Raw genomic sequence first — 63,125 nt, forward strand, 5'->3', positions numbered from 1 at the left:
AAATCACAAGAAACCACAATACAAGGAATTCAGTGAAGCAAAGGAAAACTTGTATAAACTGATGCAACATGAAAAAGTCAAGACTTAAATAATAATATATCTGTCCATAACAATGCCAAACAAAAAAAATGCTAAAAGACAACAAAACTTGAGTCAAATATAATGGCAAATCTTTTTGAAAATCTTCTTGGAATGAAGAGAGGAAAGTTGCCATATGGTTTTGGATCAGGGATCTCACTAGTGGGCATATACTTCAAAGAGGTGAAAGACAGAAAGAAAGGTGCCATAGTAGAATTACTAGATCAAAGGGTATGAACAGTTTAGTAATATACCCAAGTAGTCATAACAGTACTTTTTGAAGTAGCAAAAATATTGGGAACATAACGGGCCCCTTTGATTTGGGAATGTCTTACAAATTGTGATATAAAAATACAAAGGTGTTCTAGGCCAGGGATGACTTAATATCTGCTGACTTGGTCTCAGATTTGGATCAAAATGAGACATTCATAGATCACCTAACATTTAACAAAAATTAGTTTATGTAACAGTAACACAGCTATTCAGCAAGAATATAGTACCAATTCAATTGGGTGCAGCTTCCCTTCCCATTTGCCATTGTGATGTGCCTAATCAGAAATATGTGACTCATGTACAAGTCTTTTGTACTTAGGCAACCAGAGAGCTATGTTAATGGTCTGCTTAGACCAATGAAGTCTTAAAGGTCATTTCATTACTTTTTAGGGGAATAATTAGCCTAGCCTTGGGAGATGTTGCTTTGCCCACAAATTAGTATTTACCGCAAGAAATGGTAAAAGATGCAAAATGGCCTAGTGGATAGAAAACTGGCCTTGCAGTCAGGAAGACCGGGTTTTAAGACTTAACTTAGACCCATATTGGTTGCTTGGTACTGGCCAAGACATTGTACCTGTCAGTGTTCCAGCCAACTCTATATGACTCAAAGTTGTACAATAGTTGCTTATCTGTACTGGTTTCTTAATAGAAATTTCCTAAACCATAGATCCTAACTCTTTAACCCTCTCCCCACCATCATAAAAAAGGATATGACAAATATGAGAAATTCATATAAATGCGATAACCAGTCCAGAGCAAAGAAAGTTAAGGTATGGGATTACTACAATATTACATTAAAAATGACACCAAGAAGCATTGGAACACAATAAATGCAACAATCTTAGTTCTGTAGAACAGAGGATGAAACACACTTCCTCTTGGGGGAGAAATAGTGGATTATGAAATACAAAGTGCCACACGATGTTAGACAAGCTCCCTGTTTTGTTCGGCTTTGCTAAACTTTCCCTTTGTAAGGTAAGGTCTGAGGGGACAGAATGAACATTGGAAAGTGACTTATATAACAAAATAAATCAACATAATGCTTTAAAAAACAAATGAAATGGACAATGTTGGTTCCAGATTACTAAAATGAAAGCATACATCCTCCTTTCCTATTAAAAAATTTAACTACAAAAATGGAAATGTACATGTATTATCAGTCTTAATCACTGAATTAGATGGCTTTACTTAACATTGCTTTATAGAAAGTTATTCTCTGTGTGTGTTTGTAAGGGTATTATTTATGAGGAAGTATCTAATATGTTAAAATAAAATATATAAATTAAAAGTATTTTAAATTATCTTCTTGGTTTGGGCCCATTTGTATTGCCTATTTTTTTGAAACCTGATTTGGTCATCCAGTGTGTTAGTTATACCTCCAAGTGTGCATGTAACCTACCTACCATACCAAATCTCAGGTTCCTTCAGATTATTAGATTCCTTCCATGTGGGGTATTTTGGGAATAAATATACCTAAATCTACTTAAGTCCCCACCTCTGATACCAGAGAATCTAAAAAATCACTGTTTGTACCAAGCTTGTAAACCATACCATACCAAGAGTACATATACATTTTAAACATTAAATTTTAATCTGTATTAAAACAATAAGCAAAGGAATCTTGAGTGCCTCATTCCACCCTATGTCCTGCTATGCACTGAGAGAACACTGGCTTTCATACTGAACTTTTTCTTTAGGCAATCCTTCACTTTCTTTGGCACCAGAGAGATTCTAGAGTAAAATTTCTCTGGATCCCCCCTTGAATTAAAGTATATAATACTTCCTTAATGCTTTCTGCCTGTGCTGCTTTTACTCTTATCCAAAACTTCTTCACAGGAGGAATTGTTTTCCAGTGTGTTTAAGTGCTAGGCCTCCGCCCTTAACCTATGGTACTCTATCAGTTCTTTGAAGAGACTACAGTTGGTCCTAATCAATGCTGAAACTAGAGATGATTACCAGAACTGAATGATTGTCAGGAAACTTCCTTAGGGAACTACAGACTCACTATTCTATAACCCAAATATGGGTAGTATTTGTTCAATCCACAGAGGCCCAGTGTCAATATACTAGAGCTGACCTGAATACAATGAATAATGGCCACTTGGTATCTACTGTCTAGCACAGCATCCCTCACTGTCACTGCTATACTGATGCATTTGGTCCTTTGAGTACAAATGCAAAGGACCCAGGCAAGAATGAAGGGGATTAAATTTCTTCTTTCTCCAACCACCTTTCTATTCCCCAATGACAATCCAGTGGGATTTAGTTACTGGCCAATTAGTTTCAAATGCCTCTCTTGAATGCATTCATTTGAATATCTAGTCTAAGGTACAGCAAAATATAGCATGGCCTCTTTGGCTATGCTTTGCTAGTGCTGTTCCCAAAGCAGGCTACTTTGCTGGTTCTAGTCCCAAGCCCTTTTGCCTTTCAGAAAGGAGCATCCCTGCATACTGGTCCATCTCTCAGTGGGCTTGGTCCAGCTTTCTGTGATGGAATTTGGTTGATCTGTGTCAGCCTCTCATTTGCTCTCTATAGACTATACCTGAAGAGATGCCTTAGGCTAATTTTTGCCATTTCTTACCATGTTCTCACTCTCTGCAAAATGGAATCTAAAAACTAGAGGACAATAAGGCTGACTTCTATTCCTGGAAAAATTCTAGAATAGATTATTAAAAGAATTACTGAACATCTAGAAAAGAAAGTGGTTATCACAAAAAGCCAATATGATTTCATCAAGAAGAAGCTTCGCCATGCTAACTTCATCTCCCATTACCATAGACTACTGGACTGGTTACCTCAGGGAAATGAAGATAGAGTTTATCTAACTTTAAGAAAGCATGTGAAAAGTGTCTCAAACTACTCTTGTGGAAAAAGATGTTGAGATACGGGCTAGAAGATAGTTACAATTTGCAGATGAATTCAGAACTAGATTAGTGTCCAGGCTGAAAGTAATAATAAAAGAACTCATTTATATGGTGTTATAAACTTTGCAAGATATTTTACAAACATTCCATCTGATACTCACAAGGGTCCTGTGAAATACATGCTATTCTTATTCCCAGTTTATAAAGGAGGCTATTGCCAGATTTGAACCCTGATCTTACTAACTCCATGTCAAGTATACTATCTACTAACCCATGTGAATGGTCGAATTTACAAGGAAGTATCCAGTCAAATGTTGCAGAGATCTGTGTTTAGTTCTTTATTGTTTAATTTTTTAATCAAACATTTAGATAAAGGTATAGATGGTATGCTTGTCAAATCTGCAGCTAATACAAAGCCAACTCGTGATGGCCAGCAGACTCGGAATCCAAAAAACTATTACAGACTAGAAGTTTAGGTTCCATCTAATTGAATAAGGATGAATGTAAATTTGATGAAATTACTTGGATTCAAAAAAGTTAACTTCACAAGCAAAAGCTGGGGAGGCGTGGATAAACAGCAGTTTATCCGAAAAAGATCCGGCTGTGTATGGTAGACTGCAAATTCAATCTGAGTTTACAGTGTGAGGTATGCCGTCTTCAGATGCATTCAGAGAGGCATGATCACCAGGGTTAAGCAGCGGATAGTTCCACCATACTCTGACGGTCAGATGTGCTTTAACTGCTGTGTGCTATTTGGAGTGCCACATTTTAGGAAGGACATTGACAAGAGTATCCGGAGGGCAGGAAGTGAGATGAAGGTCCTCAAAGTCATGCCATAAACTCTCAAATTGGAAGATGGTGGAATAAGGCAGGAAATTACCTGGCTCTCTCAAATTCCCCCACAAATAATTTAAAATAATGCTTCAAAGTGAACTTTAGAGCAGCAGAAATAATTAAAAGTCAGAGTAAAGTAGTTGTCCAGCCTAAGACAACTTAGGAGAATGTTAGGAAAAACCTAACATCCTAGGGTGATGATCTGGCCTTATTGAAGTGCAGAGATCACAACATCTACAAACAACAAGCCCTCAGGAATGTTCACCACGCAGACCATGTATAGGTCAGATGGCTGATCAAGGGAAGATTTCAGGACCCTCCACTGGTGCTGGATATTGAGTCCAGGTGTACTGACCAGGAATGGTCTCAGGCTGTGACTGTGGCTTTGGGTAAAGAGGGTGAGTGCAGTTACAGAATGGTGCTGACCCTGCTGGCTATGGGCACCAACAGAAGAGTGGAGTCTCTGGTTTTGGTTCCAGGGCAGAGGGATGAGCTGAAACTTGCACCAGCTGAAGGAAGCACAGAAAGTAAAAGCATTTGTGGTGACAGGTTGCTGGGGGCCCTGATCATGGCTCAGGGACAGAAAGGAGTACCTGAGTCAGGCCCACAGATAGAGCTCAGAAAACCATAACACAAAAAACTGGATGCTTGAGACATTATCCCTCACACCTCGGGAATAGAGCCCAACTCTAAAGTTAATAGCCAAGAAATAAGCCACTAAAAATGAGTAAGCAAAAGATAAAGAACCTGACCATGGGTAGCTACTATGGTGATAGAAAGGATCTGAATTCAAACCCAGAAGACAATGAAGCTCCAAAAGCTACTTTTACTTCAAAGAAAAATGTAAAATGGTTACAAGCCCAAAAAAGAGTTCTTAGAAGAACTTAAAAGGGATTTTCAAAATCAAATAGAGAGGTTAAGAAAAAATTAGAGGAAAAAATAAGAATGATGCAAGAAAATTTTTTAAAAATTATGAAAAGAAAGTTGACCAATTTGAAAAAGAGATCCAAAAACTTATGGAAGAAAATAATTTTTAAAAATTTGAATTGGGCAAGGGGAAGCTAATGACTTAACATGATACCAAGAAATAATAAAATGAAATCAAAAACAATGAAAAAAATAGAACAGAATATGAAACATTTCATTAGGAAAAATAAATGACCTGGAAAACAGATTAAAGAAAGACTATATAAGAATTGTTGGATCACCTGAAATTTATGATCAATAAAAGGGTTTAGACACAATGCTACAAGAAATTATTAAGAAATGCCCTCAAGTTTTAAAACAAAGTAATAAAATAGAAATAAAAAAATCCCACCAGTCACCACCTAATCTCCCAAGATGATCCCAAGATGAAAACTCACAGGAACATTATAGCTAAATTGCAAAGTTCCCAGGTTAAGGAGAAAGTACTACAAGTGACTAAAAAGAAACAATTTAAATGCTGTGGAGCTACAGTCAGGAAAACACAAGATTTAGCACCTTCTACATTAAAAGACCAAAGGACATGGAACATGATATTCCAAAGAGCAGAGGACCTGAGTTTGCAACCAAGAATAACTTACCCAGCAAAGCTGAGTGTAATCCTGAATGAAAAAAATGGATAATTTCATGAATTAAAGGACTTTGAGGTATTTGTGAGGAAAAGACCAGAGAACTGAACAGAAAATTTGACTTATAAGAATCAGGAAAAACATAAGGAGGTAAACATAAATGACCAATTATGAAGGATTTAATAAGGTCAAACTGTTTACTTCCCATACGAGAAAATATCCATAACTCTTAGGAATGTTATCATTACTAGGGTGGTTTGAAAGAGCATAGATAGAAGGTTTGGGGTTGAGTGGAGTATGATGAGATAGCCTAAAAAATAAAACTGGGTAGGGAGAGGTAAAATGGAGCAATTATCTCATACAAATGAGGCATGACTGGAAGAACTGTTACAGTGGAGGGCAGGAGGGGGTGGAGGGCTAGTAGTTCTAGAAATGTATTCTCATTAGAATTTGGTTAAAGAGGGAATAATATGTACATCTAAAAGGACCCAAAAGTCTTATTTACAGAGAAATGGGAGGGTGAAGGTATAGGAAAAGGGGGAGACTCTTAGAAGGGTGTGCAGATTAAGAAATAAAAGGGCAAACGGATAAGATAAGAGAGAGACTCTTAGAAGGGTGGATATATTAAAGAATAGGAGGGCAAGGGGAGACAATGAGAGAGAAGGAGTGTGGATTAGGGAGGCAATGGTCAGAAGTAAATTAGGCATCTGAGGAGAGATAGAATAAAAAGAGAGGAAGAGAAAGATAAACAGTGAGGAAAAATATGATGGAGGGAAATACACAACTAAAATTATAACTTTGAATGTGAATGGGACAAACTCACCTGGAAACAGATAGCAGAATGGATTAAAAACCAGAATGCAACAATATATTGTTTGCAAGAAACACATTTAATGATGAGAGATACACCTAGGGTAAAAATAAAGGACCGGAGTAGAATTTATTATTCTTCAGCTGATGCAACAAAAACAGGAGTAGCAATCATGATCTCAGACGAATTTAAAGCTAAAATAGATTTAATTAAAAGAGATAAACAGGGAGATTACATTATAATAAAAGGTACAATAGATAATGAAGTAATATCAATACCAAACCTCTATGCATCGACTGCATCCAAATTTCTAAAGGAAAAGCTAAATGAATTACAGGTGGAAATAGAAAACTATAATAGTGGGAGAACTTTAACTTTCCCCTCTCAGAACTAGATACAATTTAAAAAACTAGAAAGAGAACAAATTAAAAATATCCAATTAAACATCAAATTGGAAATCCTAAAAAGTAAAGGTAAGATTAATAAAATTGAATAAGAAAACCACTGAACTGATAAATAAAACAAGGAATTTCTTTTACTTAAAAAACAATAAAGAGAATGAAATTTGTACAAGTAAAACCAATGTAGCCAAGATTAGAAAGAAAGCAAAAAATCTGGGGAAAATTTTATAGATAGTTTCTCAGATAAAGGTCTCATATCTTGACTATATAGAGAACTTTGTCAAATGTATAGGAATAGAAGCCATTCCCCAATTGATAAATGGTCAAAGGATGTGGACAGTTTTTCAATGAAGAAATCAAAGCTATTTATAGTCATATGAAAAATGCTCTAAGTAATTATTGATTAGAGAAATATAAATTAAAACAACCTTGAGATATCATTTTATACCTATCAGACTGGTAAAAATGATTGAAGAGGAAAGCAACAAATGTTGGAGGGGATGTAGAAAAATTGGGACACTAATACACTGTTGGTGAAACTTTGAACTGATCCAACCATTTTGGAGAGCAATCTAGAATTATGCCCAAAGAGTTATAAAACTGTATGCACCCTTTAACCAGCAATACCACTATTAGGTCTGTTTGCCAAGGTGATCAGGGAAAAATGAAAAGAGCCTATATGTTCTAAAATATTTATAGCAGCTCTCTTTGTGGTGGTAAAGAACTGGAAATTGAGAGGATGCCTATTAAGTGGGGAATGGCTAAGCAAGTTGTTGTATATGATTGTGATAGAATATTAATGTGTTGTAAGAAAGATGAGCAGGTTGATTTTAGAAAAACATAGAAAGACTTGAATGAAATAATGAAGAGTGAAGTGAGCAGAACCAAGAGAATATTGTATATAGTAACAGCAATATTGTTTGAAGAACAACTGTGAATGGATAAGTGATTAATAGAGGAAGAACGGTTTAGTGGGAAGAGCATTGGATCTGACGTCAGAGAATAGGGTTCAAATCCTTCCTCTGCTTACCCTTCTGTGACCTCAGGTGAGTCATTCAAGTTCTTCACTCATCAGTTTTTTCATCTATAAAATGAGGAGTCCAACTAAATGATTTCTGAGGTCTATTCCAGCACTAAATCTATGATCCTAGGATGAATAAAAAAAGTGGCCCTATGTTCTAAGGCACAAGCCCATGTTGCATTTGTAATCTAAATTATGTAATTTAGCATTTAATTATATACTGCCTTAGATTACTCTCCAATGTCTCATATATTTTAGTCTTGTTTTTCCTACTAAATTGTATGCTCTTTCAAGTTAAGGATTTCATATAATCACATACCACAAAATTCAGCTATTAATTATATTTCTTTCATATTCTCCATGTGACAGCTTCTAGCAAATGTTGAGCATGTAGCAAGTATTCAATACTACTTGTTATTGACTACAAAACTAAATTCCTCAACCTTGAGCTGGGCATTGAATTAATCACTTCCTCCTCATTCTCTTAGAGAAGAGTTTGTAAAAATGTTTCCAAGTACATACCTGATTGCATTTTTTCCATATCACTTTGGGATGAGCTGAGTTCCTAATGCCAACCCAAATGACTACATTTCAGTATCCTTCTTGGGAATGGTTTCACTGCAATGCACATGGAAATGTTCATTGACAATCCTTGCCTAATATGTCTTCAGTCAAAATACACATTCTAAACTATACTAGACTTGGAAATTGGAGGCAACACTGAGTTACTGTTTATCCCAAGAAAAGAAGCCTTGCAGACAGCTGTGTGGCCCAACTGGAAAACCTAATTGTCTGGAATCGAGCCATGAATCAACATAAAGCTTCTGTTGCCAAGAAGTTGCCTCTCGAATAACCTACATGCATTCCCAGAGTTTCAAAAAAGGAAAAATTTCATGAATTTGTGCAAATTGTGAGGAAGGTAAGTCTGAAGTAGTAAAAATTCTAAATTATAGAATAATCTAAAAAATAGATTTTCATAGTTTCCTGGTCCATACAATAGCAAACATTAAGCTCACACAATCTTGATAAACATCTTTATGTTGCACACCTGCCATAATGATCTGGTAAGGCTTAGTACATAGCAGTACAGTAATCGTATGTGAACAGATCCTTCTAAACTGTTGAATACTGCTCATCCTTTTAAGTATATAACCATTGATGAGTTCTTGTTTATACCATTAATTATTCAAATAGACTTTTTTCATAGATCATTCAAAAACAAACTTCTTTTTAATCTCAGTCTGAACTGCATAACTTTACAGAGAGGACAGTGCACTGAGGTTGTGCAACTAGCCGGATCTGTGACCTTGGTCACCACTTAACTAATTTCAGGCTTCTCATCTGTAGGAGGAGAAGGTTAGGAAAAAAATATCTGTATCTGTAATAACCAATTTCGCACCAGAGAATAGGTGATGAAACTCACAGCTTTCATTCAGTAGAGAGGTGGGGGACTGCAAGAGGGGAATGTTTCACGTTGTTAGACACAATCATTGGGTTGACTGTTTTTGCTCAGTGTTACAAGGGAGATACACATGGGGAGAGTATTTATAAATGATTATAATTTTTAAAAGCTGTCCGACACAACACAGTGCCTGGCATATAGTAGGCACCTAATAAATGTTTTAAATTGAGGTTTAAATGAGATGATCTCTAAATTCATTACTTTTATAAATATGAATTAGCAAAATACTAATTGATGAGTTTTTACTATAATGAATATGAAAAAAAGTAAATAAGAATCTGTGTGAAACTTGTACAGCATTTATGTAAGGCTGGGACCTAATGTAGTGGTAGAGAGAAGGGAATGTTTATACCAATAACATTCACGTTTTTTAGAAATCTAAGTCAAGGTCAAGTCTGAGATCTTATTACCAACCTAGAAAATCTTATTTTTTGGATGACAGAAAGTGTTCCTGTAAAATTGGAAAAGTCTAAGTTCAAGTTCGACCACTAGAGATCATGGGTCAAATCTGAAAATGTAATGCAAATATAGGACAAATGATCTTTATGCTGACATATGACATATCTTCTCAGAATTAAGAATGAGGAAAGAGTTGTACTCCAACCTTTAGCATCCATAGGGCAGATCTAAATATCATAGATACTGATGAATTACTAATAAGCTAGAGAAAATTACATTATGAGAGGCATGTGCAATCCTCAACTCCCGATTAGCAAGGGAAAAACAATCATAAAGTCATTTGGTTGTCTATATATTCACATCCCTGGATATGATATGTTCCTTCATATCAATTTGAATGCTCTTGGCCAAAGGCCAGTGTCAACCTTCTAAAACAAGGAACAGGCATTCTGAAAATCTCATTGTATGTTATGAACTTCAAAACAAGGTAGAATTAGACTGAATTTCCAAGCATGAAAATACCTAACAATCCAAAGACTATTTCACATGGGGATATAGCAGACCAATACATCAATCCTTATCTCATTCCCTATGGCAACTGTTCCTCTTTTACTTTCACCTCTGGCCCCCAGCCATTCCATCTCTTGAGTGTTTAACACTGGGGGGCCACCATCTCCTAGATATTCTCTCATCTTTAATTTTGGAGAAAATGCATTCTCATTTTGCTTCACCTATGTCTATAAACTTTCTTTCTCTGCCTTCTTTGCCAACTCTTCATCCTTTTCCTAGCCCATTGTTTGGGCACACTTACCTTTTGTTCTCCTATTTCTATATTTTCTACCCTCAGCAAACTGTTTTATTTACATTTTAGCTACTAACTTAATATTGATGACTCCTGGAGCTCTAGCTCTAGCTCTGACCTCTCTTCTTAGCTACAGACTTGCATCTCCAACTACCTGAAGGACCTCCACCTCAATAGCACCCTAGCATTTCGAACTTAGCATATCCAAAACCAAGGTTACACTTTTCTCCTAAATTTTCTCCTCCTTTCTATAAATGCTATCAATGAATTCATTTTCCATGTTGGAAACATGGAAACATTTGCTTTTTCTCTCTCATTGGCGTATTTTATTGGTTTCCAAATCTTCTTCTGCTTCAATGTCTCTTTCATCCATCTCTTCATCTCTCATCTGATCACCACAATCCTAATTCTAGCCCTTATTACTACCTGCTAAGATTACTGTAATAACCTCTTGACCATCAGTCCATTCTCTAGTCCATCTTTCATATCACCCCTAGAACTGCCTTGCTTATCTGGTCATGTCTGTTTTTTGTTGAAAAATCTTCAAGGGCTTCTTATTTCATACTGAGTAAAGTTCAATCTTTTTTTTTTCCTAATTCCCTTTCTAGCCTTATCTTGTACCACATGTTTCAAAAAAAACCCCACACACAAAAACAACCAACAAACAAAAAACTCCATTCCAGACAAATGGGATGATTCTCTATCCTCTAAACACACCCTATTTTCCCCATCTCAAAGGCTTTGCTCCCATTGTTCTTATGTTTAGAACATCCTCTTTTATCTTCTTCACCTGTTGAAATCTCAACACATCTTCACAAGCCAAGTGAAAAGTTCAGGGAACTTTTCCTGTCTTCCCCATACCCCTACATACACACAGTGGGTAACACCTTTCTCTCCCTGAATCTCACATAGCACTTTGTACCTCTCTAATGTTCTTAGCATCTGGAATCATGCTTATCTGTGCATGTGTCTCATTCGTACTTATTAGATTGTAAGCTCCATGACCTATCTGAACTGTGACTTACCTGTGAACTGCGTATCACCTTCAGCTCCTAGAATAGTGCTCTGAATATAGTGAATACTTAATAAATGTTTGGAGAATGGAATCAGATGTCAGGGGAGCAAATATCAGAGTTGGAAGAAACTTCAGAGACCGTCTAAGATCATATTTTACAGATCATGAAGTAGAGATCCAGAGAGGTAAAGATACTTGTTCAAGGTCGCACATATATGTCATCAGAGTTGGGATTTTAACCCAGGCCCTGGGACTCTAGAGATGGTACTAATAGTCACATCTAAAATTACTTTAATTATGATTTTTAAAACAGAATGTGTAAAGAGAGAGATTCTCAAAGTTGCAAATAGTTCTGTGCCAGATATTAAGTTAAATACCTTTTTTCTGGAATTATTCTCAATATGCTTAGTCAACTAAGCTCCAAGAAACTTCTGTCATAAGGTATTTTCCATTGACTTCATAAATCAAAATGAGGTTTTGGGGATATGCCCTTTTCTGAAAGAACTTAGGCTCTAAGGCATTGGATATATTCTTTGCTAATCTCATTATCCTTCATCTGAGAGATCCTACTACACAAGGGTGTTCCTAAAGTCTGGACACATAGGCAAAAATGCATATTTTTCAAGAAATGAAATGATTGAAATTTTCAACAACATTTTATTTAATTGGAATGTTAACAAATAATATCTTCAATATGAATTCCATCATTTGTGATGCAAAGGTTGACGTGCTTTGCAAGATTCACGCGAACTCTATGCAATAACTCCACATTGCTGTCAATTTTAGCACAATCACCGTTGGAATATGAATATGAAATCATATGCTGTTATTTGTTAATATTCCGATTAAATAACATGTTGTTGAAAATTTCAATCATTTCATTTCTTGAAAAATATGCATTTTTGCCTATGTGTCCAGACTTTAGGAATACCCTGTGTCTCTTGAACCATCTCTGACCTACAATCGTGGCATTTGGTGCTCTGTACCAGTATCTACTCTTTTAGAAAATTATATTAATTATGATGGGTTATGGAAACATGATGTTTTAGTTAAATCTGCTTTCAGTTTCCCAACTTATAAGCCTTTTCTTCCAGGGCATTTGGGAATATGGCTTAAGAGTCTTCTGTAAGCTGACATGTGTCATTTGAGAGCTGACTTAAAAAAAAAAGAATCTTTAAAAAGAGGAAAGAAACCACTGCCAATAAATAAAAACGGAAGGACAAGAAATAGGAAGAAAAGACTTATATGCTATTAACATGCTAAATAAACTGGGGCCCTTTTGGTGCTTTAGTAACTAAAACCCCTTGGATGGGGTCCAAGACAGGCCAGCTTTATATTAAATTCCACTCTATATTCATAAATAAATAGGAGTGCTATAGAATTTGAAAAGCTGGAAGGGAACTCAGGAAATCTTTTAGTTCAGCCAACCTATTTTATAGCTGAAGAAGCTGGGACCCACCCTGGGGAAGTGACTTGCATAAGACCACATAGCTATCTAGCTAATGGCAGGGTCTACACTAGATCCCCACAGTACCTGGCAAACAGAGGGTCTTGCATTAGTGCTTGAATGAATGAATTTACTCTTTTGGGACCATTTCTTCTTAAAATGAAATTCCTTGCACTCCCATTCTAAGTGTTATTTATTTCAGTAATCTGAAGATATTTGGTCTTTCTTTTCTTTATTTCTTCTGCCTTTTGCTTTTCAAATTGGTGCTTAAAACATTTAATCATTAGATTTTAATATTCTATCAAGTAGCCCATAACCTTTTCTGTATACATATAAAAAAGAGGAAATGCCATAATCTTTATATTCAGCAATCTTGTACCTTTCATAATGATCATGTTTGTAACTGAGATATGAACAAAAGCTTGAGCAAAGGCTGGTAGGCAGAATATCCTATATGCTCATCTCTTTTAGTTCAGCCACACAAAGACTACTAAGTGGTGGTTTTCCCAAGCCTGGAAACACCTTCCCTCCAAAAAACAACAAAGAACAACAACAACGAATCTTGTTTTCCTCTGCCTGATAGAAGATCAAATCCTTATTTTAGGGGACAAATAGAATCTTATGTTGTTCAGGTGTATGCACACCCTCAGTTTCACAAAAGACACAGGGGCTCTTTCTAACTCTTAAATCTTTTTTTGACCCTCCTTTGATGACCTTGATGAGTTTCGAAGACATCGGCCCCAGTGCAACCTAACGGTTTTAGAAATATCAAACACAGTAATCTGTATTTTCTCCTCATTTCTCCAACATTCCTTTAGAGAGAACACAAGTGTTGAGAGATGTAATCAAGTAACAGGAGTCATGTGCTGCCCATTTTTAGTGGACAGGGTGTCCAGACATTGGGCAGAGAGATTACATTGATATTGTTGTGCAGGCTGCTTGTGTAAACTGTTATTGCCTGGCACCTATACACTAGGGCAAGGGTCCAAACCAACTTGTGAAGTGGGCAGTATGCCATACAAACAGATGGGCACTAAGATAAGCAGCCAAGAGTCTATGTATGTGCTTCAAGGATAGGTGTTGAGAACAGGATTCCCAGCTGAGAAGATCAAAATGAGTGTCTGTCTCAAGCTTATGGTTAAGAGGATGGGAAGTCATGCCTCATTTGGCATAACTTGGCTGGAATTCAAGAGGATGGAAGATTCAATCAAATTTTTAAATTATTAAATCTTTTGTTAAAATATAACAAAAAATTTAAAAACAGAGCCAACATGCTTTTTCTTTTAAGCAAAAAAATCACTCATCTTTCCTAGAGAATTTAATGTTCCAAAAAAAATGCCTCTAGAAAAGATTGAATGAGAACATTTCAGGAAATTAACTCATTAATTCCTTTTTAGTTATTGAACATTTTAGGCATGCTAAAACATACTGCTTCATTGATCATATTAAAATGTGTTGAATTGACTTTTAGATCATAGGAGATCTTGACGCTAAATGTACATTTCAAAGTATAAGGATTAATTGGTTTAAATCAAAATTATTTTTTCTTCTTTCCACATTTTTAGAAAACTTAAGTAATAATATAAATGAAACTCATTCTTTAAGTTTTAAAACTCGATTTCTAAAAGTAATTAAAAATCCAAACTCCCCAATTCTACTATTTTAATTGCAAATGTTATGGAGGCAAATTCATAGATCTTACATTTCACAAGGTTGTTATGAGGAAAGTACTTTCTAAACTGTAAAATGCTATATAAATTGTAGGTGGTTATTACTGTCAATGTTATTATCTCACAGACAAGGAGATGATAGCTCTGTGATCTTTGAAAAATCGCTTAACCCCTTTGGGACTCTGTTACTTTATCTGTAAGATGAAGGTGGTCTCTAAGGTTTCCTTTAGCCCCAAACTGCATGGTCCTATGAAAACAAATGGCACAGTGCCCAAAACCCAAAATAGCAATAAATTTTGAGTGGGGGCCCCCTGGTGGCTGGTATGGCCCCCTGAGAAGGCATACCAATTGGTTTCTGCAGTTGAATCTGGATTGGCCTGCACCAGGAAGCCCCACAGCAGAATTTTAGAATCTTATTATGGGAAGGGATCTCAGGGTTCAGTTATTCCAACCCTTTTGATTGACTGCTTCATGATGAAGACAAAAACATTTCCACTGATGATCCCAATAAGCAAGTCCCTGGCTAACTCTCATAGCTCTGGAGATTTTTTGGAGATGGGTAGGAGTCAGTATTTACCTAGCACTGATCATTATGGTATAGTAGTAGGTCTGGAATTTCTCTGTAAAATCCATTTCACGGGCCTTGTATTTGGGCATGCATTTAGTGTCCCCTAGGAGCAGGAAAACCCTATTTTTGTGCAGGACAATTTATTAAGCAATTAGGAACATGGAAAATAAGCCATTCCCTGAAGTCCATAACTTAACAAACGTATGATATCTCACAGTAAGATGAATTTAACTATGAATGCTTTTCAGATTCAAATCTTAGTTTCTTCAGTAATAGTGACCCCACCAAATTAACTAAGGGGTAGCTTTTAATGACAGTTTACCTGGATTGTTCAGCCTCCTTTTGTGATGACTCATTAATTTCAAATGGTCATTGAAAGACTGGCTACTTTTGCAAAAAATTTCATGGTGAATTTCATTATGATATTTTTATTTAATCTTCCATTCCCTTTGTATATGTTTTCAAAAAATATTATTTGGAATGAAATTCATATGTAGTTAATATCACATTTATGGTGTTAAACTTGCAAATAAGTATATGATTTTGCAAATAGAATCTATATTTCAGAAAATAAAAAGATCCCTTAATGATTTATGTCCTATTTCATGCCCATACTTTCTTACTATGATCTTTTCAGCTCTCTCCATAAAATCTATGACCTACTGTTGCCACTGTTTCTCATAAAAGGCCCCTGTGACCTACTTTAATGATGAAATCAAAACCATCAGGGAGAAATCCCTTGGCTACTCTCACAGTTTGCCTTTCCAATCTGTTCTTCTTCTCCCCTTTCTTGGAGAGTAGCCGCTCTCTTGCCAATTCCTAAACTCAAACCCCTGCAGCTGTGCCCTGGACTCTAGCGCCTTAAACCAGGTCAGTAATCCCATCCTAACTATCACTTCCTCTTTCTCACATAAGCAATTTGTCTTTTGTCCCCTCTATTTCAAGTATGCAAAAATATCAGCAATTCACCAAAGTCTTCACTTGATCCAATTGTCTCTCCACCTATCACCCTTATAGTTAAAAACATCTAAAGTGGGATGTCCACTTTCAGAGAATCCATTTTCAGTTTCTCTAGTTCAGTTCCCTTTTCAATTCCCACCTCAAGTCAATTCAGCTAATTAAACAAGTTCTTATAGAGCAACTGCTTTGTGCCTAGGAAGGTACTTTGCCAATGGGAGACAAAGAAGAAGCATGTGAAATGCATCCTCCTCTTAATGGATTTTATTCTTCAGATTTTTTCTTGCAAAATAAGATTCATGCACATCAAACAACTAGATAAAATATAAAATAAAATAATGAAATGTATGGTCTAGTGATAGTCAAAAGAAGTCAGGAAAGGGAATATTTCCCTGAAAGACCATCTCTGAGGTTTCTATTGACTTTGTCTTGACCTTGTCTTGGCTTTTTAGTCACAGCTTAATTTACTAGGTACAGAATCCTGTTCTAGGTGCTGGGGAGCTACAAAGTTTAGGGGAGATATCATCCCTGCAGCCTTGGAGAATAGAGTCTGATAGAAGGTTATGACACCAACCGCAGGAAACAAAATAATACATGATAAGTATGTTAGAGAGGTGTAAATAAAGAACAATGAAAGGTTCAAGGGCTAGGGGAGGGCAGGGAATTGCAAGCAGAGGAGATTAGAGAGAGCTTCCTAGAGAAGATACAATTTGAACTGGACTTTTGAGATAGGAATTCAACAGGCTAACAGGAGGGATGACAAAAAAAAACATTAGGAGCAAAAACAGAAAAGCAGGGGAAATGCCGGATGTGTTCATAGGCTTCAGCAAGTAGACCTGTTTGGCTAGACCATGGAGTACATGAAAGGGAGTGATATGAAATAAGGCTGGAAAGGTGCCTTTAATACCAGACAAAAGACACTCAATCTATTGTTTCAGCCCATTGCATTAGGCACTTTTGAGCACAACCTTGGGGAGCTCTGTGGCTTCTAAGATACTGTCTTCCATTACTTTTCTTTCTTTAAATTTTTAGGGAGGCAATTGGGAACTAGTGACTTTCCCAGGATCACACAACTAGTAAGTGTCTGAGGCCAGATTTGAACTCAGGTCCTCCTGACTCCAGGGCCAGTGCTCTATTCACCACAGTACCTAGATGCCCCCATTACTTTCCTTTGAATGTCCTGACCACTCTCTGTTGTTCCCTTTGATAGAGCATCCTTTTTCCCCCACACTGGTCTTGAGAGTTCCAAAGGGTCCCTGGTTCTTTACTCAGGGATCTTTTTCACTTTTAGTTTCCAATGCTGTCTAAACTTCATTTCAAACTGATCATATTTCAAAATATTATCTTTGCCATCCAAACTAGCTTCTATTTCCCTCTCTGACATTCATATGAATGGTACTGTTATTCTTCTGATGTCCCAGACTAGAAAAATTGGAGTCATCCTTGACCATTCCTTCTTTTTACCCACTGTTATCCAATCTATCAAGTACCCTTGGTTCCTTTATAACAGGGGTTCCTAACCTTTTTTGTGCATAAAATAAACTATATAGAATCACAGAGGAAATCAATGATATCAAAACACAGTTATCAAAATACTAAAAAAAAAAAGCAGCAAATTCACAGATCCCAGCTTAAAAACACTTGCATTATATTTCTCAGATTCTTCCTTTCCTCTCCGTGCTCACCACTATCACTTAAGTTCAGACTCTTACCATCTGCCTTTAATATTTCTATCTTCAATCCATCCTGCATATGACTGAATTTATTTTCCTCATTTCTTCAAATGTCCTAACTGTCCCCACTTTGATCACCTCCTTGCTCAACTAAAAAAATACCATAGCTTCCTATTTCCTATTGCATCAAGTGTCAAATCCTCTGCTTGGCTTCCAAGACTCTCTGAAGTTGGCTCTCTAACCTGTTTATACAATCTTATCTCCCACTTTCAAATAGGTATGCTCTTACCTGTTAAAAAGTCCTCTAAAGATTCTATATTCGACTCTGCTCCTGCTCATATCATTCTGGAAGGCCCACTTCTTCTTCATCTATCAAAGTCCTACCCACCTCGGATCCACCTTAGATCTTATCACCACTTCTCCAACTACTCCAGGCAAGTCAACAAGTATTTTTAGCACCTACTGTGTGCCAGGTATGTATATGGAGCATATTGGTGGTATTCAGGGAAGACTAGCACCTCTGGTATGAGTGTGCTGAGCCCTTTTCAGGGCTGTTCATCCATCTTTGGTGTCTCCCTTCAACTAAGTCTCACCTGTGGCTCCAAGAAGCTGTAGCATGTGCAGTGGCCTTACCCCTAAACCATCTCTATAGATGGGCTACACCAGGTTGAGGGTAACCCACGGGCCTCAAACCTGTCAGTCCGTTAGGGGGGTATCTACCCCAAGCATGTGAAGTCTAGGTAGAGAATAGGTAGATGAGAACAATTTCTTCCAATGGCCATGAAAGCAGCTGAAGCGGGCTCATGGAGTGCTTAGAGCTTGGTCAGGCATTGAAGATGCCAAGGTCATCTACTGCATCTTGGGCCAATGCCAGTCATCTTGACTTTTGTCCTGCCACTGGACTTCGATGACCCAGGAAGAGAGAATGAGGCTGACAGCTGCGCAACTCTAACTTACTCAAATTCAGTTCACACAATGAATCCAAACATTACCCTCTGATATCATTGACCTACTTCAGAAATGAAAGATGAACAACAGCAACCATGCTGAGCACTGAGGATACAGAGAAAAGCAAAACAGTCCCTTCCCTCAAGGAGTTCACAATCTAATGGAAGGAGATGACAGACAGACAACTATGTACAAACAGGACGTATTCAGCATAAATTAGGAATAGTCTCAGAAGGAAGACACTAGTATTTACAGGATCAAGAAAGGCTTCTTGCAGAAGGTAGGATTTTATCTGGGATCTAAAGGAAGCCAAGAAAGCCAGGAGGTGGAGATGAGGGCTGAGAGGATTCCAGCCATGGAGAACAGCCAGTGAAAAATAGGGAACTGGGAGATAGTTAATGGCCCCTGTATCCTTCTTGTCTATTGTCTATCTTTCTTATAGTAGAACCAAGTAAACTTCCTTTTGTTAATGAATTTCAATAAATTATGAGTGTCTCATTTTATCCCAGCATTAAACCTGAACTAACAGGGTACCAGCCTCAGGTCCACCCCATAGGACACCTTGAGAATTTACATTACAAAATAGCTTATTGCCATGGAGAGTGGGATTTGTTTTTGGAATTAAAAGTATATGTGTTTGTAAAAGGCTTCCGTACTTGAATGGCCCATGATTTCATCAGTTCAAGAACTTGTTCCACGGACATTTCTTCTTAGGAGATGATCTCCCTGAGGTGTCATCACTGACAAAGCTATCCTTTGGCCAGACATCTTTCTTGGGGGAGTTGTTAGAAATTCAACTGGGCCAATTGTTAGGTGACAAAAATATAGATCCCTGGATCTGTCCCCTGAATGAAACTTTCTACTTGGTAGAATAAATTGAAGTTTGAATTCCGCTGGTGTGGCCTTTCAGAATGCTGGTAGATTTCTCTACCCTGATGAGGCATGAGGGTAGGACTTTAGTAGAGACACAAATAAAATGTAATATGAAAAAATGCCCTTCATTTCTTTTCCCACCCTTTTATGCCTTGTCTTAGATGTCTGCCTATCACGCATTTTTTTTTAGTTATAACTCTGGTTTACCCCTTCTCTGGGAAAACTTTCTTCTAAAGAAAGATATTCCTCCTAACTATGATCCAAAGTGTGGTTAGCAGCTAAGAAAGTTGCTCTGATCTTAGGCTGCCTTGACAAACATAGGTTCCAAGAACAAAGAAGTGATAATCCTACGAACTCTGCCTTGGCCAGACCACATCTACACTGTTCCATTTTGGGCACTGAAAAGGGGATGCAATCAACTACAAAGGACGCATGAAGGGAAATGTTATCTGCCTCCTGAGAGAAAACTGATAAATGTAAGTATGCATAGTATGGTTTCATACATACACATATATACACATACACATGTATACATATATCTCTATATCTGTGTCAAATGGTGGCCTTCTTTAGTGTGTGTGGGGAGAGGAGACAGAGGGAGACAGTTTAGAACTTAAAATATAACAAAGAATAGAATAAAATAAAATAAAAAACAAAAAAATCAACTTCAGAAGGTGATACAGATAGGAAATTTTTGTTACTGCCATTTTAAAATGACTATAGACTTTTTAAAAAACTGTACATGGTTTTGCATATACTTTGGTGTATCTTGATGCCTAACCATGATTTTTTCTTGATGCTTTTGCAGATAATCTTCCTGTTCTTTATAAACTGAAATGTTCACATTTATTGATTATTATAAAAACCAAAAAATTTTTAAAGTTTCTCAACAGATTTTCCCAGCATATACATTATATCACACCAATGTATAGAAGTTAACACTATGTGTTATTTCATGGGACCGCAGTGGACAAGAGAAAGATTTAAACCTTTAAAATAATAACAAAAGCTAACATTAATATAAAAATGGGAATGTGGTGCAGTAGGATGAACAACAAACTTGGCATCAGAGGTCTGCCATTTAATACAACTGAATCTTTAGCCAAGTCACTTACCATCTCTGAGTCTCAGTTGCCTGAGCTTAAAAATGAAGCCATTGGCCAGGCATAGGTTCCCAAAGTGGGTGATACCACCCCCTGGGGGGTACTGGAACAATCCTGGAGGGCAGTAGTAGCCTTGGGTGCAATTGGGGGGGCATTGAATAAAAATAAAGGTTAATCTAACCTAACCCAAGGGGGCACTGAGTAATTTTTTTACAGGGCAGTAGGTCAAATAAGTTTGGAAACCTCACGATTTCTAAGGTCCCTTTTAACTTAAGATATATTATCATTTGAGTGTTTTAGACTTCTCTCCCTGAGCCACACTTACTATGTCTTTCATTAGGGTACCGGGAGTTTAGAGTATATCTTCTCTACAGCTATTGGCTCAAACCCTCACAAATATGTTTCCCTATTTTACCACTTCTCATTAATTGGATTATATAAATGGATTTTTCTTCAAAGATATAACAAGAATAAATATTTTCATAGATGTCTCTCTCCTACACCACCTCAGTCTCCAGGCAAGCAGGCTCAAAACTCAGCTCAGTTGCAATATAGCATCGATTCCACCAAATTTATTTCTAAAAGCAGAATGGTTGATTGTTGATTTGGTCCTCTAAGAGGACCAAAATGACATCACTATGCTAGAGTCCAGTTACAGGGTGTCCAACTATGGCTGATCAGACCAATACAAGCTCAGAATGTTCTACCACAGGTCAGGCACAAATAGTCCATGTGAACATTTGGGATGGATAATCTCAATTTGCACATCTCACATTTCTTTTGAGCTACTTCAATTCTGCTTTCCTCATAGAGCACAGCACCTTCTCTGATGAGGGTATGCCATGCTGGCCAGTCCTGTGCCAGTGTTTTCCATGTCATATAATCAATTCCAAAGTTCTTAAGAAAGACCTTTGGAGTGTCCTTGTGTCTCTTCTTCTGCCCACCATGTGAAGACTTGCCCTGTGTGAGTTCTCCATAAAAGTCCTTTTGGCAAACGGAGGTTTTGCATTTGAGCAACGTGGCCAGCCCATTGGAGTTGTGCTCTCTGCAGTAGAGTTTGAATGCTTGGCAACTATCCCAGTCACCAATGAAGCGAAACCAGACTGTGCGCTTGCTCCCATGCTTTTTAGAATGATGTTTTCAGCCATGTTGTCCAGCACCTTCAATGAGGACGAACATGGCATCAAGGTCAGCTACTGCATCAATGGTAAATTCTTCAGCTTGAAAAGGCTACACACCAAGACCAAAGTGAAGGGTGTGTTGGTGCATGATTTTCTCTTTGCAGATGATTGTGCACTCAGTGCAGCCTCTGAAGCTGAGATGCAGCAATGTATGGATTGATTCTCTGCTGCTTGTGCTAATTTTGGCCTAACAATTAACACCAAAAAAGCACAGGCGCTCCATCAGCCAGCAACACACTGTCCATACAGCAAATGGAGAAGCTTTGAATGTGGTGGATAAATTCACTTACCTTTGCAGTGTACTTTCCAGGGATGTATACATTGAAGTTAATGCACTCATTGCCAGAGCTAGCTCAGTGTTTGGGAGGCTCTGAAGGAAAGCATGGGAGAGAACAGGTATTAGACTGACTACAAAACTGAAGGTCTACAGAGCTGTTGTACTGACCTCATTGTTGTATGACCTCAACTAGGCTGGCAGCAAAACCAGTCTGGATTCTGACTTACAGATTCCTGTGGCTCATCCTCCAGACGAAGTCAGAGACTTTACTCCCTGCACCTAGCATGGAAAAGACAAATTGAAAAGGTCAAGGATAGAGGTCTGTTTCTCAGGTACCATATAGCCTTGGAGGGGAATAAGATATGGGGAGAGGTCTTTCCCCTTATAACATACTTGTTCATCAGATGTCATGAGAGAAGGACCATACTGTCTCTCATGACGTTGCCTGAAATTTGAATAGAGCAAAGCGAGATCCTCAAGCTGACTCATGACTTTTTGAAGATGTTGACATTTCCAACTATGCACCCAATTAAGAAAAGTTCCTCCCAGACACATGGTTAGCTAATCAGAATCAATTTCAAATAGGACATCTAGGTTCCACAGTCTCTCCAACACACTTCCCTTACCTGTCTACCAGGTTCTACTAGAAGAAACACCCCAGTGACTTTCATGGGGAGGCATCATCTGAGGCACTTTGTGCATTCTCCAGACCCTCATTCACATGATTTTAGGAAGGACATCAATAACAGAGGTGGGGAAATGGAATATTGAAACTATGTAAAGTTCATGCAATATGAGAATCAATTGAAAGAATTGTGTGTTTTTAGTCTGGAGAAGGAAAGGCTGGGGGACAGGAGATAGAGGGGATGATGTGACAATAGTCTTCAAGTATTCAAAGGTCTGCTACATGAATAAAGGCTAAGACTTGTTCTTTGGGATTCTAGAGAACAGAACAAGTAGCAATGGGTGAAAATAACAAAGAAGTAAATTTAGACTTGCTCTAAGAAAAGGCTTCTTAGTAATTAGAGCTATCACAAGCGGGAATAGGCTGCTTTGGAAGGTAAGGAGTTCCCTCTCATTATAGGGCTTTAAGGATGGACAACCACTTGTCAGATATATTGTAGAGAACATTGGTTTGTTTTGTTCTTTTCCAGGTTTAGGTGGATTGCCATTGAGGTTCTTTTCAACTCTGAAATTCCATGATTCTATTTATGGGACTCCTAATAAACACCCACTTTGTTTCTATTTCTAGTCAAATATAAGCTCCTTAAAGACAGAAACCACTTCACTTTTTATCCTAAACACTGGTCCTGCATAGTAGGCACTTAAAGTTTACATGTCAATGAATAATCACAACATTGAGAAGCAACGTGTCATAGAGGACAGAGGGCTGGTCTTAGAGTCAGGAAGACCTAGGTTCAAGTCTTGGCTCTGATGCATACTTAGCTGTGTGATTATGGCAAGTCACTTAATTTCTCAGTGCTCCAGGCAATTCTCTAAATTTTTAAGCTATAGATGAGGCCATTATCTTCATCAGTAGACCTATTTTCCCCATGAGGAACTCCCTTCACTAACAATAATAATAATGATGATGATGATGATGACTTCTACTTCTCCATACTATTCTGCTCTTCTACATTTTTGACAAGGCCTTTATGCCCCCGAATATGGTTAGTTTTTTAAAAAGTACCATATACAGCTGAGTAGTATGTAAATTCCTTTCTCTTCTCTTTCAATAATCATCAGTATTTGATTCAATATAGATAATTCAGTAATCATCTATTGTCTCTATTTTTTCTAAAGGTCTATTCAAATCCTTAACTTCTGTCTTATTTATTCACTGATTATATTTATCTAAATATGAAAGGAGTACATTATAATCCCTCATTATTATAATTTTTCTATCTATTTCTCCTTCAAATTTCATTAACTTTTATTGAAATATTTGGATGTTATGTTGCTAAGTACATGGTACCCTTAATCAAAATGTAATTGCTTTCCTTATTCCTTTTTATCTTATTTATATTTTTTCTATAGTATTATCTGAAATCATGATTGCTACCCCTCCTTTTATGAGTTCAACTCAAGCATAATAGATTTTCCTCTGGCCCTTCATTTTAACTACATGTGAATCTTTGTGTTTCAAGTGTGTTTCTTTTAAACAACGTATTGTCAGATTCCACTTTCTAATCCATTCTACTATCCACTTAGGTTTTGTGGATGAGTTCATCCCATTCACATTCACAGATATGATTGTAAATTGTGTATTTCTCTCTATTCTATCTTATTGTACATTTTACCCTCTTTTCTCTCACCTCCCTCTTTTCAAATTAGAAGATGGTGGTAGAAAGAGGAAATTTACCTGACTCTTACCAGCTTATAAATAAAAAACCTGTTTCCTCTCTGTTGTAGCTCTTCTCTTAAAATTGTGAGCTTTGAGAGACCAGGAGAGTAAGCCACTGAGGAGGTACTAGAACAGTCCATCCTGGGTTTTGCAACCATACACCTAGTAACCATGCTAAGAGAAGCAACATTTGAGACCTATGCCAGAGACAGCAGAGATGAAGACCTATCCAGAAACAAAGATGCATTTGGACATTACCTTAGTCTACATTGCTATGTAGAAAATTGTGTTCAGTCTGAATCTATTCTTCCTAGAAACCAAGGGGTATAGCGAAGAATGTGAGATGTTAAAGGAAAATATTTGTGCTTCTTATTATATCTTAGAAGTAAATATCCTTTTGTAAAAGCCAATTGATATCAAATTGAACTGGTGGGGGGAATGTACGCAGATTGGGGTCTCAAGTCAATAGAAGTGGAAACAAAACAACCATCCAGTGATGCCCCCAGATGTAGCCAGCTTCACGTTGGGGGAGTAACTGCTACAATTATTTTCCACTGACCCCATGGCAAAGTCTGACTAGTGCTAAAAGTAATGTTATTCCTTTTCCATGGTCTACTTAAGGGATTTTAAATTACAGACAATATTTGATAAAAATTAAAGAGGTCATGCTCCCCTGGGAATTATTTTTTTAAAGCAGAACAATATTCCATCGTGTATGTAGCATATTACAAACAAGGAGTTACAAAAAGACCTGAGGTAAAAGCGTTCATCCAAGAAACATATGAGTGAAAAAGAAGATGGGTTTATTATGTAATGAGAGTGAGATAAATGACGGAGTCTGTGTGTTCCACTGGTATCCTTGTAACATTACAAGAAAGCAAGGGAGGTCCCCAGCATATTGGGTTGACCCTTGGGCAAACTTTATAGGAGGATGTGGAAAAGAATCACAGAGATAAATAAGCATGGATGAGTTCTTCATCTTGGGGAGATGAGTGTTTGAATTTATGTATGAGATCCATTTGATTATTTGAGGTTATTAAAAATAATTCACCTTATGTTATTTGGCATATTAGTAGAATACATTTAAATCATTTTAGAAGAGTTTACTACTAAAGTTTTGTTTGAAATGAAGAATTATGCTGCTATGAAAGATCAGCCAATCCCTAATTTATTCATTTTACAGATAAAGAAATTAAGGCCAAGATACCTTAAGCAATTGGCCCAAGGTCACAAAGCCAGTTAATGGTGGAGTTGAAACAACATATCTAATTGTCTCTTGAATTCTTTCAAGTTAACATGTTATCATAGAACCATAAGGATCTTGACAGGCCCCTAAATCTAGCGGCCCAACTCACCAGTTCAGCTGATATGATAGAATCCAGACTACCCCAAAGTAACACAAATCTGTCTTTAGAAACCTCTAGAGTTTACAATTCTGGTAACAGCCTAGGTATCCCACCTTAAAGCCACCCAGATTTGCATCCCCAGTGATCTGTTATTAAGAGTTATAGAGGCAGTCATATGGGCTTGATGTCAAGAAGACGAGTTCGAATTCCACCTCTAAGAGTAAGAACATGGGCTTAGAGGTAGAAGATATCTTAGAGGCCATTGAATCTAACCTTATCAATTTATAGTTGAGGAAACCAAGGCACAGAGAGGTTAAATGACTTGCCCATAGTCACATAGCTGAGCGTCTGAGTCACGATTTAAACTTAGCTTTCCTAACTACAAGTCAAATGCTCTTTTGACTATACCATGCTGTCTCAGTTCTGTGACCATGAACAGGACACTTAAATCTCCCTAAACTTGTTTCCTCAATGGTAAAGTAGGTATAAAAATATCCAGCAAGCATTTTTTACCTTCATAACATCTCCTGCCTTCATCTCTTTTCCACTCATGCATCTCTCACCTTATTTCAGGCCCTAATCACCTCCCATTGCAATAGATTCCTAATAGGTTTCTCTGCCTCAAATCTTTAACCTCATAGTCCTGCCTACATACTACTCGCAAAGCAATTTTCCTTAAGTACAGATCTGACCATGTGACTCCTACAAAATAATTTTTGGTTATTTCTTTTAGCCTCTTGATAAAATATGAACTCCTCCATTTATCTTTTAAAGTCCTATACAACTTAGCTACAACCTACCTTTCTGGACTCGGAATTTTATACTTCCTCCTGCCCTCTGCAATCCAGCCAAATTGGCTTTCTTTACACACTCTCCTATCTCTGAGTATTTGCCCTGATTTTCCTTCATGCTTCAGTTGCACTTTCTCTTGGAGAAAGTGTTTCATAGAGTCTTCCTCTTTCTTTAAGGTGGAGCTCAGGCACTATCTTCTGCATGCAGCTTTTTCTGATCTTCCCAACTATTAGTGGCCCCCCTCCTAAATTACTGTGTATTTCACTGCTTTGTATGTATTTGCATTTATTAACTTTATACTTGTGCTATATGTACTTGTATATGTACTTGTTGTCTCCCCTCAACGTAATGTTAGTTCCTTGGGAGGAGAGAATGTTTTTCTTTTTTCTTTTCTCTTCTCTTGTCTTCTCTTCCTTTCCTTTCCTTTTCTTTTTTCTTTTCTTTTTTGGTACTTTTATCCTCAGCAGCTACCACAATGCCTGGCACATAGTGGATGCTTACTAAATCTTGTTGACAAATTGATTGTGCCACCATCAGTACAGAAAGCTGGAACACCATAGACTCTACATGTATAGAAGAATATAAAGGTGATCACCAGAGAGACATATGTGAGGAATAAAATCTAGGCCAGTTGTGAAACAAAAGCCAGAGATAAATGAATGGTCAGCCCACGTACTCTACAGTATCCATGCAGTGTCAAGTGACTGAGGAGGAAAGTCTTTAGAATGTTGGGTGGATTCCTTGTGGAGAATTTATGGCAAGACATGGACAAGAGTCATATGGGACAGTCAAGCATAGATGGGCTACAAATTGTGTCACTGGAGGGAGTGTCGACATCTATGAGATCACAGATCCATTGAAGTGTCAATGTATCTCCCTCACAGGGTGTCTGTGAGGCTTAAATGATAAAAGGGTTGTAAAGTGCTTTGCAAACTTTAAAATGCTAATATAAATGTCAGTTGTGATTAAAATGCCTTAGAGTTTGGCTTTTTTTCTCATACCAGTTGAGTTTGGGTATAAAGGTATGGTAGTATTTTCACTAATAACTTTTTAAAACCTTCCCATTTTCTTCATCCTTTTGTGAGCTATTTACAACTTGGATTATCAAAATGCGGGTGGCAGATGTTTCTTCAATATGTGAAACTGATGTAATGCAGGCACAAAAAAATCCTGAGCATCTAAGAATCTCCTATCAGGACACCATTATCTACTTTTCCCTCTTGAATCACTGTTCAACATAATGTACATTCTCTAATATAAACAATTTTCCGTGAATAAAAAATGAGAAGCATAAGCATTTAAAAAGAATATTGAGGATCTATTTTCTTCTTTGGGGCAAAAAAAGTTAGACTGCTGACTCACTAAGCTGCCTCCTTTTTACCATTGTTACAATGATGTTTTCCTTTTTTGTAAGACAGGCAAAATACTACATAATTCTTAAAGCCCCAAATTCTCTTACTACTTCAGGATTAACCTTACTTTGCAAAGAATGGAAGACTTCTTTAAAAAATTAGAATTATAATTAAAACTATAAATATTCAATCTTCCACACATAAAAATGAAAAACTACTATAGTGAACTAACTGGGGTAGGGAACAAAATTTAAATTATATATGAATTATTTGACTGTGAAATGCAGGAAGTTAGTAAAGCTTAAAACTGTATTAAGACATTTGAGACATTGTATGATGAAAATTAATGCAATAAATATATCTTTAGGATCTGTAAGTAGCTAAATTTGAGGAAAACTAGGGTTTAAAATCAAATATTTGACAGATTTTATGAGAATACTTAGTTATATAAGGTTGTCATAGTACTTATGGAAATTGGCATTACAGAATTTATTTTATATAGCAAGTTTATATAAATTTCCTAATTTATCTTAAAATATACTTCAGTGTGGAGATAGAAAATATCTCTCCAGCTGCCAAAATGTTTTGCCTTTTTAATGCAAGGTCTCTGCTATAGAAACTGATCACCCATTTTATCCTATTTTAAAACAATAATCTGTAAATCTGTCTTTAAAATCCTGTATTTTCTAAAAGAATTTTTCACAGGAACACTCAAACATCTTTTATATATGATTGTTTCCACCTGAAGATGCTATGCTTTGGTTCCAATACAACAAATCCTAATGCTTCTTTTTCTGATTGTGCTGCATCAGGCTGGAATAGTGTACACCTTGTACAAGAATGATAGCGCTTCACATGAGATACTGATGAAACTTCTATGTAAAAGATTCTAAAACAAACATGCTAGGAGTCACCTTTCAAAACTGTAAAAAATCCAACTTACTGTCTCTGCTTATACTTTGTTTAAAGAGTCTTTTAGTGCAATGAGAGCACTCTAAGCAAACCATGCTGTAAAATGATTTAACCTTTTTAGCCTTTAATACCTGTTTTCTGATGATTTTTTTTTTTTACCACACACAAAGAATAAAGTATCCTACTTTATGGCCTGCTAGAATGTTGACTAGAAAAATGATTCCTCTTCTATAGTCACCCCCAATTTTAATATGACAGACTATCATTACAATAAATAGTCTCTATGATTATGCTAGTAATCATAGGAAGTATTAGTTACAAAATCCACCAATCACAAAGTTGTGACCTGAGAAACTTCAGTGAAAGAGGATTATAAATGAAGTAAAATGAAGGTCAATGTCAAGGAGCTACTTTGAAAAGCTTCTTTCAGTCCCTGAAAGTGCTTTAATAATTAGTCTAAAGAATTCCACAAGCCTCTAAAAACAGTATATGATTTATATTTCTATTAGAACTATCTATCAGTCATCAGGCAGGGATGACTTTCATATTTCTATATATGGGCAATATTAGCAAGAAGGCTTCTTTTGAAAGAAAAAATGTTTACTATCTATAGAAATACCTTATAAAATAAAAGCAAAGCCTCTCTATTCCCTTTACCTGAAAAACTATTTAGGTTTTCATTTTACAAATAGTATTTTCACTTAAAGATAGAATTTTTATCCCAAGAAATTATCTTTCTTGTGTTGCTATTTACTACTATATTTCTATAATAGGCCTCTTTTAAAATTTTGTAACATTCTGAAGTTACATGATAAATATAGTTTAAAGAACAGAAAATCTAGCTATCTTTTTTCACTGTTTTCCTTCTAACTACACTTTCCTCTATCCTCTTTCTCACCTCCAAACTTCTGCTTGGACATAGTCCACAACTACATGGCACCAACTTAATTGAGGGTGAGAAATTAATTGTAACATGATTTTGGGTTAGGAATACAGTCTAAATAGCTCAGGCATCTTTTTTTGTGCATAAGACATAGCACAAAAGAAAAGGAAATGTATTGTTAATCAGGCTTGTTTGAGTGATTTAAAGAAATTGATAACCAAGGCCCCAGTTCGGCTATTTTACCATCTCAACTAACCAAATAATTCATAATGCTCCCTTTCACAATAAACTTGAATCATTATTTATTCATTATAGCATTAAATTGAAATAATTTTACAGAATCTAGATGAACACCAATGTGCTGCCTGAAGTATTTATTCACGTGTAGACATTAAAGTAATTACCTTATAAGTAACAGCTCAAAATGTTATCTTTTGACCAATTACATTTTTCTATACCATAATCTATAATGTTCCCAAAAGCAGCTTAAAAAGACACACAAAGATGAGGTTAATAAAAAAAAACTTTAAATGAAAGGATTTTGCTTATTATTTGTATAATTGCCTTCACAGATGCTGATACAATTGTCTTATGTAGACCTACCCAAAGAATGAAAAAGCTAATTAAGGCAGATCTTCAGGTAATGTCGAAAATGACCAAAGCCATTAACATATGGCTGAATCTGTAAAGAAAAAATGAAGTGGAGAGTTGGGTAATTACTTAATTGAGAAAACAAATAAGGCTTTGAAGCCAGAATTATCCATAAAATTGCCTCAAGTTTACACTTCAACTCAGCTATGTAGACACAACCTACATGCCTGATAAAATGATTGTAGCCAAGACTTATAACTTTCTCCACCTGATTTGCCCAATGAGCTCTCAGAAGGCATATTTTTGAAATGCTAAATTTAGTTTAAGTTCAGTTATTCCACTTAAGAAAAAGCATAACTGCTATCACTTACATTCATATTAGCAATGCATACAATTAAAATTTCCCCATACAATGTAACTTATTTGAATATCTTAATAATATTAAAAATGTCTCATTTAAGAAATGAACATGGATGAAATTTCTTTTCATAAGTCATTTTCAAAGCATTTGTCAATTCCAATTATTTGGGTTCATCCATAAAAATGCTCTTTTTGCCTTTTTGGTTTAAGCTTCCATTTTATTTTGTAAGATTGATTGTTTGAAGTAATATGAATATGACTTGTTTCATGGATGAAAAACGAAATTCTAAAAATGTTATTTAGTCAGGTAGCTGTTTAAAATATGTTCATTTTATTATAATTCACACTTTTACATGAATATTTTCAACCTATGAATAAAATTTCATTGTTCACTCTTCTTCTGGAACTAGTACTAGATGAGTTGGTTGAATTTCTTAACAAAATTCCTCTTTTTGTGACATACAGAATACAGTGACATTCACTTTTAGATGGGGATTCGGCACCCAAAAAAAAGAAAATCTAGCTTTTGTCATTCTGTACTTTCAAGTTCAAAATAAGAGTTCAAGACCACTTAGAAACTAGGCCTACTATCCCATTTGGAACATGAGTTTGATTTAGAATAGCCAAAAAAAGTTTGTTATGGCAAAGGAGTATCACTTAAAGTATTAGCATAAATCTGAAGGAATTTTTGTGTATTAGTGTCAATAATTTGTGTTATAAAATATATTTAAATGAATTTCAATGGTAGCATGCGTGCCTCTATCAAAATAAAACTTTTACTTGGAGAAGTCCTGCTATAGCAAATTAAAAGATCAGTTTGTCTGTGTTTCCCCAAGGAGAATGAAGTAGAAAGCTAGAACAGTTACTAGAAGAATTGAAGCAACAGCAACCAACTTTCAATCAAGAAGAAACATTTTTTTAAAATCTCAATGGTTTCTTTGTAGCAACAGAAATCATTGGATTGTCTTGCAAATCTGAATGCATTTCATTTCACCTGTATCATCATAAGATTTAGGGAATAGACTTCTGAACAAACACAAAAATAAACATTAAAATGTAGCTTTCCCAAATCTTTTGTGAATGTATATATGTATATATATTTCAATTTAAATATAAAGTATTTTCATTTAATTTGTAAATACATAAAAATTCCAAGGCATAAAATTTGACTTGTTCTTTGTCCATTCTATGCAAAATGTATTAACTATCTTAACTATTCCTTTTTTTCTCTTTTGATGCCATTTTTTCTAATTTGCCCTCATCCTTTGTTTTATCTTTTTGTAACTTTCTCATCCCATAGCCATATTTTTTTAAAAATTTCCTTGACATTTATTACTTCATGCTAGTGATATTATCACTTCATAGTAGGAGGTAAAAGCTCAAAAGGGACCCAAATCTATTTTACCCCAGGTTAAGATCACAACATTCCAGTCAAGTAGGCTTTGAATTTACTGTGTGAAATCAGATGCTTTTCTTCAAAGAATTCTGGCATATTTCCTCTTCCTAAAGTAGTTCCAGTATATTGAGTGAAGCTCTGAATGGCAGATGATTTTTTGATATATGCAAAATTCATTTTCCAACTAGAGCTTTGTCAGATGGACTACAGTGCCAAGGCAAGAGTTCTAAAAGTAACAATTAATATGATGAACAGTGTTTTGGTTCCCTTCATTTTTTAGCACAGAAATGCTCCTGACAACAAATTAAATTCCAAATAATTCAGCCAATCCAACTCATACTTTGACAGCATTACCCTGATGACAGTTCCCAAATCCATTCTTAAGGGATAATATATTTTTCCATGGGGATCCCTTGAGAATGGAATTCCTGTCTGACATGGTCTATCAAAGTCACAGTTGGCTGATCTTCAGGGAATGATATATGGTTTACCTTTTTAAAGTGATTTTACCTAATGGGTTTATATTTTAACACTTCAAGGCTAATGAGTTTTAAAATACATGATTTTACTTACTGTTTTCCTAGGGTTTTTTAATGTTTTATGTTTAAATTTTTAATGTTCATGTTTAAGTATTCCATGAAAACATGATTCTATGAAGGCTGCAGTTCTAAAAATGACTACTAGAGAAATAATTACTTAAAAGTATATTTTATTCTGCAATCTCTTTGGTTTGAGAAAAGGAATATTAACTTAAATGCTGTAAATGTATGCATGACAAATGAATTTTTCTAAAAATTTTGGGGAAAGACTTTACTCTTCTCTTTCCTATGAAAAACTCTCTAATCCTTAGTAAGATCATTTGACTTTTACTTCTCTATAGATTAGAGCACAAAGTGTATTTCAATAATTTTGAATTCTATAGAAAAATCAATATACAGAAGGAATATGGCTCTGTGACAATATACGAACTAGAGTGTATTTTTAATCCTTTGCTTATGCTAATTTTAAAGCAATGACAATCAGAAAATTATTAGTACTTATATTACATATATGAACTGTTCTTTAATATGTATCTTTCTTCTTAAATATGTATCTATATACATATTTAGTTTAGTTTAGATGTGTTTGTTTCTCCTTTTTTCATCTTCACTTTGGTTTATTTGACAATACATTTTACTCTTTCCAAATGAGACCCATTAAACATATGGTTAAAATTTTGGAAGGTCCTATTTTTGAAATGGTTATATCCCATCACAATAGAATTCATAAGAAAAATGTTACCCAGTTCCAGTGTATGACCCACTAATTTTAAGAGTATATGATACAATAAAAGAAATGTGCTATTGTCTTAGGTAGCTTTTCAATGGAATTTGATCTATTTGTGTCAAAAGCCCATGAATAAAACAACTAACTATTCACTACAATCCTCTCTTTTTTGGGAGTATGGGGTGGGGATTTCAATTAGCTTCACAGCAGTAAATTGTGCTTGCATACACAATAATATAGACTTCCAAATTCCTACAAGCAGTGGAGGAAAAGTAGAGAAAAAGCAGATAGAATGGGAAGATGTTTCTTGGATTTAAGCATATGTCAATTAGATCATTAATATTAACGGAAAGAAAAAATTCATGTTTTAAATTTCATTAGAAAAGATGTCTAAATTTTTGAAGTTAGTTTGCTGACAGGTAATACATGGCCTTTCTTTCATTTCATTCTAACTAGACAAAAGGCCCAATACTCATGAATGAGGATGAATTATAAATCAATACTAAGAGTGTATTAAAACAACTAACACTCATGTAATGTTCACTAGTATTTCATCATATTCATAAATGATTATTCATGTAAACAAAAGGTCACTTAAAAATTAACCCAATTCTCAAAATTTACTACTATGGATGCCACTGAAATCTTTAAAACACAGTATATTTTTCTTCAGAATTCTGAGAATAAAGCATGAGATGAATTTAGAAAGTCTAGATTGGAACTTTTAAAAAAAAAAGTTTTACGTTCATATAATAAAATAAAAAAATGTAACAGTGAGGCCTCTGGGAACAGCTTTCCAAACAGAGTCCATAAAAGCACTGGCCTATTTCTTAAGTACATTGGTAGAGAGTGATGAGTTATTTTCTAAGAAATTCTAAGGTAACAACTCAGAAGATAACATTTAAGTAAACATTTTAGAACATTGTTTAGAATATAGGAATCTTAAATACCTTTCAGATCTTTTGACAAGACAACCAAATATTTATCAGCATTGTCTACCTTAATGCTTTCATTGCAAGTTCGTGCATGTTACAATAAAGATAGCAACACTGATTCTTTTAGTAAAGAAGGTATTTTAAATTGGTACACTATTTCTAAATTATTGAAGTGGAAAGAGTGCCTTTTAGGCCAAAATTATTATTTTTACTATTAACCTCAAAGCAATTTAAAAAATTAATAAAATTCCCACTGCTAGATTTTCAGTGAGAGTAAATAAGAAAAAGCATTGCTCCTCTTGCCTCTTTCAAAATTGTTTCATAGGTAATTTTTCTTAAGAGTACATGAATAAATTGGCTGGGGTCCTGATGTAATATAATACAAGAGTACTTTATATCTGGATAACTGCCCATTTTAATGAATCTGTTTCTGCAGTGGTTATTTGTACCCCCAAAACTTGCTTTATGTTTACATAATGTGTTATCCTCTTATGCTTCAAAGGAACACTGAACAAAAAGCCCCATATAGTAGAGAGATGCTGAGAAAACATCCTTATTTAAATCTGTGAGCCAACGCTGGAAATTCTAGTAGCATTTGGGCCTAACACACGACTACATTTAAGTAGGAAAGGACACATGCCCAGTTGCAGAAAGTACCTGCATATGTGAGAGAGGTTAAAATGTTAGCTATTATATAAGCTATCAATTCTTGACTTTCGCGCCTACAAACCCTCATTCATTTTGATTTTATTTATCTCTCACTCTTTATAACTATAACAACATCTAGGGCATAGGCAAATGAACCTTTTAAAAGATGACAAATTGAGAAATGCTTAAATCATCAGTTCAGATTCTAGTAACAGCAATGATAGGCAATACTTCTGTTGGGAAACAAAGTATGTTTCTCTAATATAAATAACCTGAGTTCAGTATTATTTTACATGTACATAGTCTTTGCCTCCAAAATATGTCTGATGATACGAATTAATATTTCTTTAAAACCCTAACTTTGGCACTTTGAAATTCCATGTTGTAATCTCATACATCATTTTTCCTCACTGTGTTTGTTTGTACATGTAAGAGATCAGCAGATAGGAAGACAGGAAAAGATACATACAGAGAAGCAGAACCAGAACCAGACTTAGAAAAAGACAGAGACAGAACCAGAGAGAAGCATCGAGACAGAGACAGAGAACTACAGACAAAGATAGAGTTAAGAGACAGAGAAGGAGTAGTGAGGCGGAATAAATTTGGGGTCAAGGTACCAATGATGTTGGAGAGTGGGAGGAGTGGAGAAGGTGCCAATGGATATTTCCTAAAGAACTTGGGAAGAAATCTCCTAAATGCCTCACCAATACTAGTGTCTTCTTTTATCAGACCTGAATCATTCCTTTTAATGTGGTATATAGTTATTCAATTTGAAAGTCTATTGTTGAAGTTCAGCTGTACACTATAGATGTTCTTAAAATGTTAAATTCATTTTTAAAAATTTAATAGGCAAATGAAAACAAATAGACGTCGCCAAGTGAAATTTACTAATAAGGCCATTTCAAATATTACTCATGCTGGACTGAAGGACCCCAACCCCTTTCCCAAGGATCTACAACGTTACCTGAGATTCCTTTATTTAAGTTCTTATTCAAAATTGTGTAAACCGGATTACTTTACATTCTTATATTATTTGAAAAATACTTTTGGGTTCTGGGCCAAAAATAGAAGGCTGACATGGAAAAGCAACTTTGCTTTTAAAAAGTCTGTCTAAAAACAGCAGTTCGAGTCAGTTTTGTTCCTTGGCTTTCCCTCCTGAGCCCCGTCCACATCCACCTATCTGGGGCTGCTCCTAAACAATTCGAGGAGAACAATGTCCCGGGGTCGGTGACAACAGCGCAAATGTTTCAATCTGCGAGCTTGCTTTCCAAAGCTTCGCCCTGGAGCCCCGAGGAAGACGCGGACAGTACGGGCCAATATATTCATGAATAATTAAAGCCCTTTGCTAAAGCGCGGTGAGCTAGCAAAAAATCACAGACGCAGGCATCCTCGGCGCTTTGTTCCCGCTGGGGCTGTGCGGGAGCCGGATCGTCGCCGGGCCGAGGTGGCTCGGGGCAAGACCCTGGCCCGCGGCTCCCCAGGCCGGGCCGGCAGGGCTGGGTTCGGAGCCCGTGACGGCGGGACGATGGCCCTCGGCAAAGTTCGGGGGGCGGCCACGCGGGACGCCCCCGCCCCGGCTCCAGACGTCGGCCCGGCCACCGCGGCGGCTGCCCTGCCTGCCTCTGGGGCCGCGCGGCCGCCGCCGCCGCCGCCGCCGCCGCCGCCGCCAACGCCTCCTCCCTCGGCCGCCGCCGCTCGAGCGGCTCGTGGGCGGGATCAGCTGAGCCGCCGGCGCGTGTCACGTGGTGCGCGTGTCGAAGGTCACTCGGCGCTCACAATGGAGCTCTCCGAGTATGTGCAGAGAGGCTGCCAGATGCTGGCCGATCCCGGCTGCTTCGACCTCGCCGCCTTCGCGCTTCTTGTGCGGGCGGCCTTCCGGAGCCTGCTGGAAGCCCGGGCCGATGAGGCCGTGCTAGGTAAGCCGCTGGCCTCCAAGCCGGCCCGGCCCGTCCCCGGGGGGCTGGCGAAGAGTGAGGGAGAGATTGGAGCAAGGCGGGCGGCCAGCGAGCGCCCGAGGCGGAGGCGCCGCGGCCAGGCGCTGTCTTCAGCCCCTACCGGGCCAGCCCGGGCCCCCGAGCCTGCGCCGCCCCGACCCCAGTTGGCACCTGCCCTCAACCAATGACTTCTGCGCCTGGCGCCGCTTCCCCTCCCGGGCTCTTTGTTCCGGTGCAAAAAACCTCCTGCGTCCAAGGGTCGTTTGTGGCCTAAAAGAGCAGGTTTTGAGCGGTGGGCGAAGCTGGGGCTGTTTTTGACAGTTGGGCTTCATCCGCTCGGCTCCCTGCTCTTCACGACCCCGGGGCTGAGCTGAAGAGACCTTGGATCTAGGCACAGAAAGAGTTGGAAGAGGAGACCGGGGAGGGTCTGTGTCCTAGGCAGATAGACCCACGTTGGACCGGTTGAGATTGAGTTGCCCCGGTGCAGTGCATCCTGCAGGCTTCTGCAAAGGAGCCTGCACGGATTCGTTGCAGGATTGCACGGGAACAACACGTAGTTTAAAATTCTTTTTACAACAGTAGGGACACAGGAGGTGAACCTTCTTTAACCACCCCGTCTGTGATTGCGGGAGTGCAGTACCTACCTGTGCTCTTTGGGGCTGGTGTGAAGCAGGTGATTTTAGGTGATGGCATAAATGCAAAGGATGCTGGGGGAGGGGGACACAGAAGGCTGTCTATTTTGTGCTCCGTTTCCCTGAGATTTTGAATTAATCGTCTGTTTAAAAAAAAAGTACGAAAGCTGAAGCTGATTAAATAAATACATTATGTATCTGAGTTGTAAGTCTACAAATACAGCCATCAAAACCCAACTTGTATCAATATGCTTTGGGGAAATTGTTTTAAATTAGGAGCTTTTTACCTTTTTAAAAACAATGTTCAAAAAATACAGTATTACTTTTTTTTTAAAGGTAAAGCACATAGATTTTCTGATCACTCAACACATCTTAGCGTTTCCCTTTTTCCAGTGGCCACTGTAGAAATGAGCTTTTTCCCTTTTTAAAAAATAATATTCATAAAATACAGTACTAAATTTTTAAAAGGGAAAAGCACGTAGATTTTCTGATTACTCAGCACATCTTAATGTTTCTTTTTTTCCAGCGGCCACTATAGAAATGAACTTTTTTCTATTTAACTTTTTGTTGTTGTTCAGTAAGGAAATTAAAGCAAAAGAAAGCAAGCAGTTATTTAATTGAAACTAGTCGATGGCAATAATCAAGTTGTTTTACTGCTTTGCAGTTGACCTCGTCTCCTCTCATTTCTCTGAATTTCCTTCCCTATATGTTGCATTATTTTAAATAAGTGTATTGATGACAAAAGGTGGTGCCTCTTTTAGAATGTATCATTAAAGATTTCATATGTGTCATCAGTAATCAATTTATTTTAGATCATCCAGACCTGAAACATATTGATCCTTTGGTATTAAAACACAGTCATGCAGCACTTGCAACTTGTATACTGGAGGCAGGAAAGCAGAAAGCTGACAAGTCAACTCTGAGGTATAATTTATTTTAGTTGCCATTTTCTTTTCAATAGGTGGGTTGTGTCCATTTAAATTTCAAAAGTAAACTCTGACTTTTCTTTCTTCAGCACATGTCTAGAAGACTGCAAATTTGACAGAGAAAGAATAGAACTCTTTTGCACTGAATATCAGGTTATAGTAACATTCAACTTCTTTTCATTACCAGTTAACATTTTCGCTTCTTGTTACGTTTGCAAAGACATGTCTTTTTTGTTTTAATAGAAAAACAAGAATTCTCTGGAAATCCTACTGGGAAGGTAGGTACTGAATATAATATCAAGCTGAGTTACTTTTCACTTGCTGGTGGGAATGGTTTCTTTGCTAAATGAAACAAACACAGGACAAAAACAAAGATCCTGCCTTAAAGAAAAAGGGCTACAGGGCAAGTGAAACAATTGAATTTAAGTTAATGTCTATTAAGATAAAGTTCATTACACATTTTTGCCATAAGCTGTCCCCTTCCTTAATTTTATAACTTTATGGTGGAGGTTAAGTATTTGAAACATACAAATTAAAATTGGGACAATGGATGAATATCATCCTTGTGTAAAGTGAAAGACAAGTTTTTCTGGAAATATTATATACAAAGTATCATTGTACTTTGCAGTATTGGCAGATGCCCCCTCCTTATAACTGATGTTTCTTGGCGTTTGGAATATCAGATTAAGGTAATGTTTGATGTACTGTGGGAAAGGGTTTGTGGGAAGTTTTCCTAATTTTAATTGAGGGCTGATAAATGTGTTTGTTGTTTTAGACCAATCAACTTCACAGACTGTATCGACCATCATATTTGGTGACCTTAAATGTTGAGGTATTGTTCATAATTATTGTTTTTCCTATTTATGTAGACCAGCGAAGCTGAAAGCTTCCTTGTTTTAATTGACATTTTTTCCCTTCCCCAGAAAGAGGATCCTAGATCCCACCCTGACATTAGCTTTAATTGCACTATGGAGCAATTACAGGTATGGTATTTGAACTTATTGAGATGTTAGATATCTATTTAAAAAAAACAAACTATTCCTCAGCTATCAAAAAGTCAAATATGAATTTGGTGAACAGGTGGTAAAACTTTTAAAAGAATAATTTAAAAATTGACTACCCTTTATTTGTAGGCCTGGAAACTGCCAATTTTTTCTTAAACTTTGCTATAAAAATGTTGTTTCTGTATTGCTTCCTCTCCTCACCCTTGCCCCTATTTGCTTTCTATTCACAGCTGAGATTTGGGTGACAAAAGGAAGGCAAAATTAAGTTGGATGTCCTATGCATTACTTCCAAAAATTCTTTTGCATCTGCATAAACTTACATAGAACCTTTTGTACACTGAGGGGAAAAGGAGCTAAAATGTTTTCTTAAAAACCAAGTGAAGACTGGGAAATGCACATTTCCCTGGTAGATCTATTCAAAGTCACGACAGCTTATTTTTTCCTCTTACTACTTGAGAAAGTAAGGTTCATTAGTTGAAAATTTGATGAACTTGACAGTTTTTCAAAGACTCCTTATACTGAATTGCTCTTCCTGTAACCATTCATTAGATCACTATTTTTGGAGATGTATGCATGACCATTTGTAAAAAAAACTATAGGAAATCTCATCTTGATGTGCCCTACCATTCTATTAACTGTAGAAGAGTCTTACTAAAACCTGGTATTCCACTCCAAAAGCAGATAACCAATTTGAAGATGAAATCCTTTGGGAAAATGAAGGTTGCCTTTAAAAATATTTCACTGATATTAATTTGTTAAATGTTAAGAGTCCAATGAATTTCGGACTTTAGAAAGTGCTTTTTCCCGGCTCTCCCTTTTCCCTCCACCCATCTCCGATCACAAGTCTTTATGTTTCTATCCTAAAACTATCACATTATATACATATTTTAGGATTTAGTGGGAAAACTTAAAGATGCCGCTAAAAGCCTGGAAAGAGCAACTCAAATGTGATCGACGGTAACAATCCGCTAGGGTCAAGAGGAAGACCAGCGCTCCCGGTCCTTCGCGCAAGCCATCCATCCCTTTTGCAAGTCGAATCCCTTCCTTTTTAGTAGAATTTGTGTTAATTCCGCCTTTTGTACGTCTGAAACTTATGAAACCTGACTTTTTTTTTACATTATCACAATAGAAGTGAAGGCAGTAATGCCGTTCTATGTTTTCTTTAAGAGTTCTATTCATTTATCCTGTCTTCATTTCATTCACTGGCCCTCTCCTTTCCTCGTCGTTATTTCCTTACTTTCATCGAGTTATATGCTCTAATAAATTGAGATACTCGTGTTCACAAACCGAAGGCGGATTTGAGGTTTAGCTTTTTCTTGTTTAGGATGCCTCCCCTCCCCCTTTGCTATGAGGACACAGACGTTAATTAGTCCCGTTCTGCCGGGTTCAATGTTAAATAAAAAGGGAAAGAAGGAAGCCCCAGCGCAGACTGTAACCCTCCCCCCCAGTGGGGTAAAGCAGCTCGGAGGACTCGGGCACCTCGAGGGGGGGTGCCCCCAGCACGCGAGATCTCTCTCCTCAGCCTCCACCCCCAGGGAGAAAAAAGCACTCAAGCAGCCCTTGGGGTGGGGGCTAACACCAGCGGACCCTTCTCCCCAAGGCCATGTCTGCCGAGAGCCGACCCACCCCAAGGTACCCCCTGGAGGCCTGGGGGGTGGGGGGGACGGACAACTTGGCATCTCCCTTCGGCTTCCAATGGACCGGATCCAGAGCGGGAAATTTGACCGCGCGCCTCGGACCCCGCCCCCTCCCCGACCCCCCGCCAGCGTGAGGGCCCCCCGCGAGGGAACCCGGGTCCCGCGGGGAACGGCCGTCCTGCGCGTGCGCGCCGGGCCAGGGGACCAAGGGACGCCCCCCCCTCCCACCCCGCATCCTCTTCCAAGCCCCCTCCCGGGTGCGGGCCGCTGACCCCGGAGAGGCGGTGCCCTTGGGGCGACTGGGCCCCCGCGGGCTGGGCCGGGCCGGGCCGCAGCCCGCGTCCCGGGAGGCGTGGCGGGGACCGGGCACTTTTCTTGGCGGGAGACAGTGTCTACGGGCGCGCGGGGCCGAGGAGACAGAGCCGCCTGCGGCTCCCGGGGAAGAGGGGAGAAGGGGCCGGCGAGTGGCGGCGTGCGGGGCCCGAGCGGGCTGCGCACCCGGAGCGGGTGGCGTGTGTGGCGCTGTGGAGAAATGTCTCCCGGCAGCAGCAGCAGCCAGACCCAGCCAGCCAGCGCCGCCGCCGCCGCGCAGTGTGCGAGGGAGGGAGGGAGGGAGGGGGAGGAGGAGGAGGAGGCCGAGAGGTGGTGGAGAGGGGAAGGAGGGGGGAGGGGGAGGGGAGGAGGAGCGGGAGGGGGCAGCCGGGGGAGGCCGGCGGCAGCGGCCGCGGGGCCCCGACTACACCGACACTAATTCCCAGGCCGCCCTTAAGGAATGAGGGGAGCACGTGACCCGAGGGGGAGGGGGCCGCGGGGGAGGGGGCGGGCGGACTCTGAGCCATTTTGGGGCCGGTGTCAGTTTCCACTCTCCCTTCAACGGTGCATTTTTTTTCCACCCTCCTCCCCTTGCCCCCTCCCCCCAGTCTTCATCCTTCCTCCCCCCGCCCCCCCCCCCCCCGCCCGCTCGGCTCTACACACGCACTCACACACACATACACACACACACACACACACACACTCACACACTGCCCCCAGCCCGCCCGCTCCTCGCTGCACACCTCCCTCCCCAACAACTATGAAATAATAATCATAATAATAAAGGGAGAGAAGGGGAGAGACAATGGGGATGTCGGAGCGGGAGCCCCGATCGGGATTAGAAACACCTCCCCACCCCACAGAATAATCTAATCGTCCCCACTCCCATCCCTCCCTCCCTCCCCCGCTCCCCCCTCGGAGAGGAGCCGGAGCCCGAGCAGGAGCAGGAGGAGCAGCAGCAGCAGGAGGAGGAGGAGGAGGAGGAGGAGGAGGGAGGAGGAGGAGGAGGATCGGGGGGTTTGGGAACTAGCATGAGCTGAGCGAGCAGCGGCGGCGGCGGCGGCGGCAGCAGCAGCTCCTCTCTCCTCCGCTCGTTGCCCATTGACAGCAGCGTCTGCAGCTCGCTTCAAGATGGCCGCTTGGCTCACATTCATTTTCTGCTGAACGACTTTTAACTTTCATTGTCTTTTTCGGCCGCTCTGATCGTCCCTCGCCGGATCCTTTTTCCGGGTATGTATCCAGGGAGGCGCCTAGTGGACCGTGGGCGGGTGGCGGAGGGGGCTGCTCGGGGCTTTGGGGACGGTTTGGGTGCCTGGAAGCGGAGCCGAGGTGCCCCCCCTTCTCTCTTTCTCGCTCTCGCTCCCTCTCGCTCCCTCTCTCGCTCCCTCTCTCTCTCTCCCTCTCCCTTCCCCAGCTCCGTATGGAGAAAGCTCTGACAGTCTGGGCTTCGACCACACATACACACACACGCACACCGAGACCCACACACATACACACACATGCAGAGGCACACAGCGCCCGACACACAGACTCACAACCCACAACCACCACCAGCACCAGGCTCTCTACCTCAGTCTCGCCTCCACCTACTTCAGTTCAGAGACGCACGAACATCCTCACATTTTAGTTCCTTTCTCCCCGGAGCTCCCCTCTAAAACCTCCCGATGCACATGGCCCCCGAGAAGAATATTTCTATTTCCAGGCTTTGCAGCTCCCCTGGACGCAGCGCCCTTTGTTGAGAGACAGATTTTGATTAAACGGGGACCGGTTCCTGAAATCGGGAGCTGCCTGGGTCAAGTGGTTTCCCTCCTCTCCCAAAGAAATGTATTTTGAGGTGTTTAAACATTCACAGAACGTCCCCATATTATAGGGATGAAGTATGTGGGGGGCAGCGATCCCGCCAAGGTGGGTGTTACGCTGAAGAGAGTTCAAACAAAAATGTTATTAACTTAAGTTGGACAAACACTTGTATGAAATTGGATGGCTTGTTAAGATGGCGGTTCCCAGTTGTTTCCAACGTCTCTTGCATTTGTGCTTAAAATGGGAAAGTTTTTAGAGTGGTATTACCTGGGGGTCAGTTTTAAAAGAAGTTCTCTTTAAAAATCAGTTGTATTGTGATCACCGAGAAATGGACAGTTTCAGATTGGGAGCTATTTTGGAGCGAATATGGTGACTGTATGTTAGCATGTGTAAGGTTTTTTTCTTTCCCCTCCCCTCGCACTCCCCCTACCCCCACAGCTACTTTTTCTTTCTAAACTCCAGTGTGGGGGTACGCTTAGAAGCATGCCTTGCTAAAGTCTTGTAAGTATTATAACGTTTGCTTGATGCTTGTATAGGTCATAGGATTGTGTAGGAGAGGGTACTGGAAAGTTGATGGCATGTGTGTGTAATCATTTGGCCTTGACAGCCTAATACTGAGATGCTTTTCCCAGCAATTTATGATTAATAATTGGAAGAAGACCAGTTAAGAGACCCTGATAATTCTCAGAGTCATAAAGAATTTTAGTGAATTTAATGGTCCAGGCTCAGTACTAGGAAACTAAGCACCTACCTCCACAAAGTTTGGAAAACTCCAAGGATATTTATACACATCCAAGTGTGGACAGATGTTTTATAGGATTTCACGAGTGCTTGAATCTCTATTTTATATAGAGGACCCTTATGACCAAAGAAGTTCTGCAAAGGTATGGCATTGTACTCTTCTTTACCAAGGTAGATTGGAATTTTAATTGCTTAAGCATCCCAATATTTCACCTATACTGGGTCATGCCATAACAATGCCTTAACAGTTGAGTTCCTTTCAGATACATTGACTGATTACATTGTCCAAGCACTTAATTTTATGAACATAATTATCAACTTTTGTATATTTGACTTCATTTTTCTCTCCTATCTTTACTGCAGTGTGATCGGGCTGGGTCAAACTCTGCACTTATTAAAAGTGTACTTAAAGCTGAATACAACACTCCATTGTTGAATGGAATTTACAAATTCAGCTGTACATGGTAGACCAATTATTATATCCAACTTCTTGGTTGTCTGTTAAGCAACCAAGTTGGCAAAACTGTCCTAAGATTTCAGTTAACCCCTACTTTCCGCATACATATATAGAGCTACAAACTCCAGTGATGGAGTTCATTTGCATTTCTTAGATTGCAAATAGCCAAGCTGATTGTTAACATAAGAACTTGCTTCTGTTTTCCTTCATTTTGACGTAACTGGTGTCAGGCCTCTAACAAAACTGACAGCCCTGGCTGAGTGTGTTATAATGGCAAGTTTTTACCATTGTGTATTTTTACCATTGTAATTGTGGTGCACTTTTTCTTGCTTAATTGACAGTTTCTGTGTTGGAACTGAGTTATTCACGTGTTACCAACCTCTCTAGGACAGAGAAGCTATTCCTAAAATCATGTTTAAGTTATAAAAAGACCATACTCAAGGTCTTCATTAGTTTTCTTGAACTTTCAAAAGGGAGAGTAGGAAAAAGGAGCTGAATTCTTAGATAACTAACAAGGTTATATTTAGCCGTATGACAAACTATTATCTGATTTGAGACCAATCTCTTGGCATATATGGGGAAATTTTATTAATTTAAAGCCTGATTTAGTATTTTTCCAAAGATTTTAGTCTAGAGCTTACACTTGGGATACTTCTTAAACCAGTCAGCAGAGATGTCCCTCCATAGTTGTTGGATTGTTCAGTTCATGAATATTTGGGATTTGAGAGGAGTTGGTTGTCCATAAGATATCTGAGAACTGTAGCCAGCTTTTCACATTAGAATCACTTCATAAATTTAATGATTGATGGAAGAATCACTGTGATATACTTTTACAAGGTGAAATGCAGCCTTCTGGACTTTAACTTTCTGGAGAAGAACATGCCATATATATAAAGGGAATTTCGTTTTGGAGGTCACTGAGGCGATCTTTGTACTCAAGATACAGTGAAATGTGTATCTTGCTTTACTACATAATCCTTTGAGATATAACTTAAATGTATAATTGATTGTGTTCAGTATGTTAAGAGTTTTCTTTTATATGTATCAGAAAGGTAGTTGTGTAATAGTAAATGAAGCTTTCTTATTTGTCATCATTGGAGTTGTGATCACTTCAACAAAAGCCTTTTTAGCTCTTTCTTGGTAGGTTGGCCAGTAGTCAAAGACATTAGACATCGAGGTGTGTTGTATTGTGTTTCTCTATTATGTATCCAAATCTGAAGAAAATTAGAATAACTGTTACATCATGTCGTGGGTTTCACAAATTCACACGTTTCTCTTCAAGGCAACTTTCAGAATATGTGTCAGAAAGGTCAGGGCACTGAGCCTATGAGCTCCGTTTGAGGGCTGAAATAAAAAGGAGAGTGGGAATAAGAAAGGTATTTTTGGAGAACATGCAGCAATTTGATTTACTGGATTACCAGTTGGTGTTTCGTATCTAACAGTCCCTCCCTGTGATTTATCTATAATATATCTGTTGGTAATGCCATTTCATCTTATAGAGCTTGCTGTGAACTGCAGGCTGAGAAAATGACATTTGTTTTTCACTCCTGTCGCTACTCTATGTTGACAAGGTGTTGATTTAACGTTGGGAATGGGCTGGTCACATGGTCCTTTGCATATTGTCACAGTCCTACTGTTTAAAGTCGTTTCTCTTGCTTTCATACTTGGTTTGTTCAAATAATCAAGCGGATTTCCCACCTCCACCCCCTCCCTCCCCCAAGCCGATCTCAGTTTCCAGTCTTTCCCAACTTTTTACCGTTCATCCAAATTTGCAGGAGAATTTAATTTTAGAGGAGGGAGGTTTAAAGAGATTCAGCTCAATAAACATCTCTGCAATTTGAGCTCAGAAGGTTTGGGGCTAAGTGCACAGTTGGCAATTCTTGGGGAAAAAAAAATCCTTTCGTGAAAATTTTGCCCTGGCGAATTGCTAACAGGAGAGACTGAGAGAGTGTAGATCTGAAACAAGCTTCTTGCATCGAGTCGACGTGGAAAGAGGCCCCCGAGAGTGTCCGAAATGGCCGGGAGTGGCAATGGCTTGCTTTTCCCTTGCCCAGACTCTGCCGCTCGCTCAGACTGTCCCCGAAGCTCAAGATAAGCCCTCGTTAGCCTCCACCCCGCGCCCCAAACCCGGCACTGCCTCCCAGCACTAACTCTGAACCTTCCTCCCCCGCCCGCACTAGGCTCCGAGCCCTGCACCCCCCTCCCAACTCCCGTTGGAGCCCCTCCCCCCGGTCTTCGCGGCTTGCTCCCCTCCCCCCGCAGCCCAGCCCGGGCTTCCCCGCACACCCGGCTCTTCTCTGAGGCTCGGGTTGTGTGTTGCAGCGGTGGCCGGATGCCAAGTGTAAGTGTAAGTTGCTATGGAAACCCCGATAGAGGCTAGTTCCGAATCCGGAGCGAGACAGAGACAGAGGCGCCGGGATCCGCCTCTTCCACATCCCCTACCCCCTGTGTCTGCTCGGGAGTAAAGGAGGACTTGGGGAAGGCTCTGCTCCCGGGCCCGCCCGAACTCAGGCCCCAGCCCAGGAGCTCGGCTCGAGGTGCGTCTCGAGCAGCTAGGGAGGCGACCAGGCTCCGGAAATGCCAGTGATGCGAAGAGAGCCGGATTTGTTTTCCCTTTTGTGTTGCATAGAAATGTGCAAGTTGTGGCTCCTCGAACTGACTAAATCAACAATCTTGGAGGAGTGGAGGAGGTGAACCGAGCATAACCATCCTCCCCCGCCCCCCTCCCCAACCCATCCTCCCCTACCCCTGCCCCCAGCCTCCCGTCCCCGAGAGACAGACCGTTGACTTTGGGACCTGCTACTCGTCGGAAGCACCTATAATCAATTAGGGAATATCTTTCCCGCGTTTGGCCGGAAGAGTTGGAACAAAACCTTGTCGTTGAGAAACGAGTGCGGGGGCCATTGCGGGCTTTGCCAGTGGCCTTCCGCTGCAAATAGAAGAAAGCCCCTCCGCCCCATTCAATCTCTTCTTCGGGCTCCCCGAATGACCTCGAAGGGCTAGAAGAAGCTTTAGTTGGGTCTGGATTCATCTGTAGTGGAATGGATTCAGGCTGATGAGCAAAGACCTTCTTTAGACGGTTATTACAGTTCATCTGATGATGTTTTCGGATTTCATTAATTCTGAAGTTTTCGTGTGTGTGTGTGTGTGTGTGTGTGTGTAGGTAACATTTTCATAGTGTAGGGATTTTGGAGAAAACCTCACTGTGAAATTATAGTCACTATTTTTGTATTTTTCAGGACTTCTCCTTATTAAGCAAAAATGCATCGAACAACCAGAATCAAAATCACAGAGCTGAACCCTCATTTAATGTGTGTGCTTTGTGGAGGATACTTCATCGATGCCACAACTATAATAGAATGTCTACATTCCTGTAAGTACACAGATTGAAACTATTGTTGTTTCTTGTGTTGTCTATATTTCTCTTCTAAACCCGGTCCAGCCCCCCAACCGACTATGGTAGACATAAATGAAAGAATAATCCTTTCAAAGTTTGGTGAAAGGTGATCTGGTGTCTTTGGGGGCATCAAGAACATTGGGAGCTCTTTCTTACTACATTAAGGTAAGTGTGCAATATGCAAGTCTTCTGGAAATGTTAATTGATGCTAATTCAGGTCATTTAAATATTATTAACTTCATCATTTAAGTTTATTTTAACCTATACCTGTGCTGTAGTTTACCTCTAGTTTCATTATTTCACTCTCAAGCTTTCTAAAACTAACCAAAAAAAATTAATTTTTTTTCTATTTCTAGTCTGCAAAACCTGTATTGTACGTTACCTGGAGACCAGCAAGTATTGTCCTATCTGCGACGTCCAAGTTCACAAAACCAGGCCACTCCTGAATATAAGGTATGAATTCCTTGTAAAGTGTGCTTTGTAGCATTCATGATCCTTTGATTAAGACCTTTCTCTTTTGAAAGAAAATTTACTCTTCAATGGTGAGTAAAGTGTCATTAATGTTTTTGATAGCTTCAAAATTAAGATAGAAATACTCATTTTTAAAGCATAATACTAAAAAGATTTCAACTTTTATAGTATCTTTTTAGCAATGAATTTTGACATATTGCATTTTGGTTACAGCATGAATGTAACTTTGAAAGACAATATTAAGTTATAAAAATGTGGTTTGTTCCACATTTCCTTTTTGTACTCTGCCTGTTCATTCAGGGAATTGTTAGTAAGTTTTAAAGAGTCTATTTTGTGTGTGTACAAAATGCAATAGAAACTAGAGATTATTTATAAATATGAAATATTTTGTTATATTTTAAAGTGAAAAATATTGTGCTAGTTTTAAAATTCTATTATAATGTCTTATGCATTTTGTTCTGAAAATTATGTTTTTCATATATTGGTCTTGTTCTAAACAATGGCACAATACAGTAAAAACTTTAAATCGGAGGAAGAGAGAAAATCATAATTTACACCTATTACTAGGTCTAATTAGTGGTTTATTTTTCTTTTTTATTTTTTCAGGTCAGATAAAACTCTTCAAGATATTGTATACAAATTAGTTCCAGGCCTTTTCAAAAGTGAGTAACAAAATGAAAAGATAAATTTAATAGACTATCTTGTAATTTTTAAGTACTATGTCAGGTAAAAATGGTATTTACATTTTTTTCTTTCAGATGAAATGAAAAGAAGAAGGGATTTTTATGCTGCTCATCCTTCTGCTGATGGCAAGTCTTTCTAGCTTTTACTTAAAAAAAAACAACCCTGAATTATGTGATTTAAAAAAACAACAACCTATTTCCAGTATTTTTACCTTCACCTACTACATGCTAAAGACTTAAAAGAAAAGGCAAAACAAAACAAAATCCACCCCAAATTGAAACCACATGACAACTTCCATTCTTTTTGTTATCTTTTGTGTATAACTTTTTTATTAAAGATATAAAAAATTTCCATCTAGCTGCCAATGGCTCTAATGAAGACAGGGGAGAAGTTGCAGATGAAGATAAGAGAATTATCACTGATGATGAGATAATAAGTTTATCCATTGAATTCTTTGACCAGAATAGGTAAGTTCTACTGGGGGGAAATCTATTTTTTGCTAGTGTGTTTCTTATTAACTCTATTATTTTAATTATCTTTATCTATTTCCTTTCCTTAGATTGGATCGGAAAATAAACAAGGACAAAGAGAAATCTAAGGAAGAGGTATAATCTATGTTATATAAAGACTTGTGCAGAAGAAAAAATGTGACTTTTTTTAGACTTCATATGAGAGAGTCTGATTATTTTATCCTTTGGATATTTTCAGTAGGATATAATACCAAGTAGACAGAAAATTATTACTAGTTGCTATTAACTACTTGAGGTTGATAATCAAGAATTATAATCAATTTTAGAGATAGTTTATGGTTTTACAAAATACTTAAACTCATTTGGTACATGCATGATCAGATAACTATAATTTGAGTTTCACTGACATTCTAAGTATTGAAATATTTCATACAATGTTACCTACCAAGGAATTCTTAAAAATTTGAACTAAATATTATTTGTTACTATCTGTCTACATACTCCAAATTAAACATTTTAAAAAGCTTATAGTCCTGGAATTAAAAAAAATAACTTTGCTAAAATATGCTCTCAGGTGAATGATAAAAGATATTTACGCTGCCCAGCAGCAATGACAGTGATGCATCTAAGGAAGTTTCTCAGAAGTAAAATGGACATACCTAATACTTTCCAGGTACTGATTTTCTTTACAATCTTCATATGCTTCATTTTCTGTTAACTTAAAGTCTGTTGCTGGCTTTTTTTTTTCTTCTTGAATTCTAAACCAATTGTAAAAACAGCTAAACATTCATAGTGCTTTAAATTTTTGATTATTGAAGTACTTTGTAATACAAAATCACAGATGCTAATACTTAATTTGTGACTAGCATGAAATCCTTAAGTATACAATTCTGTTTTAGCTCATGAAAAAGCCTTATTCTCCTTTTTAAAAAACTATTTTCCCATAATATAAAGTTGGGAAAAAAAATTCATGGTCTGTTTTCAAAATCAATGTTTTTTGAAGTACCAGTATTAGTTTGAGAATTTTTCTTGTGTGAAGAAAAAAAATGTGTTTTGATTTTGTTATTATTTATTATAGTATTAACTGAATAATTTATATCTTAGATTGATGTAATGTATGAAGAGGAGCCTTTAAAGGATTATTATACACTAATGGATATTGCCTACATTTACACCTGGAGAAGGGTAAATATCTAATCAAATAATAAGAGGTTGTGGTTGGCAGCAATATTTAAAAGGTTTATGACTGACTTAATCTATTTACTTTGTAGAATGGACCTCTTCCTTTGAAATACAGAGTTCGCCCTACTTGTAAAAGAATGAAGATCAGCCACCAGAGAGATGGTTTAAATAATAGTGGAGAACTGGAAAGTGACTCTGGGAGTGATAAGGCCAACAGCCCAGCAGGAGGTATTCCCTCCACCTCTTCATGTTTGCCTAGCCCCAGTACCCCAGTTCAGTCTCCTCATCCTCAGTTTCCACATATCTCCAGTACTATAAACGGAACCAGCAGCAGTCCTAGCAGTAACCACCAATCTTCCTTTGCTAACAGACCTCGGAAAACATCAGTAAATGGCTCTTCAGCAACTTCGTCTGGTTGATCCCTCAGACTGTCCAAAAACAAAAAATTAAACCCTGATTTATATAGATATCTTCATGCCATTACAGCTTTATAGATGCTAATACATGTGACTATCGTCCAATTTGCTTTCTTTTGTAGTGACATCGAATTTGGCTATAAAAGATGGACTAGATGTGACATTCATATGGACGTTAATTGCAATGAAAGATTGTTCCTGTAAAGAATTGATTTCTGAGGAGGCAGGCAAGATTTTTTTTTCTCTGTGCTAGGAAAGTTGTGAAATGGTTTTTACAGCCATTGTCGGGACTTGGGAATCTTCTGCATTGGATGTAAGGATTGGGACATAGTTTGTTAATCTCCACTAACGCCTACATCACATTCTCTTCAATTGTTCTTGTTATGCTGTTTTGTGAATCTGTAGAAAACAAGTGCTTTTCATCTTGAAAATCAACAAAACGGAAAGAATATGCATAGAATGGTGCATTCTATGTAGCCATGTCACTGTGAATAACAATTTCTTACATATTAGCCATTTTGATTCTTATGTTTCATTTTTACTTCTCCATTGCTTTGCAGAACCGATCAAAGGAAAGTAAACTTCAGTTTTACAATCTGTATGCCTAAAGCGGGTACTACCGTTTATTTTACTGACTTGTTTAAATGATTCGCTTTTGTAAGAATCAGATGGCATTATGCTTGTTGTACAATGCCATATTGGTATATGACATAACAGGAAACAGTATTGTATGATATATTTATAAATACTATAAAGAAAACATTGTGTTTCATGCGCTCAAATATGATTGTTAAATTCTCCAAACTGGTTCGACCCTTGCAGATATCCTATGTTTAAGCCTTGCTTATCAGCAGAGAACATTTTTAGTGTGGATATCAAATTCCAAATTCAGCTATTTTGAAAGCAGTTGGCAAACTATTGTGATGTTTGTCTTTTTTTCCAATAATATATATTTTTATTTTTCAAATTGTGTTGCAGTGAAGGAAAAAGAACTCTGTAACCAAGGAATATGGAAATGATTTGTTCATTTTATTTCAATTTTATTATTGGGTGTGATGGAATTATCGTGTTTTTTAGAAAGCACGTTGAATCACTATAGACATAAAACACTTGGTAGAAATTTTAAGAAACTGACCAATTGCTGGATGAAGGCATTATATATCTAAATTCATATTAATATATGGTACAGTAGTAATTTCAAATTTAACAGGTACGTCATTATTTCCAAACAAAGACAAATGCCTTCTCTTTAAATGTCTGTAAATAGGAGCAACTTTCAAGCTCCTAAAGGTATTAATTTTAAGTAGAAAGAGCATGTTAAATTTAAAATATGAACTGCCCCAATTGTTTTCAGTTCGTGCTTTGCTTTGGTCGAACTTTGTGTGTGTTCATCACCCGTCATTTATACATTTGTGAGGGTGTTTATTCTATATGAATATTGTTTCATGTTTGTATGGGAAAATTGTAGCTAAACATTTCATTGTCTTCAGTCTGCAAAAGAAGCACAATTCTATTGCTTTGTCTTGCTTATAGTCATTAAATCATTACTTTTGCATATAAGTAGTTATTTTTGCTGCCTTCTTTAAAGTTCCAGTGACTAAAGGACTTCCATGAAGTCACTAAATATATAGATTTTATTTTGACCTGACTTTATAATATGACTGATAACTATTGAGTTTCTGGTTGTAGAAATAGAAATATCTTTCATTTATAACTGATTGGCAAAAAGAAGCCAATAAACAGATTATTCATTGAGAAACTAACAAAGGTACTTTGTTTAATAATACAATACATAAAAAGAACAAACTGATTGCTTTTCTGGAAAGTTTGCAAGGGATGAGAAGTGATTAAAAAACAAAATAGAATACCTTTATCTCTTGAAAAGTGATATCTACAAGCAGCATAATTTTTTAAAAAATCAATTTCTTTTTTTACCTACTCCACACAAGGTATGTGTCTATCCCACACATAATTCTCGAGTTAAATTAACATTTTTCTTCAGTTCTGATAAAAGCAATTTTTTTGGTCTCCCTCTGCTCTCCAAACTTTGTATGTTAACTATGAGGAAAACAGACCAATTAATGTAGGTTTCCGTGATTTTTATGTTTTGGGCATTAGTATTGTCAAAGAAACAAAAAAAAAATATTTTTTTATGAGTCCAAATAGTGCCAGTTAATTACATGTCTTGACGCAACTTCATTTGGTGTGTACAAATCTGAATTAATGTAAAGGACAAAGTGGAACCCAAAACTTCAATTTACACATTAATGTATTAATTAAGATAGGTTTAGTAATTCTGTTTAGAATTTTGTTTAGAAGTCAGTTTAGAAATATCAAATCTAACTTTACTAATATATTTACACCACATATGTGGATAACAAGAATGGGAGTAAACTGTTATTCCTCCCCCTCCAAAATACATGCTTAGTTACCACTGAATCATGAAATTTGCAGAAATTTCAAAGGGCTGTTTCAGCTAAAACCCTCCACATTCTCAGTTACTCAATAAAATGGGGATAATATCCTGACGACTTGCCCTCCCCTAGAACCACTGGATTCTGGTTATGACTATTGTGATGTAAAACTTTTGATAAACTAGCTCAAAACAAAACAAAAAAGCCCCATGGAGATCCACATCAAAGATGATGCTAACTTCACATGGTGATCTTTGCAGACAAAATAGAAGGTCCCTGAAAAGTTAACTGAAAGGCTTAAGAGTTTTTCTTCCGAAAATATTTTAGTAATTCCACACCATAAAGCAAAATGTTGATTAAATTATTGGGCAGAAGATACCTATTTATGTTCACCACATAGAAATGGATTAAATGAAAAAAAAAATGAGTTGTTTTATAAATAACCAGAGATCTAATCAGCTATATACAGGCATAGCACTTTATAAGTATTTTTTTTAGAAATATTGACTATCCTACTGTATAAATTGAACTGTGTAGAGAGAAAAATCCATTGATTTATCAGACCTCCCATTCTGATCTTTGGGTCCATGTGGGTGCTTGAGAAATTAAGAGACTGGATTTACAGAAACAAAAAAAAAAAAACAACTAAAAAAGAACAAGAGGCAAATCTAGGTTCGATACTTCATTGAACCTTCTTTCCCAATGCATGGAATTTTGGTAAATGAGCTACAACTTCCAATACAGGTCAGTGTTTCCCATTTTTTGGTACAGGCCAGGAAAAGTTTTTTGATGTCTTCGAATCTTTCCTGTATGAAAGTGTCCATGGAAGTTGGCATTGGCATCCTGGGGATCTGAAAAAAACTTGATCTTTAAATTGGATTACCATAACCATTTGAGAGAAAGTGTTTTATTTTTAGAACCTATCTCAATATGGTAACCAACCTTTGTTTTATTGAAATTTTAAGATGAAAAATAAAAGTACTGGGATTTGTTAAAGGGCAGATTTCCTCTTCATACATTTAAAGAATGAACAATCACATATTACATCTTTTTCCTTCCACTGAACCTGAAATGAGAGGTAGGGAGGTACTTTGGCTCATTAATTACAAGGAACTACATACATTGTTCCCTAGTTTTTGGTTGCCAAGGGTTGTTTTGGGGAAAGAAAATACTATTAAAAGGTAATTTTCCTGTCAAAAACTTTGGAATATCCCCAAACAACTCATTTTCTTGGGATCCAGATTTTCCAGCATTTCACTAATCGCTCTCTTAAAAAGCAGAATCGCATAGAAGATGAGTCTAGGTAAAGTGGAAGGCACACCTGTACCAAGAGACTTGAGCCTTGGAAGAATTCTAATTCAGGCTTCCCCATTAACTGGTTGTGTCACCTTAAATAAGAGTTTTAAACCTCTCTCTGCCTTAATTTCTCATCTGAGGAGCTTGGATCAGATGGTTTCTACAATCTTTACCAGTCCTAAAACTTAACTTGAATTCTTCTGACAAAATAAACTTTTGCAATTCCGAATTTTACCACTATAGATATCAGTATAATTCTTGGGTAGTCAGAAAGACGGGGTTCTTTGCAAAGAATGTAAGTAATCTCCATTTTCTCATGATGAATGGCAACCCGGGAAGATGCAAAGGAACATTTTAAGCGGACAATGACTCGTGCTCCACGGAATAACTTAGAAATATCGCCTAATTTTGACGATGAAATTCTCAGAAAAGGTTCAGTCATTGAGTGCTTCCTGTTTCCGTTGCTAATATTTTAACGTTTTTTCTTCTACTTTTGGTTCTTGAAACGGATTTCCTTTTATTTTACTTGTACCAAATTTCCTTTCTTTCGTGTGCATTTTCAAGAGTTTCCATGTGAGCGACTTCCCTGTCATTTTCTGTCTTCCTCGGGTCATCCTCAGTGTCTGAAAGTCAAGAGAACCCAACAATCTTTGAAAGAATGGCAAAGAAGTACTTTGGGAATTTTATGAAGAAGTTGAAATACAATTGGAGAATTGCCCCCCCCCCAACACCCCACCCCGGTACTCCCATCGTCCCTTTTTTTCTTAATTGCTCTTCTAGCTGCTTCACCCTCTACTCCAGAGAAGAATCTATCAGTAATGAATGCCCAAGCCTCAAGTGTCTTCTTGATCATATTGACTCCAGGAGGACTATCAAGATTCAATCTTTTGATAAAAGTAATTTCGAAGACAATCCAAACTCTACTCTGGAAGAGAAAACGATTCTGATATACCATTCTTCCTTGTAAAGTTGGGCAGCGGTCCGGCGGAGGTAGCCTTGAACACCCAGCCTCGTGAAGAGCTGCAGAGAGATAGGAAATACCTGCTGGGATCGAGCCTATGGTGCTTAGGGAGCCAAACGCACGTTGAAACCAGGGTCTCTCTTTGTACTTGACAGATCTCCAAAGAAGCAAGCCCGGGAGCATTATTCAGCCATCCAACTGCTTTCAAAAGTTGAAAAACACCTCAGCCGGTCCCTGGAGGGCAGAGGTGTATTTAAGCAGTGTGAACAGGGGGAACTTAATTCGCATGGAGAAGAATGCCAAAGTCGGAGTGTCGAGAGCCTGGGGGATGGGAAGGACTCCGAGTGCTGGGGAAAGGTTACCATCTCCTGGGGAGCTGGGGACACGGAGTCGGGGGGGAATGGAGCGAACGAGAGAGATAGGGCTGCACGTGAGCCGAAGAAATCCGGAAAGTGGACAGCGTCCGCCTTCTGGCTGAGGGCTCCTTGGCTGCCAAGGACCCTTTGCAGCGAAAGCAGCCCCCCTTTGCCCTTGTCCTTCCAGCTTTCTCTTCCCTTCCTTTCCTTTACAAACTAGAGATTATCTGCAGGAGCGGAGATGGAGCTTCGCTAGGACTGTGCTTGCGGATGCCTCGGGTTTCCGCTTGGGCTTCGCGGGGCTCTCACCGCCCAGCATTCAAGGCTGGGGGCTGAGCCTGCACAGAGGCGCAGGAGGAGGCAGGAGGAGAGGCCATTTTGCGCGTGCGCTGCTCTACTCCCTGGTAGCCTTCGGAACTTCCGATTCGGGTCCCGCCAAATTTGAAAGGGAATCGACAAGGCTGCATCTGCCGCTGGAAGGTGGGAAAGCGAAGTCGTCCGGAAGAAGTAGGCAGAGACGCCGGGCACGGGGTTCCCTAAGGTGGAGGGCTTCCACGGGGAGCTTCCTTCCACCCGGCCCGGGAGCGCGCGCCACGTCGAGGGGGAGACCAAGTCGAAACCGACAAGAAGAGCGCCCTTACAAAACCCTCTTACCTTTTCCGTGCTACTGCACACGGCTGGGTTTCCCTGCTAAGATCTGCTCGCCGAGATGAAAAGAAAAAAAAAGAGCCCGGCTCAAGGAGTCCAGTGGGGCTGGAGGACCTCCTTCTTCCTAACCCCTAAAGGGCAGGGTGGGTTGCAGGAGGTCGGGGCAGCCAGCGGACAGAAAGAGAAGGAAGGTCTGGACTTATCGAGCTTGAAAGATCCAAAATCTTGAGGGAAGGGACGTTTGCACAGGCACCCGCGGTGCCACTGCCCCACTGCCCCAACACACCACGTCGGAGCTCGTCAGAAAAAAAGAATCTTGCCCCTTCCCTCAAAAGCAGGCTTTTTCTAGGGAAGAACTGAGAGTCTGGCGATTTTTCTGGAGAAGTGTAGCGGTATAGATGATCAAGCTGGACCATTGTCACGCTTCGTCCTCTCCCTTCTGGCATCTTCCCTATTCCCATCACCGCCAGTAACTACCGCCAGTCTTAATCTCTCATAACCTTTTTCTGATTTTTTTTTTTTTTTGCCTCAACAGTCGGGCATTTGGAGTTTAGTTTCTTTCTTTCCTTTCTTTTTTCTTTTCCTTCTTTTTCTTTTGGTTGCTGGCAGTGTAAATGTGGAATAGTTGGGGTTTTTGATGGGGTAGTTAAAGAAACAATGTGCCCGCGGGTATATTTCATTTAGCTGAGACTACCTGCCTGGAAATTGGCTCACTTGGAGGAGAACAAGAGGGAGATAGAGAAGACCAATTCCCGAGGTTATAATAGGTGTGAGAAGGGTGCGGAGGGAGTGGGGGAGTGTGCATTTAAAATTTAAATTTGGAATTTTAAATCTGGGGAAGACAAATCCTGGATTTATGCATCGGGCAAACGCAAACTGACACCTGGAATAGAAAGATACTGTACATCCCTTCGCCCGTCTCTGCCTCCCACATTTTCCTTTTAATCTTCTATTTACCCAGATAGGAATGCCACTTCACTACGAGTACTAGAGGCGCTGGATTTCCCTACGTCCCGGGATACAGATGGAACCGGGGACGGGAGGAGATATAGATAGGTCAAGGGAGGGAGAGTCATCTTCAAAATTAATATCGTCAAATTCACGTCCAGACTAGACAACTAGACTAGATCGTAGGGCCCTTGGGATTACCAGATTCCCAAGAGCAGCAAGTCATCAACCCCACACGTACCTCGAAAGCGCGAGAAGAAAGACGGGAAGGAGACGGAGGACAAAGGGAAAGGGAAAGCGGCCTAGAGTCGGCAAATGCTGAAAGACTGCATGTTTCTTTTGCTGTGGCGCAGGCTACAGCAGCCGCCATTTGGTGGCTGATCGTTCGGCTGTTCAGTACCGCGCAGCTGAAAGTCACACCTCACACAACGACACACTGTTGTATATTTTTTAATGCTATTTTTAAAAATCAGATTTTCCTTTAACTCTCCTCTTCTGCAAGCTCCGGGTCGCCATAATTAATATTCAGCCACCGAGATTGTCCTTTTCTTTCCAGCCCCGCCCACCCTTGCCTACCTACAGACTTCTGGGTCCGCAGCAGGATTTCTCCTCTGGACTCCATAGCTCTGATAGTGAAACTAACGAACCAAACAGGACCTTATCTGGTGGTCATGGGAGGGTGAAAGGGACGACCTCCGTTCTAGCGCTCATTCTTTAGGAGTAGATGGAAATATCAATTTTGGATCATAATTGGAATCACACACAACCATAGAGCTATGTTTTCCTTTACCTCTGCGGGGAGACACCAGAATTTATGTCTTTTCTGGTAGCTCCGAATACTTTATTTCCTTAGGAGAGTCTATTGCTGCCTGTTAACTTTCCAAGAAATATTCCCCCTCCCCTCCCTCTCTCTTTCCTCTCTCCTTACTACTCCCACTTTGACCCTCCTTTCTAGCCCACCCCCCCCTCCACCATCTCTTAAACTTCCCCATCACAATTCTACCCAGATTCGCGAAAAGCTAATAATATCTCAAAGGGCTTGGAGGGTGGTGAAGAAGCAGAAATGGAGTGAGCTTGCGGATTTGAGGGCTTTTATTTCTGCCCTGGTGCAACCAAGATCAGGAGACCCGGATGGACCCCTTTCTGTACAGTCTTGTGTCGGGGGATTCTACCCGTCTATTCTCGGCTTCCTTTGCGTTCCTTCTCTGGGAGTCCTCTTGGAGGTTCTCAACAAAATCCCTAAATGGTGAGGGGGATGGGGAGTGCGGTGGGGGTGGGAAGCGGTGCGGTGCCAAGAGGCCAGGTCGGGATATAAGTGGGTAAAGCATGTGTTTCCAAAAGGTCTCCATCGAGGAGAGTGAGGGTGGTAGAAGCTCAACCCACAGGCTGAAACAGAAAAACCGGGAAGGGGTTGGGTGTTCTCCGGGCGGGAGCAATTGGAGTGAGGCCTGAGAACCAGCAGGCACCAAACCCCTCCTTCCGCACGCAGAGCGGCCATGTTGCAGAGGCCGCCAACACCCATTATTTGACGCCTGAGGTTCATCCCACACCCCAAAGCCTGGCCACATTCTCTCCCCTGCACCCAGGGGATCCTGTGGAAGACCTAGCCTGGGCTGGGGGACGCGGCGGCCCCTCCCAGAGCCCCCAAAGCGGCAGAGGAGGCGGCAGCCGCAGAGGCGCAGATCGCTCGTGCTTCCTTGCTAGCTCTCGGCGCGGCCACCTTCACGCTAGGTGCTGCAGGGTTGCAGGCTCTTCTGTGGATTTGTTGCCAATAGCAACCATGCGACGGCGATTTGTAGCCCGGGCTGCAGCGACTGCCTCCTCCTCTTGCAACACCTTCAGGTCGAAGGCTCTGACGCTTTTGGTGATGGGCATCCTCCTCTTCTCCTTCTGCCCCCACTCCATCCCCCTGCACCCTCATCTCTGTACAAAACGCAGCCCCACCGGCTTAGGCGAGGCAAAAATGGCCGACAAAGGAACGGGCGAGAATTGTTACAGCTGCCAAGCTCTGTGCGCCAGGCGAAGGGGTTGCGAGGTCCGGCACAGAAGGGTAACCTAAGTCATCGCCACTCTCAGGGGTCTTTGCCTCAGCTACTCTATCAACCGAGTTTCCTTTTTAATTACCCACTACAGAGAGCGTTGATTTGAATATTCAACACAAGGAGGACAGCGAGGAAATGAATCAAGTCAAGACGCCAACTCCCTTTTCATGGAGCATCGACACAAAGGCAGAGCGATGTCTTCAATTGCTCTGGGAGCTGGGGCTTTCTCTTGGTTTGGTGGCACAGTGATTGCACTCATACCCTCTTTCTCGCTGATGTGACTTCTGTCTTCTTCCCACTCCTTTCCTTCCTTCCTTCCTTCCTTCCTTCCTTCCTTCCTTCCTTCCTTCCTTCCTTCCTTCCTTCCTTCCTTCCCTCCTTCCTTCTCTCTCTCTCTCTCTCTCTCTCTCTCTCTCTCTCTCTCTCTCTCTCTCTCTCTCTCTCTCTCTCTATCTCCCCCAAGCACACATTTGACCAAAAATCGAGAAGAGCACCCGATTGCAAGTGTTATCAGCAAGCACTTTTTCTGTCCCAAGCAAGCTGATTTTGACGAATCTCATTCGTACTGTGCCCCGTGACCCGAATGATTATGCCTTGAGTATAATGATTGACATTAACACTCAGGGAGCTTCTTGCCTTTTACATGCCCTATGATGCCTTGAGTCATTTAAAGGACAAAGGCTCCATCCAGGTCCTTATGTCAGATGTCCCTGGTAGTATTATCATTAATTTTAGAAAAAAACTGATTTAAGCTACGGTTATAATCAAATTCTGTCGGTTTTTGGAAATTATTGATTACGACATTCATGTTACCTGGAAATCAATGAAATTGATTGCTATCAGGGTGTCAGAGAAAGCACAACTTCACTGCTAGGTGACCTTCACTCTTAAAGATTCCATATGATTTAACGATCATCGTGAATGTTTTACTTAAGAAATAACAGAATGTTCCATGAATGACACATACACATGACTAATGCCCTCTTATGGAACGTTTTCTGGTCATTTCAGAGTAATGACTAATAAAAATAGACATTCATATAGACATTGGAGGCTTCCAAAGCATTTTACATGCATTATTTTATTTGTCCCTGGAAACCACTCTGAGGTAGGCACACTGATATTATTATCCTCTTTTTACAGAATGAAGAAACTGAGGCTAGCACAAGTTTCCATTGTAAATGCCAGTGGTAGGATTAGAACGCAGTTTGCCCCTCACTCCAAGCCCACCATTTTTTTTCTACGATGTCTTCAGATTCCACACATTACCAATCAGTGCATCTAAGAAAAATGATTTTAAATATCAAGCAATATGGTGCTTTGAGATCTACAAGGCCCCGGCGTAACCTGGGCTAAATAATTTCTTCCTCACTGCCATCCATCACAAGTATCTTCCTCCATACATAATTTCCATAAGTTTACACTTAAACTCAGTTTCTACATTCCGTGTAACTGAAGCATTTCTGACAGATGACAGATGCTTTCAGAATCCTAAGTAGAGAAATAAATGTTACAGAAAGACCAGGCACTTAGAAAAGTTACCTTGCCTTTCCATAAAATAAGTGAACAAAGAGTTAAATTACCCTGGGCAATGATATGAAATTTTAAGGTTATTTTTAGATTTCTATGAAACGCAACTATGAAGCAAACTGACTTGAAGTTTAATTAACAGGAGTAGTCTAGTACTTAAGCAGGATATTGCAAATCTGTCACTTAGGAGTCACATGATACACTTTAAACATATTTTTAAAAATGTGATGAATCTTTAAAACTGGTTGAGAATGACCACTGTGGCTCTGTCATAGGTGGTGATGCACCTAAATCAGCAATGACTCTTTAAATAGTCCATTGATGTAAAAAGTCAAACTCACGAAATAAGGCAGCGTTTACTTCAAAGAAGAAAGTTATTACTATTGGTTTTGTCTTAGAGGGATATTAACACTTTGTTGCAAGAAAAGCTAAAAAAAAACCACCAAGTTTTTTTTCTTCTCCCTTTTAGGATAGAAAAAGAGAAAGAAAGTCCAAGAAAGAGAAAGAAAAATCTTCAACAACTTGCTTGTGACTGAGTTTAAAGGATTATCTGACTGTCTTTCATTGAATGGAAGAATAAGATCAAAGTATACTCATATTCACATGAATTATTACCATTGACTTGAATAATGGTTAATTTCATTGTTTTATTTTAAGCTCTACAGTTTTTGAATCTTCAACCCTAATGCTGTAGATTTTCTATTCTATTGAGGACTCAAAAGCTAAGGAACTAGGTCTGACAAGCACTCCATATCCATAGGTGAATTTTTACTTCCTCAACTTTTATCAGAATCAGTTACATTTCTCTAGGTTCATACCATGATTTAAAAAAATCTTCTCCCCAAGCTCCATCCCATCACAACCCTCCCCAAAATAAAACCTAACCTAGATGTCGACAACAGACTTTCAAAATACACCCAAATGAATTTTTCCAGTCAGGCTTGGTGAGACTGAGAAAGCATTTTGGCCATTAATGAGCTAGGTTAACTTACTTTGTGAGTAATTAGCTGATGAAGCATGTTTTTCTTTTAAGATGATTCATCACAGTGTGTTTTCTAAGGTAACTGAAGAACTTAGAGTAAGCTTGGGAAAATGTGTTTACCAGCTGCTTCTAGGTGGTAACTAGAATCTTGACAATTTTCCCAAAATATTTTTCTTTAAGGAGGGTTCTCTTTCTCAACCTGGTTTGATTACTCCCATGGTTTTTTAAAGAGAAGATGTCACCAGCTTAAACATCTCTCTTTCTTAATTTAGCCTTCATTTAACTTTAAATAGTTGACTTTTGGAGATGCTCAGCCTTTAATGGGGTCTATCTTACTACTAAGAGAAGTACTACTGTAAGCACAAGTTAAACTTATGAAGATTAATTAGATTTAGGCAAACTTTCAAAATTATGTATGAAGAAGTACACTTAATGAACTTTGAAGTTCTGTGATCAAGTGACATCAGCTATTCACTGAAGCCTGAACTTTGATGCTGTTTTAAGATAAATTTGTAAAATGTCCTCCAATAAGACCAAGGAATTTACTCTTAATTGCAATAGACTGGTGCTATCTCTCCCTTGTCATACATTCATATTATGCTTAGTAATTATTAAGTCAAATGAATAAAACAAGGTTCCTTGGACTGAAAAAGGGTCAATTTTACATACTGCTATTACACATCTTTAGTGTCTCTATTATACTCCTTAAGCACAAGAATGTATTCACTAGTCAATTTGTTTAGGATTGATAGAAAAAAGAAATGTTTCTTGCTATTAAGAAAATGCATTTCAGGGACTTCAATATTAAAACACTTCTTAAGACCTTTAACCTTGGTTTCTCATTTTAAGC

General features: G+C 38.8%; 2 protein-coding genes across 2 annotated transcripts; both read left to right on the top strand.

Annotated features, from left to right (window-relative positions):
• The first annotated feature begins 36,778 nt into the window (after positions 1 to 36,778).
• On the top strand, positions 36,779 to 40,822 carry COMMD3 (COMM domain containing 3). The gene is made up of 8 exons (XM_036759908.1): positions 36,779 to 36,951; positions 38,414 to 38,525; positions 38,617 to 38,680; positions 38,771 to 38,805; positions 39,156 to 39,216; positions 39,303 to 39,359; positions 39,451 to 39,510; positions 40,423 to 40,822. Exons 1-8 carry the CDS (start codon positions 36,813 to 36,815, stop codon positions 40,480 to 40,482), a joined length of 588 nt encoding a protein of 195 aa, XP_036615803.1. The 5' UTR covers positions 36,779 to 36,812; the 3' UTR covers positions 40,483 to 40,822.
• Positions 40,823 to 41,960: 1,138 nt separating this feature from the next.
• BMI1 (BMI1 proto-oncogene, polycomb ring finger) lies at positions 41,961 to 52,661 on the top strand. The gene is made up of 10 exons (XM_036759907.1): positions 41,961 to 42,710; positions 47,718 to 47,851; positions 48,232 to 48,328; positions 48,953 to 49,008; positions 49,105 to 49,155; positions 49,389 to 49,497; positions 49,590 to 49,635; positions 50,075 to 50,173; positions 50,605 to 50,685; positions 50,772 to 52,661. Exons 2-10 carry the CDS (start codon positions 47,740 to 47,742, stop codon positions 51,099 to 51,101), a joined length of 981 nt encoding a protein of 326 aa, XP_036615802.1. The 5' UTR covers positions 41,961 to 42,710; positions 47,718 to 47,739; the 3' UTR covers positions 51,102 to 52,661.
• Positions 52,662 to 63,125: the final 10,464 nt, after the last annotated feature.

This window comes from Trichosurus vulpecula, chromosome 5 (assembly GCF_011100635.1).
Source record: "Trichosurus vulpecula isolate mTriVul1 chromosome 5, mTriVul1.pri, whole genome shotgun sequence".
Classification (NCBI taxonomy): domain Eukaryota; kingdom Metazoa; phylum Chordata; class Mammalia; order Diprotodontia; family Phalangeridae; genus Trichosurus; species Trichosurus vulpecula.

Bases quoted from the DNA above. Each gene is read 5' to 3' on its own strand.
- COMMD3 (XM_036759908.1), top strand. From the start codon at position 36,813: ATGGAGCTCTCCGAGTATGTGCAGAGAGGCTGCCAGATGCTGGCCGAT. The intron at 39,360-39,450 runs GTATTGTTCATA...TCCCTTCCCCAG, and splicing joins TGGTGACCTTAAATGTTGAG to AAAGAGGATCCTAGATCCCA. The intron at 39,511-40,422 runs GTATGGTATTTG...TACATATTTTAG, and splicing joins GCACTATGGAGCAATTACAG to GATTTAGTGGGAAAACTTAA.
- BMI1 (XM_036759907.1), top strand. From the start codon at position 47,740: ATGCATCGAACAACCAGAATCAAAATCACAGAGCTGAACCCTCATTTA. The intron at 48,329-48,952 runs GTATGAATTCCT...TTATTTTTTCAG, and splicing joins AGGCCACTCCTGAATATAAG to GTCAGATAAAACTCTTCAAG. The intron at 50,686-50,771 runs GTAAATATCTAA...TTTACTTTGTAG, and splicing joins ACATTTACACCTGGAGAAGG to AATGGACCTCTTCCTTTGAA.